The sequence below is a fragment of the Salvelinus sp. IW2-2015 genome, linkage group LG27 (genome assembly GCF_002910315.2).
Source record: "Salvelinus sp. IW2-2015 linkage group LG27, ASM291031v2, whole genome shotgun sequence".
NCBI lineage: Eukaryota > Metazoa > Chordata > Actinopteri > Salmoniformes > Salmonidae > Salvelinus > Salvelinus sp. IW2-2015.
In genome coordinates, this window is record NC_036867.1 from 30,421,669 (window position 1) to 30,493,757 (window position 72,089).

Sequence of the window (72,089 nt, forward strand, 5' to 3'; positions counted from 1 at the left end):
CGCTTAGCCCTTTGTGGGTGTGTGTGTTTTGCTCGTTTGGGGGATATGTGTAATCGGGGGGGGGGGGGGGGTATGGCAGAGAGTGTAGCAAAAGGAGACTGGGGTCAAACCGAAGCTAGCTAGCTCTCTTATGAGATATCAGAGTAAGCTTGATGTGACTGGTATTCTGATTAATCGACAGTGAAGATCTTGGTGTTGAAGTTAGAGGAGAGAGAGTGTCATGGAAGGCGATATAGGTACTCCGTTCTTTGTGTAGCCAGGCGAGCGGACATGGTTTGGGTATCTCATACGACAGAAGATATGAGGTATCCGTCATTACTCTGAATATTCTCTGTGTCTACTCGCTCGATATAAAAGAATCGAGTGTACAGCTACTGACAAAGCTGTTCGCGTTACTGTTAGCGTGAGCCATGACTTGGTTCTTGGGTTTTGCGAGAGAGGAGGGGGTGAAGGGGGGGTAGGTGGGGAGACAATGTGGTAGAAGTGGAAGGAGAGGTGGAGGAGGAGGAGAGAGAGGAGGAGAGAGGAGGAGAGGAAGGAGGAGGAGGAGGAGGAGGAGGGAAAGGGGTTGGGAGTGGGGCTGAAATCACAGGTCCCAGAGGAGATGCCTGCTCTACACAGGTCTAATTCTTGACCCTGTATGACATACATTTATTCAATGGTAATTATAAAGGCGAAGAACACCACCCTGTGTAACGTCTGCTTCCAACTCACACTCTCAAACACATAGATCCCCTGAACGCAGCTCACTCTCCAGATCCCAATCACCTGAACTCTGATCACCTGTTCAAACACCTGTATGTCATCTACACACACTATTTAGTTCAATTCTTTGCACCCCATCATTGTGAGGTATTGTTTATTTAGATACACATGTCTATATTTTCCGTATTAGTCCTCCTGTGGATCATAGTTTTTGGCCATCCTCACTAACGACGCCTTTTTGCCTATTCCCTGCCTGTACTTTTGCCGGATTGCCTGACATCAACCTGATATCCTGGACTACATTACCAGCCTTCTCCCTGCCAGTACTGTTGCCTTTTGGACCGCCTGTGTATGACCTTCTGCCTGCCCCTGGACCCAGCTACCTGCCTCCTCCTGTGGACCTTTAGCGCCCTGCGCTTGAAACCAGCTCTCTGTCTCCCATTGTGTTCATTACACACTGTAACAACAACCAAACAGCAAACACAAAAAAAACGACATCTTTAGATAAAGGTATTGTAATGATGGCCAGGAAATGTTTCTTTGATAACACGAAACACTGCCTGCATGGTTAGATTAAATGTAATTTAAAATAATTTAATGAACGGACAATACACGGACCAAAGTCATACTGTCCATAGGCTATTTGATAATTTTAGCGATAATGACTCTTATGGCTAAAGCTGGATTAATGTGAAAATAATCAATGATAAATAGGAACAAAACACTTAAATAGCTCTATTGGTGAAACTAAATGCAATTTCAAATAATAATCTGTTTTTTTGATGTGTGGTACACAGGACAACATTCAACCCAATCAGCTTCTAGCTAACTCCAGCATCACTGATCAGCAACTCCATACACCTGACTCAGATGAAGGGCAAAGGGGCATTGACCAACATGGAGCTGTCACAGTGCAACAAGTAAGTTACTTTGTTGGTGGCAATCTACTGAAATTGACCATATTTTTTAAAGTACTTGGCTATACTAATAGCATTCATAGTCAGTCTTCGCAACCACATCTCCTCTCARAAACATTCTAAACTACTGTAAACTACTGCAGCATAAATACTGGAGGCTGAGACAGGAGGGGTCAGGAGACACTGTGGCCCCATCCGATGATACCCCCGAACAGGGCCAAACAGGAAGGATATAACCCCACCCACTTTGCCAAAGCACAGCCCCCGCACCACTAGAGGGATATCTTCAACCACCAACTTACAATCCTGAGACAAGGCCGAGTATAGCCCACAAAGATCTCCACCACGGCACTACCCAAGAGGGGGTGCCAACCCAGACAGGAAGATCACGTCAGTGACTCAACCCACTCAAGTGACGCACCCCTCCTAGGGACGGCGTGAAAGAGCACCAGTAAGCCAGTGACTCAGCCCCTGTAATAGGGTTAGAGGCAGAGAATCCCAGTGGAGAGAGGGGAACTGGCCAGGCAGAGACAGCAAGGGCGGTTCGTTGCTCCAGAGCCTTTCCCTTCACCTTCACACTCCTGGGCCAGACTACACTCAATCATATGACCCACTGAAGAGATAAGTCTTCAGTAAAGACTTAAAGGTTGAGACCGAGTCTGCGTCTCTCACATGGGTAGGCAGACCATTCCATAAAAATTGAGATCTATAGGAGAAAGCCCTGCTTCCAGCTGTTTGCTTAGAAATTCTAGGGACAATTAGGAGGCCTGCGTCTTGTGACCGTAGCYTACGTGTAGGTATGTATGGCAGGACCAACTCGGAAAGATAGGTAGGAGCAAGCTCTTGTAACGCTTTGTAGGTTAACAGTAAAACCTTGAAATCAGCCCTTGTCTTAACAGGAAGCCAGTGTAGGGAGGCTAGCACTGGAGTAATATGATCAAATTTTTMGGTTCTAGTCAGGATTCTAGCAGCCGTATTTAGCACTAACTGAAGTTTATTTAGTGCTTTATCCGGGTAGCCGGAAAATAGAGCATTGCAGTAGTCTAACCTAGAAGTAACAAAAGCATGGATTAATTTTTCTGCATCATTTTTGGACAGAAAATTTCAGATTTTTGCAATGTTACGTAGATGGAAAAAAGCTGTCCTTGAAACAGTCTTGATTTGTTCGTCAAAAGAGAGATCACGGTCCAGAGAAACGCCGAGGTCCTTCACAGTTTTATTTGAGACGACTTTACAACCATCAAGATTAATTGTCAGATTCAACAGAAGATCTCTTTGTTTCTTGGGACCTAGAACAAGCATCTCTGTTTTGTCCGAGTTTAAAAGTAGAACGTTTTCAGCCATCCACTTCCTTATGTCTGAGACACAGGCTTCTAGCGAGGGCAATTTTGGGGCTTCACCATGTTTCATTGAAATGTACAGCTGTGTGTCATCCGCATAGCAGTGAAAGTTTAACATTATGTTTTCGAATCGCCATCCCAAGAGGTATAATATATAGTGAAAACAATAGTGGTCCTAAAACGGAACCTTGAGGAACACCGAAATGTAACAGTTGATTTGTCAGAGGACAAACCATTCACAGAGACAAACTGATATCTTTCCGACAGATAAGATCTAAACCAGGCCAGAACTTGTCTGTGTAGACCAATTTGGGTTTCCAATCTCTCAAAAGAAGTGGGTGATCGATGTATCAAAGGCAGCACTAAGGTCTAGTAGCACGAGGACAGATGCAGAGCCTCGGTCTGACGCATTAAAAGGTAATTTACCACCTTCACAAGTGAGTCTCAGTGCCTATGATGGGGTCTAAAACCAGACTGAAGCATTTCGTATACATTGTTTGTCTTCAGGAAGGCAGTGAATTGCTGCGCAACAGCTTTTTCAATTTTTTTTGAGAGGAATGGAAGATTCGATATAGGCCGATAGTTTTTTATATTTTCCTGGGTCAAGGTTTGGCTTTTTAAAGAGAGGCTTTATTACTGCCACTTTTAGTGAGTTTGGTAACACATCCGGTGGGATAGAGCAGCCGTTTATTATGTTCAACATAGGAGGGCAAGCACAGGAAGCAGTTCTTCAGTAGTTTATGTAGGAAATAGGATCAGTATGCAGCTTGAAGGTTTAGAGGCCATGCTTTATTTTCATCATTGTGTCAAGAGATATAGTACTAAAACACTTAAGTGTCTCTCCCGTCTCCAGGCCCTGGCAGAGTGTGCAGATCCAGGACAGCTAGCCCTGGAGGAATATCGCAGATTTAAAGAGGAGTCCGTAATTTGCTTTCTAATGATCATGATCTTTTCTTCAAAGAAGTTCATGAATTTATTACTGCTGAAGTGAAAGCCATCCTCACTTGGGAATGCTGCTTTTTAGTTAGCTTTGGCGACAGTATCAAAAATACATTTTGGATTGTTCTTATTTTCCTCAGTTAAGTTGGAAAAATAGGATGATCGAGCAGCAGTGAGGGCTCTTCAATACTGCACGGTACTGTCTTTCCAAGCTCGTCGGAAGACTTCCAGTTTGGTGTGGCGCCATGTTCCGTTCCAATTTTCTGGAAGCTTGCTTCAGAGCTGTCGGGTATTTTCTGTATACCAGGGAGCTAGTTTCTTATGACAAATGTTTTAGTTTTTAGGGGTGCACTGCATCTAGGGTATTGCGCAAGGTTAAATTGAGTTCCTCAGTTAGGTGGTTAACTGATTTTTGTAATCTGACGTCATTGGGTAGGCAGAAGGAGTCTGGAACGGGCATCAAGGAATCTTTCTGTTGTCTTGAGAATTTATAGCACGACTTCTGATGCTCCTTGGTTGTGGTCTGAGCACATTATTTGTTGCGATTGCAAACGTAATAAAATGGTGATCCGATAGTCCAGGATTATGAGGAAAAACATTAAGATCTACAACATTTATTCCATGGGACAAAACTAAGTCCAGAGTATTGACTGTGCAGTGAGTAGGTCCAGAGACATGTTGGACAAAACCCACTGAGTCGATGATGGCTTCCGAAAGCCTTTTGGAGTGGGTCTGTGGACTTTTCCATTCCATGTGAATTATTAAAATCACCAAAAATTAGAAATATTACTGCTATGACTACACGGTCCGATAGGAATTCAGGGAACTCGTGAGGAACGCTGTATATGGCCCAGGAGGCCTGTAAACAGTAGCTATAAAGTGATTGAGTAGGCTGCATAGATTTCATGACTAGAAGCTCAAAAGACGAAAACGTCATATTTTTTTTTGTAAATTGAAATTTGCCTATCGTAAATGTTAGCAACACCTCCGCTTTGCGGGATGCACGGGGATATGGTCACTAGTGTAACCGGAGGTGAGGCCTCAATGTAACACAGTAAATTCATAGGCTTAAGCCATGTTTTCAGTCAGGCCAATCACATCAAGATTATGATCAGGTGATTAGTTCATTGACTATAACTGCTTTGAAGTGAGGGATCTAACATTAGTAGCCCTATTTTGAGATGTGAGGTATCACGATCTCTTTCAATAATGGCAGGAATGGAGGAGGTCTTTATCCTAGTGAGATTGCTAAGGCGAACACCGCCATGTTTAGTTTGCCCAACCTAGGTCGAGGCACAGACACAGTCTCAATGGGGATAGCTGAGCTGACTACACTGACTAAGCTAGGGCAGACTCCACTAAGCTGGCAGGCTGGCTAACAGCCTGCTGACTGGCCTGCACCCTAATTCCATTGTGGAGCTAGAGGAGTTAGAGCCCTGTCTATGTTGGTAGATAAGATGAGAGCCCCCCTCCAGCTAGGATGGAGTGTCACTCCTCAGCAGGCAGGCTTGGTCCTGTTTGTGGGTGAGTCCAGAAAGAGGGCCAATTATTACAAATTCTATCTTTTGGGAGGGCAGAAAAACAGAGTTTTCAACCAGCGATTGAGTTGTGAGACTCTGCTGTAGAGCTCTCACTCCCCCTAACTGGAGGGGCCCAGAGACAATTACTTGATGCCGACACATCTTTCTAGCTGATTTACACGCTGAAGCTATGTTGCGCTTGGTGACCTCTGACTGTTTCATCCTAACATCGTTTGGTGCGACGTGGATAACAATATCTCTATACTCTCTACACGCGCCAGTTTTAGCTTTAGCCAGCACCATCTTCAGATTAGCCTTAACGTCGGTGCCCTGCCCCCTGGTAAACAGTGTATGATCGCTGGATGATTCGTTTTAAATCTAATACTGCGGGTAATGGAGTCGCCAATGACTAGGGTTTTCAATTGTCAGAACTAATGGTGGGAAGCTTGTAACAGGAGGAGTAGAGACGAGAGAAGGCTCGGCCTCAGACTACGACTCGCTGCTTAATGGGGAAACCGGTTGAAAGTTTCTGTCGGTTGAATGAGCGACACCGGTTGGGCATTCCTACAGCATTTCCCTCCAGAAGTAATGAGAAAGTTGTCCGGCTGCGGGGACTGTGCGAGGGGATTTATACTACTATCTGTACTTACTGGTGGCACAGACGCTGTTTCATCCTTTCCTACACTGAATTACCCTTGACTACAATTGGTCTGAAGCTGGGCTTGCCGAACAGCTATCCTCGCCGTAAGGCGATCGTTCTAACTGTATATTATGAGTACAGCGACTGCAATTAGAAGGCATCATGTTAATGTTACTACTTAGCTTCGGCTGTTGAAGGTGCTGACGAACCATGTCCAGATAAAGCGTCCGGAGTGAAAAAGTTGAATGAAGAAAAGTTGTGAGAGAAAAACTAAAAATATAACGGTAATTAAAAAGTAAAAAACTGTAAAGTTGTCAGGTAGCAAAGTAAGGTTGGCAACAAAACGCACAGCAACAAGTTGCCATAACGTAAGCTTATGGATGTGCAGACAGGCAACTAAACATAGATCAAGAACCCACAAAACCAAAAGGGAAAATGGCAACCTAATATGATCCCCAATCAGAGACAACGATAAACAGCTGCCTCTGATTGGGAACAAATTCAGGCACCATAGACATACATATGCCTAGACTTACAACACCCATGACATACAAAAACCCTAGACAATACAAAACAAGCATACCCACCCTTGTCACACCCTGACCTAACCAAATAATAAGGAAAACATAGATAACTAAGGTCAGGGCGTGACAGTACCCCCCCCCCCCAAAGGTGCGGACTCCCGACCGCAAACCTGAATTTATAGGGGAGGGTCTGGGTGGGCATCTACCCTCGGGTGCGGCTCTGGTTCTGGACGCCGCCCCCTCTTTACACTGATCCCTCCGCCTATGTAGATCCGGACCGTGGATCATCGCTGGAGGCCCCGGCCGGGGACCCTCGCTGGAGACCCGGACTGTGGCCCGTCGTTGGAGGTTCCGACTGTGGCCCGTCGTTGGAGGTTCCGGACTGTGAAACGTCGCTGGAAAGCTCTGGACTGGATTGTCGCCGGAAGCTCTGGACTGGGTACTGTCGCCGGAAGCTCTGGACTGGGTACTGTCGTCGGAAGCTCTGGACTGTGTACTGTCGCCGGAAGCTCTGGACTGGGTACTGTCGCCAGAAGCTCTGGATGAGTGGTGCCGGATCTGGTGTTACCGGGCTGAGGACACGCACCTCAAGTCGAGTGCGGGGAAGAGACACAGGCCGTACTGGACTGTGGAAGCACACTGGAGGCCTGATGCGTGGTGCCGGAACTGGTGGTACCGGGCTGAGGACACGCACCTCAAGGCGAGTGCAGGGAAGAGGCACAGGCCGTGCTGGACTGTGGAAGCGCACTGGAGGCCTGATGCYTGGTGCTGGAACTGGTGGTACCGGGCTGAGGACACGTACCTCAGGGCGAGTGCGAGGAGCAGGAACAGGACGTACTGGACTCTGGAGGCGCACTGGAGGCCTGGTGCGTGGTGCCGGCACTGATGGTACCGGGCTGGGGACACGCACCTCAGGGCGAGTGCGGGGAGGAGGCACAGGATACACTGGGCCGTGGAGACACATTGGAGATCTGGAACGTAGAGCTGGCTCAATTCGTCCTGGCTGGATGCCCATGCCAGCCCGGCAAATGCGAGGAGCTGGAATAGAGCGCACCGGGTTAAGAATGCGAACTGGAGACACCTTGCGCATTTCTGCATAACACAGTACCTGACCAGTCACACGCTCCCCACAGTAAGCACGAGGAGTTGGCTCATGTCTCCAACCTGACTCGTGGCCAATCTCCTCGTGTGCCCCCCAATTTTTTATTTATTGGGGCTGCCTCTCGTGCTTGCCTTGTTTGTATTTCTCCTCATAATATCGCCGTTCCGCTTTTGCTGCCTCTATTTCCTCCTTCGGAAGGCGATACTCCCTAGCCTGCGTCCAGGGTCCTGCTCCGTCCAAAATCTCCTCCCAAGTCCATTTCTCCTTAAACGCTGCTCCTCCTTTTCACGCTGCTTGGTCCTTTTATGGTGGGTTCTTCTGTCACGGCCGTCATAGGGAGGAGACCAAGGCGCAGCGTAGTAAGCGTACATTCTTCTTTATTTAAAGAACGAACATTGAACAAAACTAACAAAATAACAAACGAGCCGTGAAGCTAATATGGATAGTGCAGACAGGCAACTAAACATAGATCAAGAACCCACAAAACCAAAAGGGAAAATYGCAACCTAAATATGATCCCCAATCAGAGACAACGATAAAGAGCTGCCTCTGATTGGGAACCAATTCAGGCCACCATAGACATACATATACCTAGACTTAACACCCCTAGACATACAAAAAACCCTAGACAATAAAAAACAAGCATACCCACCCTCGTCACACCCTGACCTAACCAAAATAATAAAGAAAACATAGATAACTAAGGTCAGGGCATGACACTCAGAGGTTTTTTTCTGAACAGAACACAGAATTTGGTTAGTTACATTATGCAGAGCATTCTGTAGTAGTTCAGTGATGGTTGAGTTCATTCTTAGTGCTAGGTTGTCCACCTTGCTATTGTTGATCCCTTATGTCCTTATGTTAATGATTATGTCATAAGCAAAATCTGTATGTCATAAGTATCCATGATGGTGTGTTCCAACTTCCATGATTGATGACATCACCACCTCTCTCTCTCTCTCATTTTCAGAAAGGCATGAATGACATTGTTGCTGGGTTACAGCAGTATCAATCATCACCAATGGACAACCTCAGGAAGCAGATGGAGGGAGTGCTAAAGAAGCATTCAGGAAGCACATCAGGTCAACTTGAAAAATATGCAATGGATATATTTGACAATTTCATTGACCCTTTTGCCCGGCGTTGCAACAACATTTTGACAGGACAGTGTTATTAAGAAGCAGTTTAGCTGTTTGGACACAGAGGATATTCCAATTGCTGAAACCATATGCAGGATCAAATGTGGAGGGAGGGTTTGGCTGGTAGGGATATCCTTGTCTCATCGCGCACCAGCGACTCCTGTGGCGGGCTGGGCGCAGTGCGCGCTAACCAAGGTCGCCAGGTGCACGGTGTTTCCTCCCACACATTGGTGCGGCTGGCTTCCGGGTTGGATGCGCGCTGTGTTAAGAAGCAGTGCGGCTTGGTTGGGTTGTGTTTCGGAGGACGCATGGCTTTCGACCTTCGTCTCTCCCGAGCCCGTACGGGAGTCGTAGCGATGAAACAAGATAGTAATTACTAACAATTGGATATCACGAAAAGGGGGTAAATATATATATATTTTTAAATAAATAAAATAAAAGGCAAAGACGGACTTGCTTCGCAACAGCCTGAGAACAACATATGGGATCAATACCAGGAGCAAGTTAGTTGAGTTCCCAGCCTTTGATATTATATAACAAACATTATGCATGTAATTCTGGAGGGCATAGCCCCATTGGAAATCAAATGTGTTTTGAATCACCTTGTTGAGTCAGGACAGATTGATCTGGACTCAGTGAATTCTGCTATTCTTGGTTTCCCTTATTCCCCTCTAGATGTTAGAGATCGGCCTTCCGATCTAATTTCTGTTAGTACATTAACGTCAAGTGATAGTAAACTAAAACGTTCATCTGGGAAAATGCTTGTCCTGCTAAGGATATTGCCATTTGTTTAGGAGAGTTTGGAAGTCAATGCATACATACAACTGATAATTGAGCTAATAGAGATTGTACAGATAGTATTTGCACCTGTTCTTTCCATTGCGACTGTATCTAGGTTGAAGTTACTCATTGAAAATCATTTGAAACATTGGAAGGAGCTTTTTCCAGACCGCAATGTTACACCAAAACAGCATTATATGATACATTTTCCATCATAGATAAAACATATCTATGTATGTGGTAAGACATATGTGTATTCGAGTCTAAACATCTTTAAACAATGGGCTTCCAAGCTCAATTTTTGAAAAATATTTGCAAGTCTTTGATTAATCAGAACCAAATATATGAATGCTGCCAAAATGTTGACATTTCAATGCACCCATTTTTTTCAAATGAAAGGGAGAGGTTAAATATCTACAATATTTACATGGAAKATTGAGGGACTTCCTAGGTTTCAATGATAAATTGCTGTATCAGTCAAATGGCTTGTGATAAATTGTAATAAATACATAACTCAGAAGTCCATGATCTTTGCCAAAGTACTGAATGGTAATATGACAGACTTCTTTTTTGTCGATTCTAGGCTTTATTGTTTGGAATATCTACCATTTCAAACTATACGCTTTGATAGAAATGTCATGGCTTATCAAGTTGAGCTCCCACACTTTGCACAGGCCACTGAGTTAGTGGATGCTGAAAAGCTGGTTGAGTTGACCTCTTATTACACAATTAGCATCAATAGCCAAGCTTATGTACAAGTCAAATACCATCTTGGGGATGTAATAGAATTGTACAACAGTTCAAATGACTCATAGTGTTTTCCCCAGATATGAAAAGTGTACTGTCTTTGTTCTGTACTGTATTTTGTCTACATGATTGCTGTGCTGTGTGTAAGATTGACAATAAAACAGTGAATTACATTTGGTCATTATCTGTTCTTAATATGTGAAGAGATGAAAAGGATAGGATGCTTGAAAGAAGAAATTCTGACTTCGACAAAGCAGTTTTGCACTTGTCAGTGTTGATCAAACAGCTTTATAATTCTGGTCATTCTAGTTTCAAGCATTAAGTTACTCAGAACCAGTAATAAAATCTTAGTAACAAGTTATATTATCTTATTAAGATAATTAAGGACTAAAAAGCTTGAAACAAGTGAAATGCTCTAACATAAAAACTGACTGGTAAGAAGATATATCTTGTCAGACAAAAAACACATATTTTCCTGGCATCACTCAGCTGGGGCCCTCACCTCCTCCCTGTAGGCTCTCATTGTTGTTGGTAATCAGGATACCACTGTTGTGTCGTCAGCAAACTTGATGACTGAGTTGGAGACGGCCGGGGTCGGCAGTCATGGGGGAATAGGCAGTACAGGAGGGGCTGAGCACGCACCCTTGTGGGGCCCCCGTGTTGAGGATCAGCGTGGCGGGGGTGTTGTTGTCTACCTTTACCACTTGGGGTCGGCCCATCAGGAAGTCCAGGACCCAGTTGCACAGGGAGGGGTTCAGACCCAGGGCCCTGATCTTAGTGATGAGCTCGGAGGGCACTGTGGTGTTGAAGACTGAGCTGTAGTCAATGAACAGCATTCTTACATAGGAATTTCTCTTGTCCAGCTGGGATAGGGGAGTGTTTAGTGCAATGGCGATTGCGTCGTTCATGGATCTGTTGGGGCGATCAGCAAATTTATTTTAGTTGGTCAGGGCGTGAGTTGGGGTGGGCATTCTATGTTGTTTTTCTATGTTTTGTTCTGTTGTTATATTTCTATGTGCTTGGCCTAATATGGTTCTCAATCAGAGGCAGGTGTCAGTCGTTGTCTCTGATTGGGAGCCATATTTAGGTAGCCTGTTTTCTATTGTGTTTTGTGGGTGGTTGTTTCCTGTGTTAGTGTTTGCACCATACGGGACTGTTTCGGTTGTTTGTTTGTACTTTTGTTATTTTGTTCAGTGTTCTGTGGATTTATTAAATATCTCATTATGGACACTTACCACGCTGCACATTGGTCCGATCCTTGCTACTCCTCCTCAGACGAAGAGGAAATCCGTTACATAGGGATGCAAGGACTGACCATCCATGAGATCAAAATGATAGTTTTAACCATGTTTTGAAGCTATACCGTGTTTAATACATTATTTACAAAACTTTTGTAAAACAAGCTTACAATTTGGGTTCTGATGGGGTAAAACCGTTGATTTAAACTCATGAGGCATTTCTATGTTATATTTGTCAAGAATCAATGGCTTTATCATGAATTATTTTWTTTTTTTAAGTGATGCACTTCCAATCACAGACTGTAGCTTGAAGATTTCTGAACGCTGTAACCTGTTCACACAGAAAATTTGACCAAATCTGACAAACTCTGAGTCATACCAAGATTCAACATGAACATTATTGTTTGCAAACATTTTTTTCTCAAAAAACATTCATTTTTAATTTGTGTCATTTAGTTTTTAAGACACTCATGACTTTCCCAAAATGCATTCATTTTTAATTTATGTAAATTCGTTTTTAAGACACTCATGAGCGAACGCGAACACACACACACACACACACACACACACACACACTGAATCGTGCAGACCGCTGCCGACATCTCTTCCCACATCGCAAACTTTCAGCACCACAGATAGATAGCACCACTACTCACGTTCAGCCGAGAAATGCAGTTGTAGGTAGGTAGGTTGGCTAGGCTACAGTAGAGATTAATAGTTATTTGGGTTGTCAGGTGTAAGCAGCAAACTCGATTTTACACGTCTAGCCTATGGATAATTCTGGTTGGAATTTTCTTGCGACTTTTTGACCGTAATGAGTATTCGTGTTTAACATATATATTTTTTAATGGCAATTAACGAGACAACATGCCCAAATTGTCTCTGTAAAGCAAACTTAGCCTACTAAAATGGTGTTTCAGAGAAAAAACTACAACAGGACACAAGTAGCCTGAATGGCCAGTCATATAGCCTATATATTTTAAGGTACACAAGTGATCAGTAAACTTTTTGAACAAGTTTATGGTACATCCTTATTTCAGACGGAAGACATCAAAACTCTGACCAATGCTACGCTATTTCTGCGCCCTTTCTCCTGAAATCCTCTTTCAACAGACTTCCAAGAGCGTTGGATGGAAATACACAGAGTAGGTTAGGCTACACACAGTCGGACTAGCACGGGTTTGACACAACACCTGAACTACTGCGTGCTTCAAAAACACAGCTGATTTTTGAGTTTATCGAAACCTCTGTATGCAACGCTGTCCACCAATTATCTTCAAAATGAATACGATACTTCTGAGTTACTTTGCGAAGTTTCTTTTATGCTGGAATGTAGTTTACCTACACGTTTACGCACAGGTAAGTAGGCTAGCCAATCGAGTAATATTGTTTATGTATTTTTTGTGGAGGAATTAATCCATAGGGTTTACATTCTGTGCATACATCTGTGAATATAATAAACCATACACATACGGAATTTGCATGACCATTTTACATAGGCTACCAGCAACATGATGCAAGATTATATACACTGAGTGTACAAAACATTAGGAACACCTTCTCTTTCCACGACAGACTGACCAGGTGAATCAAGGTGAAAGCTATGATCCCTTATTGATGTCAATCAGTATAGATGAAGGGGAGGAGACAGGTTAATGAAGGATTTGTTAAGCCATGAAACAATTTAGACATGGATTGTGTATGTGTGCCATTCAGAAGGTGAATGGGCAAGACAACATATTGAAGTGCCTTTCAACTGGGTATGGTAGTGTGTGCCCGTTTGAGTGTTTCAAGAACTGCAATGCTGTTGGATTTTTCACGCTCAACAGTTTACCCTGTGTATCAAAAATGGTCCAACACCTAAAGGACATCCAGCCAACTTGACACAACTGTGGGAAGCATCCCTGTGGAGCGCTTTTGACACCTTGTAGAGTCCATGCCTCGACGAAACAGCATTAGCCTATGTTTAGGCAGGCTATTGCAAGTCTAGTTGACAGAGATCTTGGCATAATGAATTTGGTTGCTTTTTTACTTGCATCCACAATTCCCTATTCCTCTACTCCTTTACAATTTTCTCTCTGTCTATCTTTTAAATMTTTTATCCTGTAAATAATGGGGAAAGTAAGATGGATGTTTCTAAATATTATCATTTACAAAGTGGTGGCCATCATCCAATTTCTTTTTCCCACATATTATGTTTCTTCCTTTGGTGCTATTTCATATGGAAATGTAATCGGTTATGTATTGTTATTCAGCCATGCCCGCTTCCATACTCATCAGTCAGTGTTTGCGTATAAATTGTTGACTGGTACTCAACATCCACTTTCTCCTTGAATGCATTTAAATGAGGCGTAATTATGAGCACAGTGCATCAGCGTGTGTGTGTGGCGATTGCTTACTGTGATGTATATGACTTATGTTTAATTTATGAAGTATGTGTTATGCTACGGTATACTGTATGTCACTGTAATTATGACATTAGATTTGATCAAAGTTTTTATATCAAAGCCACTTTACKATTTCTGCTCTTGTCATGTTTGAGATCCAAATTATCTCTGGGGTGAAGATTCCCCTAGGTACATATCTAGGATCAGCTTCCCCTCTCCAATCCTAACCTTAACCATTAGTGGGGGAAATGCTAATCTGACCCAAGATCATCATCGAAGGGGCAACTTTTTGAATCAATGCTGCAATCTACTCTGTAGGTTCATCCAGAGGTCGGCCTCACAGCACAGGAGCAGATGTACCTGCTGTATGATGTCAAAGTTGAGTGTCATCAGAACATCTCCACACACAATCCTGCAGGTGGGCAAACACTGACTTACGTAAATCGTTTTATCTTTGGGCAGCATAGGAAATGTACCAACTTTTTTGTTTGTGTTTCTGTAATTGGTACCCACTAAGCAGATGATTGGTCTACCTAGCTTTACCGGAGCCCCATTGGCCAGCGTGTTTCCAGGTGGATCCAGACAGACCTTTATGGTAACCGTAGCGGCCGYCCATACTTCATCCTGTCTGGAGAGACCAAATCCCATTACTTTACCTGTTTTTGCCTCCTGCGCATTGGAAAAGGGGTTGTGTTTTGAGAGACGGSCAAACACTAGCCTGCTCCACGTCTGCCCACGTTCTGACAGGCTTCACTCAGTCAGAGATTGGAGTTGGTAAAAGAGACTGGATGTGGTGCTGCTGCATGTACACTTTGACACACTGAACTCCTTGCATTTCTCACATTGTCAGTCAATGTTCAACYTGAGATTTACTGAATTGAGTAATGCTTTTAGCAAAAAAATTGTATTCTGATATTTATCCAAAGGATTTATTATCCACCTCCAAATTATTATTATATATTTTTAATTGGGGTAACTTGAGACAACTTTTGATACAGCATGGATGAAAACTACAACTACATAAGTGGTCTTAGGGAGGGGGGAAAAGAACTGGGATGATGGCCACCACTTAGTAAACAAAAAAAATTCTAAAAATTCTTCTTCGTTTTCCCATATAGGCACTCTTGAAGAACGGAGGGAGGAACTTCTTGAAAAGCCTTTATTTCCTTGGAAGACCACTGCAGTTTGATTAGGCAAAGATGACTTAAGATCACAGATATCATGCTGTGGTGTCTCCCTAGCCACAGAATCTYTGGGTGCTCAAATGTGGATTTATTCCATTCATTTGAATCTGCCAATTTACCAGTCCCAAACCCACAGTTGTTTCTCTTTCTGTCTGCTGCTCTCCATATTATTATCCTCCATGTGTCCGCCCACATTCTGTAGTGGAGAGCAGTGTGAGAGCTGGATAAAAACAAACCTCTTTGTGTGTTTGATCCAAAATCTACCAGCCATTAAAACCAGGTGGGAGAATAGAAATATCAGAACATAAACAGATATTGGAGTATAATGGCTAATTAGAGTGTATGTATTGTTTGGTGACTGTTTAAATATAAACAGACCAGCATCTGATACCCATCCAAATTTTGTCATGGCGGAAGTATTACGGTTTTCACTGGGAGGCAACATGAAAATACAGTTTGCTATATCTTCTGAGAGATGCAGAAATGACTAACACTTTATTTTAAGGGTCCATTATAAAACATTTATAAGGCAGTTTMCCCACCATGTATTAATAATTATTCCCACATTTGTAAATGTTAGTTAGCTAGTWATTCACACGTGTATATATATACACATGACCAAAAGTATGTGGACTTGCTTCCAAGAAGCAAGTGAGGTCGGACACTGATGTTGGGCAATTAGGCCTGACTTGCAGTCGGCGTTCCAATTCATCCCAAAGGTGTTCGATGGGGTTGGGGTCAGGGCTCTGTGCAGGCCAGTCAAGTTCTTCCACACCGATCTCAACAAACCATTTCTGTATGGACCTCACTTTGTGCACGGGGGCATTGTCATGCTGAAACAGGAAAGGGTCTTCCCTAAAATGCCACAAAGTTGGAAGCACAGAATCGTATGGAATGTCATTGTATGTTGAAGCATTAAGATTTCCCTTCACTGGAACTAGCCCGAACCATGAAAAACAGCCCCAGACCATTATTCCTACTCCACCAAACTTTACAGTTGTCACTATGCATTCTGACAGGTAGCGTTCTCCTGGCATCCGCCAAAGCCAGATTCGTCCGTCGGACTGCCAGATGGGGAAGCGTGATTCATCATTCCAGAGAATGAGTTTCAACTGCTCCAGAGTCCAATGGCGGTGAGCTTTACATCACTCCAGCTGACGCTTGGCATTGTGCGTGGTGATCTTAGGCTTGGGTGCGTTTGCACAAACAGTTCTTGTGCTGACGTTGCTTCCAGAGGCAGTTTGGATCTCGGTAGTGAGTGTTGCAATCGAGGACAGAGGATTTTTCCGCGCTCGGCTGTCCCGTTCGGAGAGCTTGTGTGGCCTACCACTTCGTGGCTGAGCTATTGTTGCTCTTAGACATTTCCACTTCACAATAAGAGCACTTACAGTTGACCCAGGCAACTGAAATAGCCGAATCCAGTAATTTGATGGGGTGTCAACATACGTTTGTAAACATTCTGTGTTTCATGCTTATTCTTTTACCAGTGTTAGGTTCTTATTTATCAGAGTAAATAACACATGGACACTAGAGAAGCTAACAAAGTTTAATTCTGTCCAAAGGTTCTGTTCAGCTTTAATTCAAACAACCCAACATTTCTCACATCACAGATATATATATATCCCATTTAAGACACTCCTCCTTCTCTCCAATCATTTAATCTTATGGTTCTACAGGAAAATAGTAACAGGATATTAAACCCTTATTACTCCCTTCAGGGGATCTGACCTCACCTCCTGACCTCAACCCCTCCTTCACCTAATCCACAGATGTCCATCTGTCTTTCCTGTATCAACGCAGTGCTCTCCTCCCGTCCCCCAACACATTCCAACGCCATCTGGCTTTCTACAGAGAACCATTAACTTCAGACATAAAACCCAGTCTCTTTCACTCCTAATATTCTATGCTTCTTCTCTATCATTTATTTAATATCTCAATGTTKAAAAATTTRGAATCCAACACCAGGTACTGCTGGAATGTTTACCAATGGCATGCATCTTTTTGTAGGAAATTACACTGATCTCTGAAAACATTTATAAGATATTTAAGTATAAATAGTGCTCACTTTAGATTAGGGCCTGAAAAATGACTTTACTAATCACACAATTTTTATAAATGCCATATAAATAGTTTATTATGGACCCTTAATAAAATAAAGTGTTACCAAAATGACATCAATGAAACAACTTATTGGCTAAATGATATGCTGCCTTTCATTAGAGTAAAATAAATAAACATTTACAAAATTGTATAACCCCACTTCCCCTCAATCAGTGGTGTATTTGTCTATTATATTTGGTTTTTCCAGATAACTTAAACCAGATCTAAATGATCTTGTGTTCCCTTTTCAATTTTAGATGACGGGGCAGTCTGTGATTGGTTCATCCATGTGGGCCTTTAAATTGATGATATATAGCAATTATATAGCTCTGTTGTTGTTTGATTCCGAGATTGTCCCTTTAAAGGCAATGGTCCAATTCTAACCATTATTGGCCACRGTATTACTGCCAGGGGTTCTCTCGTTAAACCATCAATACGAGCTAAGATCACCCACACACCTGATCTCAGTTGCAACCATTATTAGTCATCATATTACCATTCCTGCGGTGCTTAACTTCAAAGATGCTAATTGAGCAGACTAAGGACGGCTGTATCTACAGTATTTGAGAATCATTCTATACATCTGAAATAAAGTATTTTCTCATTTACCACGACAAATCTACAGTGGCATTTTTCCCTACACATTTTATGTACTGAAAACTCATGTTGGTGTACATGAGTAAAAAATAAATGTGTTTCTAATTTATGTAATCCATTAATTATAACTTGGTTTAATACAGTAGGGCTATGGAGATTTCAAGAGAGGAAAGTACAATATTTCTGAACATTGTCCATGTTTAAAATTGTAATTTAAATCAAGCCTATCATGATTGTGTTAATATTTTTTTTAATCAAATGGCGTTGTAGTCTTATAAAATTAATTAAAATTGCACAAATGATATTCTAATTATGTTGACATGAAACAGTTGTATGATATAGACTCCATTATTACAGTAAGTATTTGACATTCATTCATTAGGCTACAAGCCTAATGATTGTCAATGCTCTTATAGGTCATTATTTAATTGGGGTGGGAATAGAGACCCAGAAGCAGCTGTCAAACACGGTAACAATGAGACGTCAACTAATCTACTCGTAAATCTTGTGTTCTTTTTCTTTGAATCATGATTATTTTAGCACGCAGGTTTATGTAATCTCCCGCATTGTTTTAAGAAAACCAGTGCTAATATGCTGTAGTGTGTGGAGCTCAGCTTCTTCTTTACAATTGGCCAAACATGTTCACTTAATGTCATGGGATTATGTAAACATAATCTTTGTTGTATGAGGTGTTGTATCCAGACCCTGGTCAAATATATTCTCTAAAATGCATGACAATGTTCGAGTTGTGCTTGATTTAGTGTACACTCTTAGAAAAAAAGATTCCGAAATGGTTCTTTGGCTGTCCCAATAGGCACAGAATAACCTTTTTTGGTTCCAGGTAGAACTCTTTTGGGTTCCATGCAGAACCCTCTGTGTCTACATGGAATCAAAATGGGTTATTCAAAGCATCCTGCTATGGGAACAGCCGAAGAGCCCTTTTAGGTTGTAGATAGCTCTTCTTCCCCTAAGAGTGTAGTTGTACTTTTTGGGACTATAACAGATACATTAAATTTTATTGACAAAGCGATATGCTAACTGTGGATAACAGTCATTCAAGTGCAGCATAACTAGCTAGCTAGCAAAGCGATTCCCATTTCCTGCTATCTAACCAAATGACACCTGCATCTCTAGATGTAGTCACCGAAAAACGACATGAGAAAAAAAGTTGGTCACTCACTCACTCCTCCAATGATATGACATCCTCCTAGCAGCTAGCTAACTAGCTAACTGGGGTATATCCAACCGTATACTATGGGTCTGACAAAACATAGATTTTTATTGCTCTAATTATGTTGGTAACCAGTTTATAATATGTTTTTAACTTGCTAAATAAATAGTTAGCTACATAAATAAATACGCCAGCCCAGACATACAGTAGCCTACTTGCAACTGCGACCCAAACTGGCCATTGTTGTATTAGAAAAATATGTCCCTTTATAATTTCCTCTTATGTACATAGGATGRTGTATATAGCATCTTAACAAATGAAAACAAGAGATAACTCATATTTGTTTAGCCTTTGATACTATATTTGCAGATGCGCATAATATGCCTCAAGCCTAATCAAAAAGTATTGAATAACTCCAAATAACAAAAACGTAGCTATAACTTAAAACATGTTTTTCATTTTTTTGCACTGCATCAATCACCAGTGCTGTTGAATGCAGCATTGCTGTATGGTGCACTCAAAATGTATTGTATTTGAGTAGCCAGCCTAGGCTACTTCTCAAATGTTTCTGTAACAGGCCAACATGTTTCTCCTTTGCATGGTGTTTTGTTGCAGGTTTTGTTTTTTGGTTATTCATTGTAAAGCTTTAAAAACCGAAGCCAGGCTGCAACATTTTAGTAGCCTAGCTAGGACTGTTGCATGTGTCTATCGACACTTTCTCGCCGCTGCACGCTGTAAACGGGACACATGAAAGCAGCACAATTGAAGTTGAATTCACCGATTCAGGGCACATCAGGCCATCATTTCATAAAGTAGATGTCTCAACTCATTTATACTCGCTTGTGTGTCCTATTCGGGCTGTGGGCCTTGTTTGACACATGCGCTAGACTATTGTCCTTGCTAGTTTGATTGTATTTGACATTCCCAGSTGTCACGGCCGTCGAATGAAGTAGACCAAAGCGCAGCGTGGTGAGCGTACATATTCCTTTTATTTAGGATGACGCCGACAAAAAACAATAAACAATAGAAAAACGACCGTGAAGCTTAACAGGGCTAATGCCACAAACAAAGTTAACTTCCCACAAAGCAAGGAGGGAAAAGGGCCACCTAAGTATGGTTCCCAATCAGAACCAACAATAGACAGCTGTCCCTGATTGAGAACCATACCCGGCCAAAATATAGAAATACAAAATCATATAAAAACAAAACATAGAATGCCCACCCCAAATCACACCCTGACCAAACCAAAATAGAGACATAAAAATGCTCTCTAAGGTCAGGGCGTGACACCAGCCTTAGTTACAGTTGTCRGTTTTTGTCAAAATATTGGGTCATTGAAACTGAAACAGTGCATCCCTAATGGGTGGAGGCAGCAAACAATGTACCAGGCCATCTGTGATTTACAACCTTATCGCAATATCTTTTGGACTACCAAGAAATGTGTTGTTAAAGGATATTAATCATGCATTGAACAACATCCATTTATTCTGCCAACAATGCCTTACTTTACGTCATGGAATTTTGAGTGAAATAGAACCTATTTTTAAAACCTCATCAAGTTGGCTTTGAAGCATAAACTGGGAATTTGATATTTTTGACTGATATTATGATTGTCTGTTTGTTTCATATCTTCAAAGTAGTTAAAACACTGTCAGTTCCACTTTAAGGTATTTCACACTGTCCGCCCATGTGTTGACCTGGCAAGTGGGTCCCAAACCCCAATATGGCACATTTCCTGTCTGTCAGTTTAAATCGATACAACATGCGTTGATGTCTCAAATGATAATGTGACTCAAACCAGCTATAATCAGATCCAATTTGGCTCTGAGATAATGAAGTATGACAATATACGCATAGGAAGGCTACTGCAGCTGAGACACTGAAACCTACAAATATCCACTTCTCTTTAGACCTGGATTGCAATCATAAAATATATGGATTTATTTTAATCTATTTGCATCTTATTTTCTCTCCCACTTAGGTCTTTATTACTCAGTCTCAGGTCACAGGGTGCCATTTGGGACGCACACCCACCCTAGTCACTTGTTTCACTGAACCATCAGGAGGGCTAGCTGACAAAAGACGACAACCTATTACTCATAGTGCTCTCCCACTAGCCTACTCATCTGGTGGACAGATAGTATATATAGCTGTAATGACTATGAGCAATGTTCTTGCACTTGTCGCTAATGAGTGACTCATAAGCTTTGTCTTTCCATCTCACCCTCTCATCGTGGAATATAGATTAATATTAGAATTGTGTTTAATCAAGGAGGTTTAAATAGACATAGTGGAAGAAATATTTTTTCTCTTTGGAGCCGAGTTGTAGTATATTGATCCTTCTTGAACTTGTTTCATTGATGARATTGATGTGGACTGAGTGCACACTGCTGGATATTTGCCCTTTCTTAAATTGAGTGGATAAAAATCCGGTGACCGCAGGATTACCAGCACATACCATGGACAGGCACAAAAGCAACAAGTCAATGAAACCTTTCAATGATAATGCCTTGAGTTCCATAGCAGTGATTTCTTTTAAATTCAGATTTATCTGAAGGAGTGTCCATGGGAGGCCTGGGAGCCTCCGTTCCCTTGATGACGATACCCTTCAACACAATGTCCAAATAATGTCACTTATGAACGTAAAAGCGTCAAATATGTACATCACACATATTGACGTTTGTGATTGTGAAGATTTGACGTATAATGGCAATATGTCAGTAAATGTTACATATTTGGCATATTACCATAGTATATTATCTAGTGATGGGCACTAATATGGAAAATCCATACTAATATATCACTTGAATTTTTTTGATATGTATTGGTTTTATATATTGGTTTTTTAAAAATATTGTTTATAGTTTTCTGTTCACCTCCACAGCTCTGTGAAGTCCAGACAAGTGCTTTCTGATTGCTCATTGGAACCTATGTGAAAGCTAAATCTACAGTTTAATAAGTCCATTCACCACGATTTGGCAAATCAGCAGGCAATTAAGTCACTAAGTTGAGAGCCTGTGAGAAGGTCTATGAGAGGGGTTCGTGCATGCAGGAACAGTCACGTACAGTATGGGTTTTTACATAATAGTGTAAGTTAACAGGAAGGTTAAACCAACGTCATAATATGCCGTCCGTATATCGATATCAAATGCAAATAAACCAATATCATATAAAATGATCAGTATTGATGCCCACCACTAACATTACCTTACTCCCCTTTTCCACTACGTGTCCAGATTACCTTTGTCCCCCTGGCTGGGACGGTCTGATCTGTTGGCCCCAGGGATCCCCCGGAGCGCTAACCAAGGTCCCCTGCCCCAGCTACATCTACGACTTCAACCATCAAGGTATTGGCGTATAGATAGGCAACACACTTGCTATACTCATGGAGACAGATTTACTAAGCGTTTGCGCTAGGTGCAAAGTTTGGCTATTCTTTTTTGAAAGGTATAAAACCCCCAAAGAAGTCTTTGTTTACACTTTACCTTAAAGCTAGAATATTTAGTTGCTATATCCATTTTTGGACTTATACATTAATGGTATACACCCATTGATTCTTGAAGAATATACACTGAGTATACAAAGCATTAGGAACACCTGCTCTTTCTAAGACATGACCAGGTGAATCAAGGTGAAAGCTATGATCCCTTATTGATGTAACTTGTTAAATCCACTTCAGTCAGTGTAGATGAAGGGGAGGAGAACAGTTAAAGAAGGATTTTTAAGCATTGAGACAATTGAGACCTAGATTGTGTATGTGTGCCATTCAGAGGGTGAACGGGCAAGCCAAAAACTGTAAGTGCCTTTGAACGGGGTATGGTAGTAGGTGCCAGGCGCACCGGTTTGTGTGAAGAACTGCAACGCTGCTGGGTTATTTACGCTCAACAGTTTCCCGTGTGTGTCAAAAATAGTCCACCACTCAAAGGACATCCAGCCAACTTGACACAACTGTGGGAAGCATTGGAGTCAACATGGGCCAGCATCCCAAGCAATGTACATGTAATGGATTTAACCTATTGAATTGTTTGATGAGCATGAAAACGATGTAAACCATACCCCATGGCCGTCTCAGTCACGAGATCTCAGCCCAATCTCCCATAAGTGTTCAACTTATGGGAGATTCTGGAGTGGCACCTGAGGATGCGTTTTCAGACCACAAACAAAACACCAAATTATATAATTTATTTTTGAAGAATGGTGTCGCATCCCTCCAATAGAGTTCCAGACACTTGTAGAATCCATTCCAAGTTTGCTTTGAAGCTGTTCTGGCTCGTGGTGGCCCAACGCCCTATTAAGACGCTTTATGTTGGTGTTTCCTTTGTTTTGGCAGTTACCTGTATGTTGCAATGTAAATGACCAGACCTTGTGTGTCCAGGTCATGCATACAGGAAGTGTGATGTCAACGGTTCCTGGGTTTCTGTGGAGGGGTTGAACCGAACGTGGTCCAATTATTCTGACTGCTTGAGATTCCTTTTACCTGGTCAAGAGGAGGAAAAGGTAATCCCAATCACCACTTCAGTCACACCAAAGATTCCAATTAACATTGTTGGGGTTGCAGACTTGACTCATGACAATACTTGAGTTGCTCTGACTCACGCTAACAGTGTAGCTACACTGGGGCGTTGGGAAAACGGTAGGTTTTTAGCTTCTATGCTAAACGCCTAACTTTTTGCCGGCGTAAACAGTGTAGCAGGCCTGTAAGATATCAATTTCTCTCTAGCAGGACTTCTTTGACCGGCTGTACGTCATGTACACCATTGGATATGCACTGTCCTTCATCTCTCTTCTAGGGGCCATTGTCATCATAGGCTACTTCAGGTAAGACAGCCTTGTGTCCCAACAATTGGTCCTTTCTCCAGAAGTGTACAATTGTTTTTTAAATTCTTATACCCTGTCATTTCCTTTCAGTCATAGACCATTGCAGAACAGACATGTTCCCTAGTATCAGGGTTCCCTTCAATGAAAAGTCGTTGCTGCTCTATCCACCTGTGTAAATGCCACTGAGGTCATATAGCACTAGGCCTCATTTGTTCATCACCATTTTCCAAAAACAGCCTCACAATAAATGATAAGTAAAAATAAATATCCTGGCTAATCCTCTTGACTCATCTCCAAATTCTCTGTGAAATGCCATCCAAAAGATGAAAAAAAATGCATTACCTGAAGACCCACTGGGCACAGCATGCCATTTCAATGTGGAAATTGGGGTAATATTTGGTTGAGACGTTGATCAATGAGATTTCAATCTTTATTCACCCACTCAAAAAAACTGCCAGAGGTTTGTTGAATTCCCAATGTGTTTTCACTATGCTTTTAACCATCTATAAGCACAACCAAATTCCAATGGAAAAACAATGTTTGATTTTTGGTTTAGTTGTCATCTAAATGTGTTATCACTGAACTTTCAACCATTTAAAAGCACAACAAAATTCAAATGGGAATACAATGTCATATTTTGTATTTATACAACAACTTAATGTGTTATTACTGTGCTTCATGGAACGAATTGCAAAAATCACTAAAGCTGGAGACATATATCCCTCTAACTTTAAGCATCAGCTGTCAGAGCAGCTTACCAATCACTGTACCTGTACGCAGCCAATCTGTAAATAGCACAACCAACTACCTCATCCCCATATTGTTATTTATCTTCTTGCTCTTTTGCACCCCAGTATCTCTACTTGCACATCATCATCTGCACATCGATCTATCACTCCAGTGTTAATGCTAAATTGTAATTATTTCGCCTCTGTGGCCTATTTATTGCCTTTACCTCCCTAATCTTCTACATTTGCACACACTGTACATAGATTATTCTATTGTGTTATTGACTGTACGTTTGTTTATGTGTAACTCTGTGTTGTTGTTTTTGTCGCACTGCTTTGCTTTATCTTGGCCGGGTCGCAGTTGTAAATGAGAACTTGTTGTCAACTGGCCTACCTGGTTAAATAAAGGTGAAATAAAAATAAACACAAAAAAATGCATCAAATAGCACAACCAAATGACCTGGATTTTATATGAGATTACATAGTGCAAGTGATCAATGCTGTTCAAGATTCTTCACAGGTTATTATAGAAATTGTAAAGATCTCCACAGACCTGCGACCTTTGCATGCTATCTTGAACATGCACACTTTCTTTGATTACATAAGACATTTATAGTTACAGTAGGCTAACCTCAACATTTGGCCATGGATGTGTGACTTATTTTAAGCTTGAATAAACACTGTTACATTAGTTTGTAAGATAGCCTTAACTTTAGGCTGTTTGCTGTATTACATATTTATTATTGTATTGTGTTTGGTTGACAACTCAGCCAAATATCAACATTTTAAAAGATATCTAATGCTTGGATAGTTTCATCTGAGCCACTGGCTTAATCATATTCTTAATTTTTGTTGGTTTAGTTGGAGACGTGAATCCTACATATTATTTGTTAACTTGTCGAAAAGTTAACAGGCTAGTTACTGCACACCAAAACTGAATTGTGTTTGGTTGTCAACACAACCAAATATCAACATTTAATGAGATGTATCTTTTGTGCCACTGACTTAGTCTGGCCTTAATTCCAGTTTGTCTACTACTTAAATATTGATTTGTTGGATTCACGTCTCCAACTCAACCAGGAATCAAAGTTAAAGAATAGGACTGCCATAATTCCCTAATAATAGAGCAAAACACGCTTTGTACAAGTTAAAGAATACGACTAAATGAAATTAAACTTTAATTAGACTAGATTTTGGCCTATTCTTTAACTTTGATTCTTGGTTGAGTTGGAGACGTGAATCCAACATATCAAAGCTTTTCATTATGAGTTGTCAATATCATGAATGCAATTAGAGAAGGAAGTATTACTCAAGCATCTTCCCTCAGAATTTCCCAAGTGGCGCAGTGGTCTAAGGCACTGCATTTCAGTGCTAGAGGCGTCACTACAGACACCCTGGTTTGAATCCACGATGTATCACAACCAGCTGTGATTGGGAGTCATAGGGCGGTGCACAATTGGCCCAGCGTTTTCCATGTTTGGCCGGTGTAGGCCGTCATTGTAAATAAGAATTTGGTTCTTAACTAGTTAAATAAAGTTTAAATTTAAAAAACACAGTACACTGTAAAACTAACTCAAATGGTCTGAGGAAACTGATTGTGGGGAACCATTTAGATTTTATAAACCGTGGAATTTAGTGTATTTTACTCAATTCAGGTTATTTTATTAAATTCAGGTTACTCAAAACAGTTAGGTTTTATAATGTACAGTTGAAGTCGGAGGTTTACATACACTTAGGTTGGAGTCATTAAAACTAGTTTTTCAACCACTCCACAAATTTCTTGTTAACAAACTATAGTTTTGGCAAGTCGGTTAGGACATCCTCTGTGTGTATGACACAAGTAATTTTTCCAAGAATTGTTTACAGACAGATTATGTCACTTATAATTCACTGTATCACAATTTCAGGGGGTCAGAAGTTTACATGCACTAAGTTGACTGTGCCTTTAAACAGCTTGGAAAATTCCAGAAAATTATGTCATGGCTTTAGAAGCTTCTGATAGGCTAATTGACATCATTTGAGTCAATTTGGAGGTGTACCTGTGGATGTATTTCAAGGCCTACTTCAAACTCAGTGCTCTTGCTTGACATCATGGGAAAATCAAAAGAAATCAGCCAAGACCTCAGAAAAAACATTGTAGACCTCCACAAGTCTGGTTCATCTTGGGAGCAATTTCCAAACGCATGAAGGTACCACGTTCATCTGCGCACAAACAATAGTACGCAAGTATAAACACCATGGGACCACGCAGCCGTCATACCGCTCAGGAAGGAGACGCGTGCAAATCAATCCCAGACAACAACAAAAGGACCTTGTGAAGATGCTGGAGGAACGGTGCAAAAGTATCTATATCCACAGTAAAACGAGTCCTATATCAACATAACCTGAAAGGCCGCTCAGCAAGGAAGAAGCCACTGCTCCAAAACCGCCATAAAAATCCAGACTACGGTTTGCAACTGCACATGGGGACGAAGATCGTACTTTTGAGAAATGTCCTCTGGTCTGATGAAACAAAAATTGAACTGTTTGGCCATATTGACCATCGTTATGTTTTGGAGGGAAAAGGGGGAGGCTTGTAAGCCAGTAGAACACCATCCCAACTGTGAAGCACGGGGGCAGCATCATGTTGTAGGGGGGGTTTGCTGCAAGGAGGACTGGTGCACTTCACAAAATTGATGGCGTAATGAGGAACAAAATGATTTGGATATATTGAAGCAACATCTCAAGACATCAGTCAGGAAGTTAAAGCTGTCGCAAATGGTCTTCAAATGGACAATGACCCGAAGCATACTTACAAAGTTGTGGCAAAATGGCTTAAGGACAACAAAGTTAACGTATTGGAGTGGCCATCACAAAAGCCCTGACCTCAATCCTATAGAAATGTGTGGGCAGAACTGAAAAAGCGTGTGCAGGCAAGGAGGCCTACAAACCTGACTCAGTTACACCAGCTCTGTCAGGAGAATGGGCCAACATTAACACTTATGTGGAAGCTTGTGGAAGGCTACCCGAAACGTTTGACCCAAGTTAAACAATTTAAAAGCAATGCTACCAAATACTAATTGAGTGGATGAAACTTCTGACCCACTGGGAATGTGATGAAAGAAATAAAAGCTGAAATAAATTATTCTCTCTACTATTATTCTGACATTTCACATTCTTAAAATAAAGTGGTGATCCTAACTGACCTACGACAGGGAATTTTACTCAGATTCAATAGTTTAAAACTGAGTTTAAATGTATTTGGCTAAGGTGTATGTAAACTTCCGACTTCAACTGTATATGTATTAACAGTACATTTCCAAAATCCTCTCAACACAATAAACTATGTTTGAATGCCAAAAACAAAAATGTCGATGCCTAGAATTTATCTCTAGGTTTCTACCTAGGTTTCTTCCTTCTAGGTAGTTTTTCTTAGCCACTGTCCTTTTGCTACTGCTTTGCTTACTCTTTGAGGTTTAGGCTGGGTAAAGCGCTTTGTGACAACTGCTGATGTAAAAGGGTTTTATAAAATGTATTTCATTGATTGAATATATTGATTGTTGAGCCTTGAGTGTTTTACCCCTGTCTGCCTGCCATGCAGACGCCTCCACTGCACTAGGAACTACATCCACATGCACCTGTTCATGTCCTTCATGCTGCGTGCCGTCAGCATCTTTGTCAAAGACAAGGTGGTCCACACCAACGGAGGTCTGCAGGAATTTGACACAGCGCTCATGGACAACTACAAGACCATCTCTGCTATGCCCCTTGACAACTCCCAGTTTGTGAGTACAGTGATGTTCTTCCCTTCAACTTCAAGGTCAGTTTGTTTGTTGTATGACATGCGCTTAAAAGCTTGCTCTCAAGTGTCAGCAACATAGGGGGGTCGAAAAATACACATCGAAAACAAGACATCGAAAATCTAAATCACATCAAATGTTATTGGTGGCATACACATATTTAGCCAGATGTTATTGCGGGTGTAGCGAAATGCTTGTGTTCCTAGCTCCAATAGTGTAGTAATATCTAGCAATACACAACAATACACACACATTTAAAAGGGAAAGAACGGAATTAAGAAATATAGAAATATTAGGGTGATCAATGAGTCCGGAGTGTAAATATACAGTGCCTTCGGCAGGTATTCATACCCCTTGACCTTTTCCACATTTTGTTACGTTACAACCTTATTCTAATTTTGTTTTTTTATGCATCAGCAATCTGCACACAATACCCCATAATAGACATTTTTGCACATTTTTATACAGAATTAAAAACTGAAATATCACATTTACATAAGTATTCAGACCCTTTGATGTGAGACTTGAAATTGAGCTCAGGTGCATCCATTGATCATCCTTAAGATGTTTCTACAACTTGATTGAAGTCCCCCTGTGGTAGATTCAAATGATTTGACATGATTTGGAAAGACATACACCTGTCTATATAAGGTCCCACAGTTGACAGTGCATGTCAGAGCAAGAAACCAAGCCATGAGGTCCAAGGAATTGTCCGTAGAACTCCAAGACAGGACGTGTCGAGGCACTGATCTGGGGAAGGGTACCAAAAAAAGCCTGCAGCATTGTAGGTCCACAAGATCACAGTGGCCTCCATAATTCTTAAATGGAAGAAGTTTGTAACCACCAAGACTCTTCCTAGAGCTGAGCAATCAGGGGAGAAGGACCTTGTCAGAGATGTGACCAAGAACCCGATGGTTACTCTGACAGTGCTCTAGAGTTCCTCTGTGTAGATGGGAGAACCTTCCAGGGGGACAACCATCTCTGCAGCACTCCACCAATCAGGCCTTTATTGTAGAGTGGCCAGACGGAAGCAACTCCTGAGTAAAAGGCACATGACAGCCCGCTTGGAGTTTGCCAAAACGCATCTAAAGACTCTCAAGCCATGAGAAACAAGATTCTCTGGTCTGACAAAACCAAGATTGAACTCTTTGGCCTGAATGCCAAGCGTCAAAGTCTGGAGGAAACCTGGCACCATCCCTATGGTGAAGCATGGTGGTGGCTGCATCATGCTGTGGGGGTGTTTTGGGGGTGTTTTTCAGAGGCAGGTACTGGGAGAGTAGTCAGGATCGAGGCAAAGATGAATGGAGCAAAGTACAGACAGATTCTCAATGAAAACCTACTTCAGGTTCACCTTCCGAAGGTTCACCTTCCAACAGGTCAATGACCCTAAGCACACAGCCAAGACAACGCAAGAGTTGTTTCGGGGCAAGTCTCTGAATGTCCTTGAGTGGCCCAGCCAGAGCCCGGACTTGAACCCGATCGAACACCTCTGGAGAGACCTGAAAATAACTGTGCAGCAACGCTCCCCATCCAACCTGACAGAGCTTGAGAGGATCTGCAGAGAAGAATGGGAGAAATTCCCCAAATACAGGTGTGACTTGAGCCTGTAAATGGTCTGAATACCTACACTACTGTTCAAAAGTTTGGGGTCACTTAGAATTCTCATTGTTTTCCATGAAAACATACATGAAATGAGTTGAGGGTATGGCATGGCGTTGCAAAATGGAGGGATAGCCTTCCTTCTTCAAGATCCCTTTTACCCTGTACAAATCCCCCACTTTACCACCACCAAAACACCCCCAGACCATCACATTGCTTCCACCATGCTTGACAGATGGCGTCAAGCACTCCTCGAGCATCTTTTCATGTTTTCTGCTTCTCACGAATGTTCTTCTTTGTGATCCGAACACTTCAAACTTAGATTTGTCTGTCCATAACACTTCTTTCCAATCTTCCACTGTCCAGTGTCTGTGTTCTTTTGCCCATCTTAATATAATTTTTTTATTGTCCAGTCTAAGAAAGGGCTTTTTCTTTGCAACTCTGCCTAGAAGACCAGCAAGACCAAAACGACCTCTTCAATGTTGACGTTGAGACTGGTGTTTTGCTGGTACTATTATTATTATTATTATTACCCCAATTTCGTGGTATCCAATTGGTAGTTAGTCTTGTCTCATCGCTGCAACTCCCGTACAGACTCGGGAGAGGCGAAGATCGAGAGCCGTGCGTCCTCCGAAACACAACCCATCCAAGTCGCACTGCTTCTTGACACAATACCCACTTAACCCGGAAGCCAGCCGCACCAATATGTCAGAGGAAACACCGTACACCTGGCTACCGTGTCAGCATGCACTGCGCCACAGGAGTCACTAGTGCGCGATGGGACAAGGACATCCCTGCTGGCCAAACCTTCCCCTAACCCGGACGACGCTGGACCAGTTGTGCGCCGCCCCATGGATCTCCCGGTCGCGGCCGGCTGCGACAGAACCTGAACTCAAACCCAGAATCTCTAGTGGCACAGCCTTAGACCACTGCGCCACTCGGAAGGCCTTTGCGGGTACTATTTAATGAAGCTGCCAGTTGAGGACTTGTGAAGCATCTGTTTCTCAAACTAGACAGTTGAATGTACTTGTCCTCTTGCTCAGTTGTGCACCGGGGTCTCCCACTCTTTCTATTCTGGCTAGAGCCAGTTGCACTGTTCTGTGAAGGGAGTAGTACACAGCGGTGTACGGGATCTTCACTTTCTTGGCAATTTCTCACATGGAATAGCCTTCATTTCTCTAAACAAGAATAGATTGACGAGTTTCAGAAGAAAGTTATTTGTTACTGGCCATTTTGAGCCTGTAATCGAACCCACAAATGCTGATCCTCCAGATACTCAACTAGTCTAAAGAAGGCCAGTTGTGTTGCTTCTAAATCAGCACAACAGTTTTCAGCTGTGCTAACATCATTGAAAAAGGGTTTTCTAATGATCAATTAACTTTTTCAAATGATAAACTTGGATTAGCTAACACAACGTGCCATTGGAACACAGGAGTGATGGTTGCTGAAAATGGGCCTCTGTACGCTTATGTAGATATTCCATAAAAGATCAGCCGTTTCCAGCTACAATAGTCATTTACAACATAAATTTTTGAACTACTTTTATACTGTAACATCAATTTTATGTTACTTTAATGGACAAGAAATGTGCTTTTCTTTCAAAAACAAGGACATTTCTAAGTGACCCCAAACTTTGAACGGTAGTGTATGTGAATTTGATATTTCCGTTTTTTATGTTTTATAAAATGGTAAACATTTCTAAACTTGTTTTTGCGTTCCGATTTATGGGGTATTGTGTGTAGAAAAAAACGATTTAATCAATTTTAGAATAAGGGTTTAACCTAACAAAATGTGGAAAAAGTCAAGGGGTCTGAATACTTTCCCGAAGGCTGTGTGTGTGTGTGGTGTGTGTGGTGTGTGTGTGTGTGTGTGTGTGTGTGTGTGTGTGTGTGTGTGTGTGTGTGTGTGTGTGTGTGTGTGTGTGTGTGTGTGTGTGTGTGTGTGTGTGGTGTATATATATACTGAACATAAATATAAACACAACATGTAAAGTGTTGGTCCCATGTTTCATGAGCTGAAATAAAAGATCTCAGAAGTTTTCCATACGCACAAAAATCTTATTTCTCCCAAATGTTGTGCACAAATTTGTTTACATCTCTGTTAGTGAGCATTTCTCATTTGCCAAGATAATCCATCCACTTGTGGCATATCAAGAAGCTGATTAAATAGCATGATCATTACACAGGTGCACTTTGTGCAGGGGACAATAAAAGGCCACTCTAAAATGTGCAGTTTTGTCACACAACACACTGCCACAGATGTCTCAAGTTTTGAGGGAGTGTGCAATTGGCATGCTGACTGCAGGAGTGTCCACCAGAGCTGTTGCCAGAGAATTCAATGTTAATTTCTCTACCATATGCCGCTTCCAATGTAATTTTAGAGAATTTGGCAGTATGACCTACCAGTCTAACAACCGCAGACCACGTGTAACCACGCCAGCCCAGGACCTCTACCTCAGGTTTCTTCACCTGCTGGATTGTCTGAGACCAGCCACCCAGACAGCTGATGAAACTGTGGGTTTGCACAACCGAAGAATTTCTGGACAAACTGTCAGAAACCATCTCAGGGAAGCTCATCTGCGTGCTCGTCGTCCTCACCAGGGTCTTGACCTGACTGCAGTTTGGCATCGTAACCAACTTCAGTGGGCAAATACTCACCTTCAATGGACACTGGCATGCTGGAGAAGTGTGCTCTTCACGGATTAATCCCTGTTTCAACTGTACTGGGCAGATGGCAGACAGCGTGTATGGCTTTGTGTGGGTGAGCGGTTTGCTGATGTCAACGTTGTGAACAGAGTGCTCCATGGTGGTGGGGTTATTGTACGGGCAGGAATAAGCTACAGATAACGAACACTATTGACAATCGATGACAATTTTAATGCGCAGCCATATCATGACGAGATACTGAGGCCCATTGTCGTGCCATTCATCCGCTGGTATCACCTCATGTTTCAGCATGGTAATGCACGCCCCCCATGTCGCAAGGATCTGTACATCATTCCTGAAAGCTGAAAATGACCCAGTTCTTCCATGGCCTGCATACTCACCAGGCATGTCACCCATTGAGCATGTTTGGGATGCTCAGGATCGATGTGTACAACAGCATCTTCTAGTTCTCCTTCGCACAGCCATTGACGAGGAATGGAAGAACATTCCACAGGCCACAATCAACAGCCTGATCAACTCTATGCGAATGAGATGTGTCGCACTGCACGAGGCAAATGGTGGTCACACCAGATACTGATTGATTTCTGATCCACGCCCCTAATTTTTTTTTTTTAAGGTATCTGTGACCAACAGATGCATATCTGAATTACCAGTCATGTGAAATCCATAGTTTAGGGCCTAATGAATTTATTTCAGTTGACTGATTTCCATATATGAACAGTAACTCAGTAAAATGATTGCATGTTGCATTTATATTTTTGTTCTGTGTGTGTGTATATATGTATATGATGACATGTATAGACATTACGGATAGAATAGTATTTGTACAGCAATAGTTAAATAGGATAGGCCTTGACTAGAATACAGTATACATATGAAGTGGGTAAAACAGTATGTAAACATTATTCAAGTGACCGGTGTTCAATTTCTATGTACTGTACATAGGGCATCAGCCACTAAGGTGCAGGGTTGAGTAACCGGGTGGTAGCCGGTTAGTGACAGTGACTAAAGTTCAGGGTAGGTTACTGGGCGGAGGCCGGTTAGTGGTGACTATTTAACAGTCTGATAGCCTTGAGATAGAAGATGTTTTTCAGTCTCTCGGTCCCAGTTTGGATGCACCTGTATTGACCTCGCCTTCTGGATGGTAGCGGGGTGAACAGGCTGTGGCTCGGGTGGCTGAGGTCCTTGATGATCTTCTTGGCCTTCCTGTGACACCGGGTGCTGTAGGTGTCCTGGAGGGCAGGCAGTGTGCTCCCAGTGATGCGCTGGGTAGACCGCAGCACCCTCTGGAAAGCCCTGTGGTTGRGGYCGGTGCAGTTGCCGTACCAGGCGGTGATACAGCCCAACTGGATGCTCTCAATAGTGCATCTGTAAAAGTTTGCGAGGCTTTTAGGGGCTAAGCCAAATTTCTTCAGCCTCCAGAAGAACTGTCTGTCTCTGTGGGTGGACCACTTCAACCTCAGGAGGCTGAAGAAATTCGGCTTGTCACCAAAAGCACTCACAAACTTCTACAGATGCACAATCGAGAGCATCCTGTCGGGCTGTATCACCGCCTGGTACGGCAACTGCTCCGCCCACAACCGTAAGGCTCTCCAGAGGGTAGTGAGGTCTGCAGAACGCATCACCGGGGGCAAACTACCTGCCCTCCAGGACACCTACACCACCCGATGTCACAGGAAGGCCATAACTCCTGTCTCTTATACACATCTAGATGTGTATAAGAGACCGGGGACCGAGAGACTGAAAAACAGCTTCTATCTCAAGGCCATCAGACTGTTAAACAGCCACCACTAACATTTAGCGGCTGCTGCCAACATACTGACTCAACTCCAGCCACTTTAAAAATGGGAATTGATGGAAATTATGTAAAAATGTACCACTAGCCACTTTAAACAATGCCACTTAATATAATGTTTACATACCCTACATTACCCATCTCATATGTATATACTGTACTCTATATCATCTACTGCATCTTGCCATCTTTATGTAATACATGTACCACTAGCCACTTTAAACTATGCCACTTTATGTTTACATACCCTACCTCATATGTATATACCTTATTTTTTCCATCTACTGCATCTTGCCTATGCCGTTCTGTACCACCACTCATTCATATATCTTTATGTACATATTCTTTATCCCTTTACACTTGTGTGTGTGTATAAGGTAGTAGTTGTGGAATTGTTAGGTTAGATTACTTGTTGGTTATTACTGCATTGTCGGAACTAGAAGCACAAGCATTTCGCTACACTCGCATTAACATCTGCTAACCATGTGTATGTGACTAATAAAATTTGATTTAATTTTTGATTTGATTTCAGATTGTCAGTGATGTGTACAGCGAGGAACTTTTCACCTTCTCCACTGCGGCACCATCGATGTGAATGGGGGTGTGCTCCCTCTGCTGTCTCCTGAAGTCCACGATCAGCTCCTTCGTTTTGTTGACTTTGATGGAMAGGTTATTTTCTAGGCACCACTCCGCCAGGGCCCTCACCTCCTCCCTGTAGACTGTCTCGTCGTTGTTGGTAATCAGGCCTACCACTGTTGTGTCGTAAGCAAACTTGATGATTAAGTTGGAGATGTGCTTAGCCACGCAGTCATGGGTGAACAGGGAGTACAGGAGGGATCTGAGCAAGCACCCTTGTGGAGCCCCTGTGATGAGGATCAGCATAGTGGAGGTGTTGTTGCCTACCGTTAGGAAGTCCAGGACCCAGTTACACAGGGTTCAGACCCAGGGCCCCAATCTTAATGATGAGCTTAGAGGGTACTATGGTGTTGAAGGCTGAGCTGTAGTCAATGAACAGCATTCTTACATAGGTATTCCTCTTGTCCAGCTGGGAGAGGGCAGCGTGCAGGCGATTGCGTCATCCGTGGATCTATTGTTGCTGTATGCAAATTGCAGTGGGTCTAGGGTGTCGGGTAATGTGGAGGTGATATGTGTTCCTTCACTAGACTGCACTTCATAATGGCAGAAGCGACTGCTACAGGGCGATAGTCAATTGTGTTGTTTCCCGTGATTCGTTTATTTTGGTACTCTGATTATCAGCTGTAGTCAAACACGTGAGTCCGGAAAGACAATTCTCTTCAGTGTGCAGTGACTTCATCCTAGCGTATGAAATGAAATCCTGGCTTTTACAGCATACATTTTTAGAAATGTCACGTACTATAAATCTTTCTGTTTTTGTAAACCCAATCAGAGTACTATTTAGAATGCAGGTAGGGGTATTCAGACAGGCCCAGAGAATTTTTCCCATATTTTTTATCTTTATTTCGACAGTTCAGAATGTAGATGTACTGTGGATGTATAGTTTGTGGAGGGGAGAAAGTGGCTGGGGCGGGGATTGAAACCCATGTCACGCCTATGCGTGCATGGTCGATTGCAGCACCACCCCTGCTCCACGCTGCTACACGTAACCAACGTCTTCGATAATGTTGACGACCTTGCGGTGGCAACGCCATATGACTTCAATGAAAAACAACACTGCATCAGTCATCTTCTGTGTCGTCCTCATAATCCTCAGCTTGAACTGAACTTTATCAACAGTCTGTTCGTACCGTTTGTCATACTGTGAGTCTAAGCTTAGTGGGAAATTACTGGGAAAAGAGGATCAACGGTTGAGAATGTCATGTACGTGAAGACCTCGGTTGCTCTTTTCCTGTATGTCAGGATATCCCCAGGCAGGCGGCAATTTCCTCTATACAAATATCTCCATCACGACAGACCAACATCAGGGACAGAGAATAATATTCAATGGTTTTTCTTTTCCCAGAACTTAATTTGTATTACTAGAAAAACATACTATTTAATTAACTATCTAGTTTGTATTACTAGAAAAATATGATTTACTCAGCAGGTAAATCATGACAATAATAATACAGATGTGTCTATTTGTGTATAGATGAAAAAACATCTGTTTGCAGCTTAAACTGTAGGCACCAACACATCTGATATCCATGCTACGACTAATAATTCAATCAGTCGGGATATGTTTTGCGGTCACAAAGCATTCTGTGGGGTTCATCTTGTGGGGCTAGGCTAACAATCACTACCTTTCATTTGTGCTTTATTGATAGATAGATTAGAGTGGGAGATAGGTGACGAGGAGGAGACACAGTGAGAAGGGAGCATGCCGGTATGCGTATGGACCTGAAAGTGTTACCACTGGACCACAGCTCTGCACTACAGGGTGTTTTTAACAAGCTGTTGTTTTTACCAGGTTGGATGCAAGATCACTGTGTTGCTCTTCATTTACTTCCTGGCAACCAATTACTACTGGATCCTAGTAGAAGGGCTGTACCTCCACAGCCTCATTTTCATGGCCTTCTACTCGGACACCAAATACCTGTGGGGCTTTACCCTGATTGGATGGGGTGAGCTGCTCTGCCATCTTAGATACGCATGCAGTCACCAAATCACAACAGCGCTCATGTTGTTGACGGCTGTTATTCAAAATAGGAAAAGCACTCAGACAGACGAGTTTGCTTGTTGCAGGTGCGTGGGACTAGTTTTATATCTTAAAAGAAGAAGAAAAAATCCCACTGCCCTTGCCAGTATCAATTTAATTTCTTAAATAAGTGTACTGAATCTTGTAAGATCTTGAGACGGCAGTAAGCAATCATTGTCCTCTCTAATTTCAGGTGTCCCTGCTCTCTTCGTCGCCGCCTGGGCTGTTGTCCGGGCAACGCTGGCAGACGCACGGTGGGTGAGAGTGACGCTCAACTTCCTCCTTCACCTACCATCTTCCACAGACACCTCCAGCAACACACTTTAAGTGGAGGAGCCCAGCATAGCATGCAGGAGCCTGTTGAGCAACTCTGTGCATCAGCTGTCTAGGCTGCCCACAATCATCTGGTTTGGAAATAGGATCTCTCAAGGTGTTTTTGTTCAGCGGCAGAACAACAGATTTTTACCTTGTCAGCTCAGGGATTCGATCCAGCAACCTTTCGGTTACTGGCCCAACGTTCTAACCACCAGGCTACCTGCCACCTCAGTACTCTTGTTCTCATTCACAGTCAGTGGCCTACTTGCCTTAATGTTGCAGCTGCACACCTTTGACATGACACCATTACACTTTTTTTAGCCTCTTCTCACAGCCATTGTGTGTGCGGAGCGCCCTGAGACTGGCAAGAGAGACTACACTTTTGTTGCACGACGACATACTGTTTTGAGAGCAGTAAGGAACTCCTGCAGTACAAATGTACTCTAATCTCTCTCTCGCTCTTTCTCTCTCTTTCTCTCTCTCTTTTTCTCTCTCTCTCTCTCTCTTAACAGATGCTGGGAGTTAAGTGCGGGTAATATTAAATGGATCTATCAAGTTCCCATCCTTACAGCCATTGGTGTAAGTGACTTCAATTGCAGTAAAAACATGATAATGCCTCTCCCCAATTCATCAATCATAGCCAATGAGGCGAGAATCCGGTAGTTTGCATCCATTACTAGAAGGTTGCATTGCTGACTCTTATCTTGATTTTTTTGTGTGTGTGTTTTATTCTCTATTCATGATTCATGTTCAAGTTTTAGCAACTTTGGTCAAGCTTATATCTTAGTTTGCTCTGCACAACTTCACACCTGGAGTCTCTGGGCGAAGTCCTTATTTCGGGAGATAAAGTAAAGAAATTAAATCAAGACAAATAAGAGAGAAGTTGAAAGCCTGATGCTAAAAACTGCTGGCATACAAGTGCTGACAAGTGATGGTCCTGGTGGCTTTTATCATGCATAAGCTATTTACTGTAGCTCCCAGACTGTAACTCTTGTTATGTATAATACTCTTGAAGAACTCAAATCCAAAGAGAGGATTTCATCTGCTTTTCTCCGGGCCAGAAGCTTTCTCTCTGCCCCTTGGAAGAGTGGAGTGACACCTTGCTCCCTGGTGTATACCTGTCCCTGCTCCCTAGTGGCCTAGTGACTCCCTAGTGTACAGTATACCTGTCCCCTACTTGAGTACCTAAGCCAAGTGTATACCTTCCCCTGTCTGCTCTTAGTCAGCCACCAACACTCTCAAACTGACACCACTGACTCAGTCTCAGCAGAGATACATACATTTGCATCTCCTTCAATACTATTGCTCTTAACCTCCCACATGAGGTGGACTAAGGACTTAGGTTCTCCTAATGAAATCAAAGTGGACTACAGGCCTTGTCTTTCAATTCAAATGTAATCTCATCCAAACCTTTGATGGTACAAGTTCAATGATACCATGGTAGAAATGTCATGATTAGAGATAACGGTGAGGGTTTTCATTTGATATGCTGTGTATCGATGCCCAGAATCTTGTTTTTTTTTTTTTTTTTTCTCTTGAGACCAAAATGACAGAGGGGGAGACAGGCAGGTGGGATTCACAGATTAAAGGGTTAGAGTGGGGATTGAAACCCGGTATCCGGTGGGGAGAGGAATATGTGTCTAAGCCGGGAGCTAGGCCACAGGCACTCCACAATTCGTTTTTCTATCCAGACTCCTGAGTGAGAATGCCAAAGCAGTGGGTCAGACCTTTGAAATGATGTGCTGATAGAGCCTCTCCTTATAGTATTATTAGTGGGTTTAGTTCAGTAGGAGGAGTTTCAGAGGACTGACTGACCCGGCTGACATCTACTCCTCAGGGCCCTAGTGTAGATCCAGACAGTCAGACGGTGTGGACCAGAGTGAATCAGAGTGCAGCTGCAGGCTAATCCTTCAGTTCCCGCTGTCTCTTTCATATTTTATCTGTGAGGAAGTGCTACATAAGAATAATATATTTGATTTGGTTTTCTAGAAATCCTGGTTGGATTTCATGTTATTTGATTCCTGCATGTGTCAGTTCTGGTCCATGACAATACATTTGGATTTACAGTATTTGGACCTTTAAGAACATTGATGCAATGACACAATCTGACCATGTCACCTACAGAACGGTAGGCCTACTACAATGAGACAATCGGACCGTGTCACCTACAGAATGGTAGGCCTACTATAATGAGCAGTGAATCATGCTTGCTTTTTTTTGTTTTTCAGCTCAACTTTATTTTGTTTGTGAATATTGTGCGAGTGCTGGCCACAAAAATCAGAGAGACGAATGCTGGGAGATATGACACTCGGAAGCAATGCAGGTAGGGTTGGTGTTTCTTTAATGCCATGTTGCTTTAGTCAATCTTATTTATGTGATTTTGTGGGAAAAAACATTAGATAGTGTAAATACCACTTTTCATTAAATTTGCAGTTTATAGAAATAGCTTATTCTAAATGTGCCTTTGATGAGTTTAATCATTTTTCTTTTATATTCATGATCCATGTGTTTGCAAACCTTTCACGTCATTTACTCAGGCTTAGGATACAGGTTATGAATTTAGGGCAGGTTAATCTGTGTCTGAAACTCTGATGAAGGCAGCGTAGCTGTCGAAATGTTATTTATTAAATGTATTGCATCGTAGCCATGAGATACAGTAATGCATCTTTTCAACCACATGGAAACCAGGTTTTTGATGCCATTCCATTGAATCCATTCCAGCCATTATCAAGAGCCGTCCTCCCCTCAGCAGCCTCCACCGGTCTAATCTAATCTTGAGCATATTAAACCCAGTTGTGGGCATCAGGTATCCTAGCGGTTAAGACCGTTGGGTCAGTAACCGTTTCGGGAGTGAACAGTCCATGCATGGCTGGGGTGAGTGGGTCCTTGATGATGGTGCTGGACTTCCTGACTACTCTGTTCATTGCAGAGGTTGCCAGCTCATTGTCCCAGCTGCGGTGTTTGTACATGCTCTTCTCATATCTAAGTGCTAGACATATTTTGACATGCTGTGAAGCCATCCCTATAGGGCTGCCTGAGTCTTTGTTTAATTCCCACTTATGTCTGGGGTAATGTGTTGGTTGGCAGCTCTGTGCCAAGGCTGAAGGCTGAGGGGGTAACACTCCTGTCAGTCATTAGTGAACAGACACAACAACGGACAATACTTCAGATCCACGTTGTGTCTTGAGCCGCTCCATTCTCGCAGGTGTAGATAGGATTAACACTGAATAGGCTCTGGTCAAAAGTAGTGCACAATATAGGGAATATGGTGCCATTTGGGATGCAGACTTTGTTTTTCCTCTTGCTCTCTGTGACTCTCTTTCTCTAGCCGTGATTTATTCCATAAAAAAACTACTGAGCGTCTTCAAACAATTTAGATGCAAACGTTGGCTCGATATTGATACTAACGTTGCAGATTGTAATGTGTAATCTTCCTTGGCTATTGACATTTGTATCACAAATCTGTTGAGGGGGATTGTTTTTGGAAAGTGCACAAATGCACAAGGGAGCAGTGCTTGACTTGGGCCGGAGCTCACCGGAGCGGAGTACCGGCACCTCGAATGTTCTACTGCTTGAGCTCCTGTTCCTCTTATATTAACTCAAACTTATTGCAGAACATGTAGCTAAATGTAAACAGTACCGGCACCCAAAATGAGTACCAGCATATATTTCAGTCCAAGTCAAGCACTGCAAGGGACTGTCAGATAAAGATGGCTGCCAAGAAATTCTATTATTTTAGCTCGATGCCAGCTGCATGTGGTATTTTCCATCCTGTCCCTCTCAAACTCCATCACCACCACATGCACTTTTACAGACCCATGTCAAATGCACTTTTCCAGACACATATCACATATTTTACCAGACACATATCACATGCACTTTTCCAGACACATATCACATGCACTTTTCCAGACACATATCACATGCACTTTTCCAGACACATATCACATACTTTACCAGACACATATCAAATGCACTTTTCTAGACACATATCACATGCACTTTTCCAGACACATATCCCATGCACTTTACCAGACTTTTCTCATATAGCCTACTGCAGGGGTGTCAAACTCAATTCCTGGAGGTCAGAGTGTCTGCGGGTTTTCTCTCCCTCCCTTGTACTTGATTGAATTAAGGGCATTGATTAGGTAGGAACTCCCTCAGCCAGTTGTATAGGTCTTAATTGGACACACATCAAAGGAAATAACAACAATCAGCAGAAACTCTGCCTCCAGAGATTGATTTAGCAACCCCTGGCCTAATGTATTGTATTGAATAATCTCTTACCGTGTTGCAGGTCTGTTTTTTAAGATAGTTTCATTGGTGGTTTGTTTATAGTACTTTGATTGTTGTATGATGCTGCACAAGGATTCTTCAATAGAGGATTATACAGTTTTCTACTGTCTCTTTCACAGGAAACTGGCTAAGTCCACTCTAGTGCTGGTGCTGGTGTTCGGGGTTCCCTAAATAGTGTTTGTGGGCATGCCACACTCGTTCAAAGGGGTCGGATGGGAGGTCCGAATGTACTGCGGCTCTTTTTCAACTCTTTCCAGGTGCTCGTTTTCACCCCAATTGGGGTCCTTTTTTGTATTGCATGTAACTGATCTGTCGTATATTGCACATTGCTAATAGCTTTTGAACTGTAGAAAGCAATAGTGCTGAGTGATTAGTGCTTTTTGAGGTTCGGCTCATTTTCAGTTTAAATATTAAAAAAGAATCACGGTTTTTCAATGCATTTTTTTTTTACATGTATGTTTACATGAAATGCACTATGCATTAACACAGAATATTAATAAAAGCCCCATAATGGTAGTGACTGCCCATTACTTCTTATCACTTACAGTGGGAGAGACAGTATTTGATCACTGCCGATTTTATTGCAGGTTTCCTACTTACAAAGCATGTAGAGGTCTGTAATTTTTTATCATAGGTACACTTCAACTGTGAGAGACGGAATCTAAAACAAAAATCCTGAAAATCACATTATGATTTTTAACTATATTTATGCATTTTATTGCATGACATAAGTATTTGATCACCTACCAACCAGTAAGAATTCCGTCTCTCACAGACTGTTAGTTTTTCTTTAAGAAGCCCTCCTGTTCTCCACTTCATTACCTGTATTAACTGCACCTGTTTGAACTCGTTACCTGTATAAAAGCACCTGTCCACACACTCAATCAAACACTCCAACCTTCCACAATGGCCAAGACAGAGCTGTGTAAGGAATCGGGATAAAATTGTAGACCTGCACAAGGCTGGGATGGGCTACAGGACAATAGGCAAGCGACTTGGGGAGAAGGCAACAACTGTTGGCGCAATATTAGAAAATGGAAGAAGTTGAGATGACGGTCAATCACCCTCGGTCTGGGGCTCCATGCAAGATCTCACCTCGTGGGCATCAATGATCATGAGGAAGGTGAGGGATCAGCCAGAACTACGGGCAGGACTGGTCAATGACCTGAAGAGAGCTGGACCACAGTCTAAAAGAAAACCATTAGTAACACACTACGCCGTCATGGATTAAAATCCTGCAGTGTACACAAGGTCCCCCTGCTCAAGCCAGCGCATGTCCAGGCCCGTCTGAAGTTTGCCAATGACCATCTGGATGATCCAGAGGAGGAATGGGAGAAGGTCATGTGGTCTGATGAGACAAAAATAGAGCTTTTTGGTCTAAACTCCACTCGCCGTGTTTGGAAGAAGAAGAAGGATGAGTACAACCCCAAGAACACCATCCCAACCGTGAAGCATGGAGGTGGAAACATCATTCTTTGGGGATGCTTTTCTGCAAAGGGGACAGGACGACTGCACCGTATTGAGGGAGGATGGATGGGGCCATGTATCGCGAGATCTTGGCCAACAACCTCCTTCCCTCAGTAAGAGCTTGAAGGATGGGTCGTAGCTGGGTCTTCCAGCATGACAACGACCCGAAACACACAGCCAGGGCAACTAAGGAGTGGCTCCGTAAGAAGCATCTCAGGTCCTGGAGTGGCCTAGCCAGTCTCCAGATCTGAACCCAATAGAAAATCTTTGGAGGGAGCTGAAAGTCCGTATTGCCCAGGAGCCCCGAAACCTGAAGGATCTGGAGAAGGTCTGTATGGAGGAGTGGCACAAATCTCTGCTGCAGTGTGTGCAAACCTGGTCAAGAACTACAGGAAACGTATGATCTCTGTAATTGCAAACAAGGTTTCTGTACCAAATATTAAGTTCTGCTTTTCTGATGTATCAAATACTTATGTCATGCAATAAAATGCAAATTAATTACTTAAAAATTTTCTGGATTTTTGTTTTAGATTCCGTCTCTCACAGTTGAAGTGTACCTATGATCAAAATTACAGACCTCTTACATGCTTTGTAAGTAGGAAACCTGCAAAATCGCAGGTAAAATAACTTGTTCTCCCCACTGTATTAACCATCATTTATTCACATTACTTTACTTTAATAAAATTATTTGTTGTTGGGTATATTACAGTTGTTTTATTTGAATACTTTGTTATTTCATTCCAAGTCATCATCTCATCTCTATAGAGGCTGCTGCCTATGCTGTCTGACAAATCACTATTTTAGTATTTCTTCAAAGTAAATGCAGCATACGTTTATGAATGCTGAATACCAACTATCAATCACTTAGATCATGTATTTTCAGTTAGAGATACCTCGCGATGCAACTGCTCCATCCTCTTGATCATGCGTTCTTCTCTTTCTGTCTCCGGACATGTAGGCGTCCATTGGATTATGGTAATTGTAGTTAATTAGCACATTTTCTGCGTTAAACATGCCGAATATTGGCCTGTTGTAAACTACTACTACAGTTGAAGTTTACATACACTTAGGTTGGGTCATTAAAACTTGTTTTTCAACCACTCACAAAATGTATTGTTAACAAACTATAGTTTTGGCAAGTCGGTTGGATATCTACTTTGTGTATGACACAATAATTGGAAAATGACGTCAAGGCTTTAGAAGCTTCTGATAGGCTAATTGACATAATTTGAGTCAATTGGAGGTTACCTGTGGATGTATTTCAAGGCCTACCTTCAAACTCAGTGCCTCTTTGCTTGACATCATGGGGAAATCAAAAGAAATCAGCCAAGACCTCAAGAAAAAGTTGTAGACCTCAAGTCTGGTTCATCCTTGGGAGCAAGTCAAACGCCTGAAGGTACCACGTTCACGCTGTGACAAACAATAGTCATGCAATAGTAACGACAATATAACATCCATGAGCCACACAGTCGTCATACCACTCAGGAAGGAGATGCGTCTGTCGCCTAGAGATGAACGTACTTTGGTGCGAAAAGTGCAAATCAATCCCAGAACAACAGCAAAGGAGCTTGTGAAGATGCTGGAAGAAACATGTACAAAGTATCTATATCCACAGTAAAACGAGTCCTATATCGACAATAACCTGAAAGGGCGCTCAGCAAGGAAGAAGCCACGGCTCCAAAACTGCCATAAAAAAAACAGACTACGGTTTGCAACCTGCATATGCGGACAAAGTTCATACTTTTTGGAGAAATGTCCTCTGGTCTGATGAAACAAAAATAGAACTGTTTGGCCATATTGACCATCGTTATGTTTGGAGAAAAAGGGGGAGGCTTGCAAGCCGTAGAACACCTTCCAACCGTGATGCACGGGGTGGCAGCATCATGTTGTGGGGGGGCTTTGCTGCAGGAGGGACTGGTGCACTTCACAAAATAGATGGCATCACATCTCAAGACATCAGTCAGGAAGTTCAAGCTTGGTCGCAAATGGGTCTTCAAATGGACAATGACCCCAAGCATACTTCCAAAGTTGTGGCAAAATGGCTTAAGGACAACAAAGTCAAGGTATTGGAGTGGCATCACAAAGCCCCGATCTCAATCCTATAGAAAATGTGGCAGAACTGAAAACTGTCGGAGCAAGAAGCCTGAATAAATGCGAGTGACGAGCAACGGAGGACCTACAAACCTGACTCAGTTACACCAGCTCTGTCAGGAGGAATGGGCCAAAATTCACCCAACTTATTTTGGGAAGCTTGTGGAAGGCTACCCGAAATGTTTGACCCAAGTTAAACAATTTAAAGGCAATGCTACCAAATACTAATTGAGTGTATGTAAACTTCTGACCCACTGGGAATGTGATGAAAGAAATAAAAGCTGAAATAAATCATTCTGTCTACTATTATTCTGACATTTCACATTCTTAAAATAAAGTGGTGATCCTAACTGACCTAAAGACAGGGAATTTTTACTTGGATTAAGTGTCAGGAATTGTGAAAAACTGAGTTTAAATGTATTTGGCTAAGGTGTATGTAAACTTCTGACTTCAACTGTACCTACTACATTACACTGTATGGGCTTGATCTGATGTATCTCTATTCGAGAAACTACAGTGAGGAAATGTGAAATGAGCTCACAGAAAAAAACGAAATAGAATTCAAATAATTGAAATAACGTCGGTCAATTAGTTGTGTAAAAAACGAAAAATAACATACATTTTGGTTAATCGCTCAGCACTAGAAAGCAATATTGATACGATTTTAAATGTGAACATTTGAGCGTCATTGCTAAAAGGGACATTACACCTTCAATTATTTCAGATGTTTTCAGACCTCTAATGTAGTCTAATGTCAAGATCAAACCACACCTCATGACAATCTAGCTATGAATAAATTAGGATGTGTGTCAATCTTAACATGACACTACTTTTGAGTTCTGATTTGTAGAGATCCAGGGAAACGTGGAATGTTATTTTTTAAAGGAATTGTGTATAATAAAAAGATGAAAATTAGATACAGCAAAAACAAACCCCATCCATCATGTATTTGTTTTTCTCTAAGAGCTCTCTTTCCTGAGCACGTCATGTCGATATTATTCTCCAAAGGTCATGGACACCTCTCATTCGTAGAGAAGGTCACATCAATTATACTGTCAGACGGAATTGGACCTTTCAACACATGCCTCTGACCTAACTCGCTTTCACCTTTTCGCAGGGTTTCTTTGTGTCCATTATCTACTGCTACTGCAATGGAGAGGTGAGTACTATTGACCAGACCCGGCCAGAAGGTTTAAGGTCTTCTCCACTTAAACCAGAAGGTTTAAGGTCTTCTCCACTTTAAGGTCTTCTCCGCGTTCGAGAATCGATCGTGCTGGACTCTCGAATTCAACCTAAGTCACTTGTCCATTTATAAGTATAGAAGGAAGTTCTAGGAACTGACCATGATGAGAGAGCGAGAGATATGTTATTAGAACTAATGGAACTTAGTGATGTCATTTATTAGGACAATAGAACACTCATACTGTGCACAAGTGCATGCTGTGCGTACGCATTGTACCCATCAGTGATCCCCACCTTCAGGGTTTGAAGTACTGTAAGAAAATAGGCTACCAGAAAATACCCATTGTTACTACCTCATAACTTGCTGGTCAATACCAGGTAAATACCATTGTAAAAATAGTAGCTACTGTAAAATAAAGTACTACATTTCCCCCAAACTGGTGAACAACCAAGTCTATAATTTCCTCATTTATTAGTCCTCTCTGAAGCCATATACAATATTTAGGGAGTTTGGTCATTTCGATCTGAATGTTCTGAGAGCACCCCTACTCTCGTCCATGTTCGTTTGCTAAGTGATAATTGACGCTTCTGGTTTGGGCTGTTTTATTTCTGATAGCTTTTAAAACCTCTGAAAAAGTCCAGTGAAAGCGATAATGAAATTTGTTGGCACCACAAAACAATAGAAACTTTGGCATTGGCAATAATATGTATTCAAGTCTCTATAGTTTTGTGTTGTCAACTCATTTCATTGTGAATGCCAGTCGGTAAAAACGACATTTGAATTCACTACTCTGTTTTTCTTGTTTGCAGCAAGTCATTTCATTGGGAATGGTCGGAGGCATTCTTGTATTGTTACATCAATAAAGGTTTCAGGATAAAGGCTCTAACATTGCGCCCGTTCTAAAAGTTGTCAGAACTCTCCACTTTCTGCCATGACCCGTACTATAGGCTACCATACATACCATGAGCCACACAATACCACGACCTATACTGTACTATAACCTCTTGTTCTCTTCAGGTCCAGGCAGAAATCAAGAAGACCTGGACCCGCTGGAACCTGGTGTTCGACGGGAAGGGACCGGCGGCATGTGCCAACTACCGGTACGGTCTCAACCAGACCTCTACCAGTCAGCCGCAGCCGCCGGCCGTGATCTCGGGCACCTCCTCCCTATTCTCCAGCCACGTGTACCGCAGCAGCCAAGCCAGACACAGCGTCGGCACCCACATCACCTTGCCCGGCTACGTGTTCAGCAACTCTGAGGTGGATAGCCTGCCCCCATCCATCCCAGAGGAGCCAGACGAGAGAGCCAAGCAGGTGGACGACATCTCCCTCCGAGAGTCCTTACCTGTGGTAAATACCACCAGCATAGGAGAGGACTTGGAGGAGACACTGTAGAGAGAGAGAGTAGGGGGAAAGTGGGAATGTACAGCTGACAACAATTGTGTTTTATTTTTTTTGAATGACAGGACAGCGGGAAGGTAGAGCAGGAGATACACAAGAATGAGGGCCACAAACAGAAAGTGGCTGAGACCGAACTCAAGACTCAAATCCACATCGCCAAGGCAATATGTGGTTCGGAGTTGGCAGCCTTACGACTCCGGAAGATATCTTTGATGTTTTGCGGCTACTGTATATCACCATATCTTTGTCTTACGCCAGATAGCGCTTAAGATGTGCTGTTTTTTTTCTATATGGTCATTGGTTATTATTTTCATGGACTGTTATTTGTCACTTCGAGTGGTGGCTAGACAATCAGAAAGGTCTGTGGCTAAATATGGACTGGAAGTGCTGCAGCTACAGACTAGTTTGTGTCTGAGTCATTCGTAATGCTGAAGACAGTTATAGTTCCTTCAGGAAGTATTCACACCCCTTGACTTTTTCCACATTTTGTTGTATTACAACCTGAATTTAAAATTGATTAACTTTAGATTGTCACTGATCTACACACAATATCCCATAATGTCAGTGGAATTATGTTTTTAGACATTTTTACAAAATAAAGCTGAAATTTCTTAATAAGTCAATAAGTATTCAACTCCTTTGTCATGGCAAGCCTAAATAACTTCAGGAGTAAAATAATAAGTTGCATGACTACCCCATTTCTGTACCCCACAAAAACAATTATCTGTACGGTCCCTCAGTTGAGCAGTGAATTTCAAGCACAGATTCAACAACAAAGACCAGGTAGGTTTTCCAATGCCTTGCAAAGAAGGGCACCTATTGGTAGATGGGTAGAAGAAAAAAAGCAGACACTGAATATCCCTTAGTTAGGAAGGACGGCTGATGTTATTAATTACACTTTGGATGGTGTATCAATACACCCAGTCACTACAAAGACACAGGCGTCCTTCCTAACTCAATTGACGGAGAGGAAGGAAACAGCTCCGGCATTTCACCATGAGGCCAATGGTGATTTTAAACCAGTTAAAGTTAAATGGCTGTGATACGAGAACTGAGGATGTATCATCAACATTGTAGTTACTCCACAATAGTAATCTAAATGATGAGCTAAAAGAAGGAAGCCTGTGCAGAATACAAATATTCCAAAACATGCATCATATAAGGCAAGTAATACTGCAAAGAAATTAACTTTTTGTCCTGAACACAAAGCATTATGTTTGGGGCAAATCCAATCCAACACATTACTGAATACCACTCTTCATATTTTCAAGCATGGTGGTGGCTGCGTCATGTTATGGGCATGCTTATCATTGGCAAGGGCTAGGGAATTTTCTTGGATAAAAAGAAAAGGAATAGAGCTAAGCACAGGCAAAGTCCTAGAGGAAAACCTGGTTCAGTCTGCTTTCCAACAGACACTGGGAGACCAATCCACCTTTCAGCAGGACAATAACCTAAAACACATGGCCAAATATACACTGTAATTACTTACCATGAGAACATTGAATGTTCCTGAGTGGCCTAGTTACAGGTTACAGGATAGCAGAGCCAAAAATGAATTATACATAATAAATAAAACACTTGATTGCATAATGCACATTAACCAAATCAATCACATTCAGCGATAATATAGCATATGATCAACTTAAGATCAGGCTATGATGTAAGCTAGGCTATTATAGATTTATCCCCTTACCAGGTCAAAGACCCTACTTCAAACCCATATGTGTGTAGTACCGACCATATCCATGTTCTATGTCTGTATTAATAGAACCCCATTGGTTGTACTCCTGCCCTGTCATTTCTTCAGTACACTACATCTGAGACCCACATGGCACCCTATTCCCTTCATAGTGCACTACTTTGACCAGGGCCCCAATAGAACTCTGGTCAAACGTAGTACACTATATTGGGAATAGGGTGCCATTTTGGACGCATACTATATGGATCAATTAATGACCTTTATCGAGAAAATGCATTCATTACTGCTCAGCCAATTCCAGCCAGTCGCTTTGGTTTCTTGTATGAGTAATAGTTAATGACTCTGAATCAGAATACAGAGTGGATTCAACAAAGAAGTGTGAGATTTGACAGAAAATGCACAATCCCTGCAAATAACAATTTGGTTTTAAATGGAACACCTGGGTGACAACTGACAACTAAAGTATATACAGTATATACCTGGTTGCTTCTCAGAGGAAACTCGTCAAATAAGCATGTGGAATTTCACCCGACACAGCTAGTGGTAGTACGTCTGACATTTTACTTTAACCTGGACATCTCGCTCAGCTACAGAAAAATCTATTCTCCAAAGGTATTGGAGTGGCCATCACAAAGCCCTGATGGCCACTCCAATACCTTGACTTTGTTGTCCTTAAGCCATTTTGCCACAACTTTGGAAGTATGCTTGGGGTCATTGTCCATTTGGAAGACCCATTTGCGACCAAGCTTTAACTTCCTGACTGATGTCTTGAGATGTTGCTTCAATATATCCACATCATTTTCCTATAGAACATTTGTGGGCAGAACTGAAAAAGCGTGTGCGAGCAAGGAGGCCTACAAACCTGACTCAGTTACACCAGCTCTGTCAGGAGGAATGGGCCACAATTCACCCAGCTTATTGTGGGAAGCTTGTGGAAGGCTACCCGACACGTTTGACCCAAGTTAAACAATTTAAAGGCAATGCTACCAAATACTAATTGAGTGTATGTAAACGTCTGACCCACTGGGAATGTGATGAAATAAATAAAAGCTGAAATAAATCATTCTCTCTACTATTATTCTGACATTTCACATTCTTAAAATATAGTGGTGATCCTAACTGACCTAAGACAGGGAATTTTTACTAGGATAAAATTTCAGCAATTGTGAAAAACTGAGTTTAAATGTATTTGGCTAAGGTGCATGTAAACTTTTGACTTCAACTGTATGTCACAACAAGTCTAAATATATGTGCCAAGACATTGTTATTAACATATTATAACAGGTTATGACGATGTCATGACTTCCCCTCCTGGGTGAGGATCAAAGAGAGCCCCCCCCTCCTACCAGAGAGGAAGGGGGGGAGTGGGACAGTTTTATGACTTTAATGACCGGTCGTAAACTTTCTCTCTCTTGCCTTTGCAGTATTGAGAATGGAATGTCTGAGTGTTACAGCAGAGAGAGACATTGCAGAACTTTAACATCAAAAGATTGGACATCGAAACAATATTTCTAACATAAAGAATGTGGAAATGGTTGGTGGGGATCGAAACAATAATCATGTCATATCATTTAGCATTTTGTGATGTCATTAGGGATGGTATGGCAAGATAACTATATCTTTAAGAGCTTTCACAATATAGATATCAGATTTGCATCTAAATGTTGTAAAACGTATATGATTAAGTATGAAACTAGTTGTGAAAAGATAGCAATAGGATTTTAGCCTTCTAAATGAGTATTGCTTTCTTGCAAAACTTGTGGCAGTTAGTGTCCACGACCGAATGAGGTCAGAGTTCGTGTCCACATGATGGAACGCCCCTTTTCCCAGAGTGCATAAAAGGAGCTGAGTGAGCTGAATGTTACGAAATGGTTAGAAACTCTCAACACGAGAGAAGAAGAAAATCTCTAGAGACCAAAACATGTCGGGTTGCTGCCGGTGTGTGGTCCTAGCTGTACCCTGAATAATCAACCATTGAGACCAGAAAATGGTAAGACCCTCACACTCTCGATGAGTGAAGGTGAAGACTGGACATTCACAGTCTGCAGCTGTTTATGTAAAATAGTCTAGGAAACTCGACTGAAGACGAAAGAAGAACATTTCCCTATGATCACCATTGTGGTACATCTGAAGGATCCATTCTAACGGACACTCAGAGACAAAGAAGGCTACTACTACTAAGGACATTGTGACCTCTGGTGGACAACCAGAGACTTGCATCGGACGACTCCCCATAGACAGACCGGTCGATTTCAACAGAGAGAGACGACAAAGACATACAAGCGTAAATATATACATTGCAATTATTTTCAAATGAGCGGTCGTTCATGTGCAAAGTATTCACATTCCCATGAACATCAACCTATACTGTGTGTGTTTATGTTTAAAAATATATATATATTTCACCTTTATTTAACCAGGTAGGCTATATGTATTTCTGTATTTCTGTGTTATTGTTTAGTTAGTTAGCAAATAAATAATTAAGCCAATTTGTGTATCGCTGAATCATCATTTATCAGATTTACGAGGCCAACGACGTCAGAATGACCTGATATGAGGTAATAATGATTAATGGAAGACTGGTATGATAACGATATATTCTTGAGTTAATTCGGGATATAGCTAGAATTCAATCAAACTTGCTAGTGATGTTTATACAGTGTCTCACACACTTCCTGAAAAGTGAAAGCATAGCTGTGAGAGAGTATCTGGTTGTCGTTGTAGGTTTGTATACAGTACACAAGACCAATCTGTGATTTTATTTGAACATGGGAAAAAGAGCTGCTGCATAAACTTGTTGATTGAACATGTAGAACCATGGATCAATGTCCTTCTTTGAGATCTTAAAACTAAAACTGGCTTGGCGGCCTGTTAAATGATTTCCTATTTTCTCCTCAAGTCTTTTTATTGAATTTCGGACACGTGCTATTAGTTGAACTCTTGGGCTGTGAAAGCAATTGGTATATTGACTTGAAACTACGCAGTAATTCTGATAAATAACCGTCCTCTCACTTCTTTCACAAAGTATTAACCTTAAACAGGAGTAGCACACAGTATGACAAGACATCTAAGAAATTAAATCGCTGACTAAGAACAATGCAGAATAAATGGCTGTAGCCTACTGTGGAAAATCGACTAACTTTTGCAAAATAATGGAGAAATTAGCCATTAGCTAAATTCATGTTTACCATTAGCAAAATGTATGTCTTTATCTCACACTGGGATAATGAGCAGCCAGAGAGAAAGAAAATGGCAGCCACATTTTCACACCAGTAGCTAGGTATCCATCAGATTTCCATGCGACTGTTATAAATTCCGCATGAAGAAAATATGCACATTTTCCCACCAGTGGTGTGTTTCCACCAAACTCACTTTTTTTAAAGTTCAATGTGTTTCCATTACATTTTCAACTCTACTGTCAGTTTTGTCACAAAACTGTTGTTATTATTAGCAAGTGTGCCTACTCTGGTGTTCGCAGTGCAGTTTAGCCAACAGCTCTCAGATACAGTGCGGGTAAACTGTGCGGGTAGGCTAGTCTACATGATGAGTTTATTATGGATGAGACAGGGAGGATATTTTTATTTGTCAAACGGCAGTCAAACATCGATCATCATGTACCAGAATAAGAACCTCTATATTTATTGAAAAGCAGTATCAACCTGTTCACCGGGCACTTTCACCACCCTGCGAAGTTCTTCAGGCACCCTGTAATTTATTTAATCTCTAGCCTAATAACCTGCATGGTTTCCTGAGTCAGTGGGAGGACCACACACCACTTCATCGCGTGAACCCAAGTTAACTTCGATATGATGGTTCTTATATCAATATTTGTGCATAAAGGCGTTTCCCCCACCATTTCTCTCATAATGAATTTTACAGACACAAAAAGATCCCACGATGTTGAACAAACAAATGATCTGTCGGCATTTATTAAATTATACCGAAACTATCTGTTTCCATTTCATCATTAGGGTATTGTATGATTCCACTATATGCACAGTGTTATTGGAGTAGTTACACTGTGTGTGCCTCTGCATGATTAGCTCATAACTGAGAAACACTCAGCCCACTGGGCACAGAAATCAGTTCAATGTCTATATTATTCCAACGTTTATTTTATTGAAATGGCATGGAAACAACGTTGATTCAACGAGTGTTTGCACAGTGGGCGGGGCTCTTCATCCTATACCTTCCTGATAATAGTACTCCACACAATTACGAAATCATTGAAGTACCTGTATGTTAACAAGAAATGGAGCTAACTCTGCAAATAGCACTGCTAGGTGATTTTAAAAGTCATTGTCAATCAATAATATAATAATACTTCTAGCAAAAATGTTACAATCTGTAGAAACTATGAGAATAGAAAGATTCAGAACATTTGTGAAACCATCACAGCACAGTTGAAAAATATATGGCAAATATAACTGAAAAATGGATAGTGTTAAAAGAAAGATTGGAGGGGTTGAGTGGAGGTGAAGGGTGGGACTAAAAACAACAAGATAACTCATGTAAAATATAATGTGTCCGTAAAATGTATACAGGCTCAGAACTTTTGTGAAACAGCACAGTTAAAAATATATGGCAAATAGAAATCAAACTGGATGGTCTTCAGAGATAGACGGGAGAGGCAAACTATTGTAAAATACATTGTGACCGTAAAATATATATAGTAAGCTGGAAGTAGAAGTGTTATTGTCCATTAGTTTACTCCAATTAGGGGAGGGGTGGTAGGGTTAGGGGAAAACAATAAAGGAAAATATATAAGATAATATATTTTAAATATTAATAATATACATATATACAGTGCATTCGGAAAGTATTCAGACCCCTTGACTTTTTCTAAAATGTTTTACGTTACAGCCTTATTCTAAAATGTACTAAATACAATGTAAATACAGAAATACCTTATTTACAGATAGTACCAGTCATAAGTGCGGACACACCTACTCATTCAAGGGTTTTTCTTTATTTTTACTATTTTCTACATTGTAGAATAATAGTGAAGACATCAAAACTATGAAATAACACATGAAATCATGTATAACCAAAGAAGTGTCAAACAAATTAAAATATATGTTATATTTGAGATTATTCAATGTAGCCACCCTTTGCCTTGATGACAGCTTTGCACGCACTTGGAATTCTCACAACCACCTTCATGAGGTAGTCACCTGTAATGCATTTCAATTAACAGGTGTGCCTTGCTAAAAGTTTGTTTGTGGAATTTCTTTCCTTCTTAATGCGTTTGAGCCAATCGGTTATGTTGTGACAAGGTAGGGGTGGTATACAGAAGATAGCCCTATTTGGTAAAGACCAAGTCCATATTATGGCAAAAACAGCTTAAATAAGCAAAGAGAAATGACAATTCATCATTATTTTAAGACATGAAGGTCAGTCAATCTGGAAAATTTTAAGAACTTTCTTCAAGTGCAGTCTCAAAAACCATCAAGCGCTATGATGAAACTGGCTCTCATGATGACCGCCACAGGAAAGGAAGACCCAGAGTTACCTCTGCTGGAAAAGTTAATTAGAGTTAACTGCACCTCAGATTGCAGCCCAAATTAAGTAACAGACATCTCAACATCAACTGTTCAGAGGAGACTGCATGAATAAGGCCTTCATGGTCGAATTACTGCAAAGAAACCATTACTAAAGGACACCAATAATAAGAGACTTGCTTGGGCCAAGAAACACGAGCAATGGACATAAGACCGGTGGAAATCTGTCCTTTGGTCTGATGAGTCCAAATTTGAGATTTTTGGTTCCAACCGCCGTGTCTTTGTGAGATGCAGAGTAGGTGAACGGATGATCTCCGCATGCATGGTTAAAACCGTGAAGCATGGAGGAGGAGGTGTGATGGTGTGGGGGTGCTTTGCTGGTGACACTGTTAGTGATTTGTTTAGAATTCAAGGCACACTTAACCAGCATGGCTACCACAGCATTCTGCAGCGATTCACCATCCCATCTGGTTTGCGATTAGAAGGAGCATAATTTGTTTTTCAACAAGTCAATGACCCAACACACCTCCAGGCTGTGTAAGGGCTATTTGAACAAGAAGGAGAGTGATGGAGTGCTGCATCAGATGACCCCCACAATCACCCAACCTCAAACCAATTGAGATGGTTTGGGATGAGTTGGACCGCAGAGTGGAGGAAAAGCAGCCAACAAGTGCTCAGCATATGTGGGAACTCCTTCAACACTGTTGGAAAATCATTCCAGGTGAAGCTGGTTGAGAGAATGCTAAGAGTATGCAAAGCTGTCAAAGGCAAAGGGTGGCTACTTTGAAGAATCTCAAATATAAAATACATTTTGCTTTGTTTAACACTTTTTTGGTTATTATATTATTCCATGTGTTATTTCATAGTTTTGATGTCTTCACTATTATTCTACAATGTAGAAAATAGTAAAAAATAAAGAAAAACCCTTGAATGAGTAGGTGTGTCCAAACTTTTGACTGGTACTAATTATATATATATATATATATATATATATATAATTGGGGAATTGGAAATGATGCAGACAATTACAATGATGGAAGCTACAATCTATCTGCTATAAAAAGCTGATTAAAAAAATGGGGCAAATTGTAATGAACTTGAACATTGCATCAAGATAATTGTTCTTAGTCAGTAAGTTAATTGTTATGGTTATCGCTTTTCTCTGTCCGTCCAAACGAAGAACACCCAGAAGGGGTGTCGAAACGAAGAACACCCAGAAGGGTGTGTCGATGAATGTCCTTAGGTTCAGTAAATGGTGAGTACAGAATTCCTGTGCTGTGGCACATTAGATTCAGTAGCAAACTAGTAACTGCACTTACTTCCATACTTAGGCTCTCATCGAGCCACATTACTTTGCAACAAAGCACAAATTGTGATTCTGTTAAAACTCCACACAACACACACACACACCACACACACCACACACACAACACACACCACACACACACACACACACACACACCACACCCACAACACACACACACACACACACACCAACACACACACACACACACACACACACACACACCACACACACACACACACACAGCAGACAGGATGTAGATTTGTAGCACGCTTTAGGAATAACCTGTATTGATCTCAGCTGTTCCAATCTAGCACTGCATGGTCTATTAGACCATCCACACACAGCAGGTATTAAAATACATGTTACACAATATTTTGTCTTATGATGTGCTAAAGCTATAGGGAATAGGGTGCAACTTGGAACACAGCCATAGAATCCCATGAAACTGCCAGACATTTTAATGATAAGATCATCCTGGAACCTACCCCTCTGATCACACTGTGTGCAATAATGAGAGGAATAGGTGGTGTTATTTTCCATTTATAACAATGCAGATACAAAGTGAAACAATGACACAAAGGGAGTGTGAAAAGACGGCTGTACCTTTTTTGGGGGGATATAACGACAGGAATGTGAGTAATGGAGGTGGAGACCGATGAGGCACAGTGGCCCAACATCTATACACTCTGATCCCAATCATCTGAGGGGCATTGTTGTCGGGAACAAATAGTGCAATAACGCATCGAGGGAACATTGAGGAAAACACTATTCTGGGGAAACTGCGTTCAATTGAAGATAGCAATGTCTCCATCTCTGATAAGTGACAACACACACACACACACACACACAGAAATAATGAGCAATAATCTTCAGTAGCATACACCCCTTATCTGTAGTTATCATTATTAGCCTCTGTAGTGTTTTATTGTGAAATGTGTGAGTGTTGTTTGAACTCCCGTGTTGTGCTGTGCAAGCATGTGGGCAGCACAGAGATAGTGAGAAGATGTGCTGTTGGCCATTGATCTAATACTCTTTGAGTTAACATGACATTTAGTGAAACAAACTCCATCCCAAATGGCACTCTATTCCATATACAGTACACTACTTTTAACTAGAGCCCAATGGGTCCTGGTCAAAAGTAGTGCACTTTAATTTGGGATGCAGACATGGTTCATTTAAGCAATTAGGCCCGAGGTGTGGTATATGGTCAATTTAGGCACGACGCAAAGTGGTATGCGGTCTGATATACCACGGCGTCAGCCAATCAGCATTCAGTGCTTGAACCACCCAGTTTATAATTTTCATTAATCCCTCTCATCTCAGAGTGAGAAATATTATTAATAAAGATTTTCCTGACCTTCGCTATCAAGGATAAGAATCACACATTTTTTCTTCACAATTTTGTTCTTCACAATTTAGTATGATATACATGAATGAATTAAGCATTAGAGGCTGAAATACATCTAGTACTCATAAAAAATGTAATGTACAGTCTCTGGCTGCACTGATTCAGGGTGACTAATCCTGAAGAACAGTGATGAGATGTTATCAATGGTAGAAAGTACTGGCTGTACTGGTTCAATCAAGGGAACTTGGATCTATTCTTCAGAATTTCTGGGTTTATCCAACAATGCCATCCTTTGGCAAGTATAAGATAGCTGAAGGGCTAAGCATCACATTAAAAGCCCTTAGGGCTGTGGGCTTTCTGGGGGTCATTATGGAGGACGGGACAGATGAGTACAAGAGCTTCCAGGTCATCTACACCACCTCCCTCCACCACTGAGCCTCAGACTCAGCCTCAGTTAAAACTGTCTGCAGATAGCCTGGTCCCAGATCTGTTTGTGCTGCATGATAAAGACCATACGAGTTGGCTATCCAGCACAAACAGATCTGGAACCAAACTATGAAATGTGTGCTCCTACTCCAGGTATTATAGATAGATACAAGCCTGTGAAAATATGTGTACACTGAGTGTACAAATCATTAAGAACACCTGTTCTTTTCTTGACATAAACTGACCAGGTGAATCCAGGTGAAAGCTATGCTCACTTATTGATGTCACTTTTGAAATCCACTTCAATCAGTGTAGATGAAGGGGAGGAGGCAGGTTAAAGAAGGATTTTTGCCTTTGAACTGGGTATCGTAGTAGATGCCAGGCACACCGGTTTGTGTCAAGAACTGCAACGCTACTGGGTTGTTCACTCTCAACAGTTTCAATAATTGTCCACCACCCAAAGAACATGCAGCCAACTTGACACAACTGTGGGAAGCATTGGATTCAACATGGGCCAGCATTCCTGTGGAACGCTTCAACACCTTGTAGAGTCCATGCTCCGATGAATTGAGGATGGTCTGAGGGCAAAAGGGGGAAGGACCGCCGCGCCACCTTCCTGTTCAAGTGAGCACAGCACAACAACGGTGAGTCCAAAAATGTCTTGTATAATACTGCATAAATGATGTAATATGCCAGGAAGATATGTATACTGTAGCTAAGGAAGTAATACTAAGTGTATGTTGTGTAGTAGCCCATGTGCCTCACCCTAATAATTTATCTTTCCCCCTCAGAACTTAGCCTACTGTTCTGACTTGGTGGTGCACATGTACTGTAACCTATAGCCTGTTTTAGAGAACTGTCATCATCGAATATTATAAGAGCTTTCTTTGTCTGCTTATATGCCCCCTTTATTTGTCCTACGGTTCTGACTTGGTGTACAGGGAGAATACTGTAAGAACGGCCCATGTTCTGAATTATGTCGCTGTACATATCAAAAGTTCTTAACAAAGCGTTATATTGACTACGTCCATCTTAGCTCGCTCATTAATATCTTAATCGAAATTACGGATTGCCTCTTATCTGCTCATCGTTCCCTTATGTCATAGTTTGTACATCTCAATTGTTATAGACATATTGCTTATATAGGTATAGCTCATTAGTATCTTATTCATAATTTTAGGCAACGTTGGAATGATTTCATTGTTTTGCTTACTTTGTTTATTATAATTAGCTCATGTGCTTTTCTTGACGAGGAGGAGATACTATATAATGTTGTTGGTCTGTAACCATGTTTGTCAGTGACAGTCTCTTCCAATTCAAATATTTGTTTTCATCAAAAAGTTCAGTAATAGACCCATGTAATTCCAGTTGATATTGCAAGGGTGGTTGTTTTGTTTGCGCAATGCGCTGTCTGTGCGTCGGTCTCTCTCTCTCTCGCTCTCTCTCTCTCTCTCTTCTCTCTCTCTCTCTCTCTCTCTCTGTCTCGTCTGTGGTGACTTAAAGAAGAGTCAAGTTAAGGCCTCAACATCTTGCTGAATCTATCTGAACTAACATCTATCTGTATTTCTGTCGGTATCCATTTGAAAGTGCTGAACGAATAGGCCTTCCTCATCGTAGCTCGTTTGCTTGCACTTGTTATACTTAGAGCTAAGTGTTAATGATATAAGAATAAACATTAAGATTTACTGAACATAAATGTATAATGTTTGTTTATGGTTCAAAAAAGTCAAAACTCATTTTGGCTCGTTATTATTGAAAGAGAATGCAATTCTTATTGACTTACACAAATCCACAAGAGTCAGTAACCACATTTGTAACCACATAGCAATCTCATTAGGATAAAGACCTCCTCCATTCCTGCCATTATTGAAAGAGATCGTGATACCTCACATCTCAAAATAGGGTTTTATGTTAGATCCCTCACTTCAAAGGCAGTTATAGTCAATGAACTAATCACTGATCACAATCTTGATGTGTTTGGCCTGACTGAAACATGGCTTAAGCCTGACGAATTTACTCGTGTTAAATGAGGCCTCACCTCCTGGTTACATTAGTGACCATATCCCCCGTGCATCCCGCAAAGGCGGAGGTGTTGCTAACATTTACGATAGCAAATTTCAATTTACAAAAAATAAATGACGTTTTCGTCTTTTGAGCTTCTAGTCATGAAATCTATGCAGCCTACTCAATCACTTTTTTAGCTACTGTTTACAGGCCTCCTGGGCATATACAGCGTTCCTCTCTGAGTTCCCTGAATTCCTATCGGACCTTGTAGTCATAGCAGATAATATTCTAATTTTGTGTGATTTTAATATTCATATGGAAAAGTCCACAGACCCACTCCAAAAGGTTCGAGGCCATCATCGACTCAGTGGGTTTTGTCCAACATGTCTCTGGACCTACTCACTGCCACAGTCATACTCTGGACCTAGTTTGTCCCATGGAATAAATGTTGTAGATCTTAATGTTTTTCCTCATAATCCTGGACTATCGGACCACCATTTTATTACGTTTGCATCGCAACAAATAATCTGCTCAGACTCCAACCAAGAGCATCAAAAGTCGTGTTATAAATTCCCAGACAACACAAAAATTCCTTGATGCCCTTCCAGACTCCTTCTGCCCTACCAAGGACGTCAGAGCACAAAATCAGTTAACCACCTAACTGAGGAACTCAATTTAACCTTGCGCAATACCCTAGATGCAGTTGCACCTTAAAAACGAAAAACATTTGTCATAAGAAACTAGCTCCCTGGTATACAGAAAATACCCGAGCTCTGAAGCAAGCTTCCAGAAAATTGGAACGGAAATGGCGCCACACCAAACTGGAAGTCTTCCGACTAGCTTGGAAAGACAGTACCGTGCAGTATCGAAGAGCCCTCACTGCTGCTCGATCATCCTATTTTTCCAACTTAATTGAGGAAAATAAGAACAATCCAACATTTCTTTTTGATACTGTTGCAAAGCTAACTAAAAAGCAGCATTCCCCAAGAGAGGATGGCTTTCACTTCAGCAGTAATAAATTATGAACTTTTTGAGGAAAGATCATGATCATTAGAAAGCAAATTACGGACTCCTCTTAAATCTGCGTATTCCTCCAGGCTTGGCTGTCCTGGATCTGCACAGCTCTGCCAGGGCCTGGATCGGGAGAGACACTTAAGTGTTTTAGTACTATATCTCTCTTGACACAATGATGAAAATAATCATGGCCTCTAAACCTTCAAGCTGGCATACTGGATCCTATTCCTACTAAACTACTGAAAGAGCTGCTTCCTGTGCTTGGCCCTCCTATGTTGAACATAATAAACGGCTCGCTATCCACCGGATGTGTACCAAACTCACTAAAAGTGGCAGTAATAAAGCCTCTCTTGAAAAAAGACAAACCTTGACCCGGAAATTAAAAAAACTATCGGCCTATATCGAATCTTCCATTCCTCTCAAAAAAATTGAAAAAGCTGTTGCACAGCAACTCACTGCCTTCCTGAAGACAAACAATGTATACGAAATGCTTCAGTCTGGTTTTAGACCCCATCATAGCACTGAGACTGCACTTGTGAAGGTGGTAAATTACCTTTAATGGCGTCAGACGAGGCTCTGCATCTGTCCTCGTGCTACTAGACCTTAGTGCTGCCTTTGACACCATCGATCACACATTCTTTTGGAGAGACTGGAAACCCAATTGGTCTACACGGACAAGTTCTGGCCTGGTTTAGACTCTTATCTGTCGAAAGATATCAGTTTGTCTCTTGTGAATGGTTTGTCCTCTGACAAATCAACTGTACATTTCGGTTGTTCCTCAAGGTTCCGTTTTAGGACCACTATTGTTTTCACTATATATTTTACCTCTTGGGGATGTTATTCGAAAACATAATGTTAATTTTCACTGCTATGCGGATGACACACAGCTGTACATTTCAATGAAACATGGTGAACCCCAAAATTGCCCTCGCTAGAAGCCTGTGTTTCAGACATAAGGAAGTGGATGGTGAAAAACTTTTACTTTTAAACTCGGAACAAACAGAGATGCTTGTTCTAGGTCCCAAGAAACAAAAGAATCTTCTGTTAAATCTGACAATTAATCTTGATGGTTGTAAAGTCGTCTCAAATAAAACTGTGAAGGACCTCGCGTTACTCTTGACCCTGATCTCTCTTTTGACGAACATATCAAGACTGTTTCAAGGACAGCTTTTTTCCATCTACGTAACATTGCAAAAATCAGAACTTTTCTGTCCAAAAATGATGCAGAAAAATTAATCCATGCATTTGTTAGTTCTGGTTAGACTACTGCAATGCTCTACTTTCCGGCTACCCGGATAGCACTAAATAAACTTCAGTTAGTGCTAAATACGGCTGCTAGAATCCTGACTAGAACCAAGAAATTTGATCATATTACTCCAGTGCTAGCTTCCCTACACTGGCTTCCTGTAAGGCAAGGCTGATTCAAGGTTTTACTGTAACTATAAAGCGTTACATGGGCTTGCTCCTACCTATCTTTCCGAGTTGGTCCTGCCGTACATACCTACACGTACGCTACGTCACAAGACGCAGGCCTCCTAATTGTCCCTGAATTTCAAGCAAACAGCTGGAGGCAGGGCTTTCTCCTATAGATCTCCATTTTTATGAATGGTCTGCCTACCCATGTGAGAGACGCAGACTCGGTCTCAACCTTTAAGTCTTTACTGAAGACTTATCTCTTCAGTAGGTCATATGATTGAGTGTAGTCTGGCCGGAGTGTGAAGGTGAACGGAAAGGCTCTGGAGCAACGAACCGCCCTTGCTGTCTCTGCCTGGCCGGTTCTCCCTCCACTGGGATTCTCTACCTCTAACCCTATTACAGGGCTGAGTCACTGGCTTACTGGTGCTCTTTCATGCCGTCCCTAGGAGGGGTGCGTCACTTGAGTGGGTTGAGTTACTGACGTGATCTTCCTGTCTGGGTTGGCGCCCCCCCCCCCCCCCCTTGTTTGTGCTGTGGTGGAGATCTTTGGGGGCTATACTCGGCCTTGTCTCAGGATTGTAAGTTGGTGGTTGAAGATATCCCTCTAGTGGTGCGGGGGCTGTGCTTTGGCAAAGTGGTGGGGGTTATATCCTTCCTGTTTGGCCCTGTCCGGGGTTCATCGGATGGGGCCACAGTGTCTCCTGACCCCTCCTGTCTCAGCCTCCAGTATTTATGCGCAGTAGTTTGTGTCGGGGGCTAGGCCAGTTGGTTATATCTGGAGTACTTCTCCTGTCGTATCCAGTGTCCTGTGTGATTTAAGTATGCTCTCTCTAATTCTCTCCTTCTCTCTTTCTTTCTCTCTCTCGGAGGACCTGAGCCCTAGGACCATACGTCAGGACTACTGGGCATGATGACTCCTTGCTTGTCCCCAGTCCACCTGGCCTTTCTGCTGTCCCAGTTTCAACTGTTCTGCCTGCGGTTATGGAACCCCTACCTGTCCAGACCTGCTGTTTTCAACTCTTAATTATCGGCTATGAAAAGCCAACTGACATTTATTCCTGATTATTATTTGACCATGCTTGTCATTTAGAACATTTAAACATCTTGGCCATGTTCTGTTATAATCTCCACCCGGCACAGCCAGAAGAGGACTGGCACCCCTCATAGCCTGGTTCCTCTCTAGGTTTCTTCCTAGGTTTTGGCCTTTCTAGGGAGTTTTTCCTAGCAACCACAGCCATGTGCTTGCTGTTTTGGGGTTTTAGGCTGGGTTTCTGTACAGCACTTCGAGATATTAGCTGATGTACGAAGGGCTATATAAAATAAACTTGATTGATTGATTGATTGTTTAAGCAAGTCAGCCATAACAGCTTGCTTTTTTTAAATGCAGTAAACGAGGCTGAATGAATGTTTCTCTGCCAGACAAGGTTCCGCTGATAGCCAGATGTAGCGGTGTAAGGATTCACTCCATGGTGTTGAAAAGAAAGCTCTGCTGTTGGCACAGCTTTATTTAGCCTGAACAGTTTGTTGGCACTGTTTCACCGTTATAGTGCAATTAATGTACAGTTGAAGTCGGAAGTTACATACACCTTAACCAATACATTTAAACTCAGTTTTCACAATTCCTGACTTTTTAATCCTAGTAAAAATTCCTGTTCTTTAGGTCAGTTAGGATCACCACTTTATTTTAAGAATGTGAAATGTCAGAATAATAGAAGAGAGAATGATTTATTTCAGTTTTTATTTCTTTCATCACATTCCCAGTGGATCAGAAGTTTACATACACTCAATTAGTACTTGGTAGCATGCGCGTTAAATTGTTTTAACTTGGGTCAAACATTCGGGTAGCCTTCCACAAGCTTCCCAATAAGTTTTGGCCCATTCCTCCTGACAAGAGCTGGTGTAACTGAGTCAGGTTTGCAGGCCTCCTTGCTCGCACACGCTTTTTCAGTCTGCCCACAAATTGGTCTATAGGATTGAGTCAGGGCTTTTGTGTGCCACTCCAATCCTTGACTTTGTTGTCCTTAAGCCATTTTGCCACAACGTTGGAAGTATGCTTGGGTTTCATAGTCCATTTGAAGACCCATTTGCGACCAAGCTTTAACTTCCTGACTGATGTCTTGAGATGTTGTTTCAATATAGCCACATAATTTTCCTTCTTCATGATGCCATCTATTTGGTGAACTGCAGCAAAGCACTCCCTCACAATGATGCTGCCACCCCCGTGCTTCACGGTTGGATGGTGTTCTTCAGCTTGCAAGCCTCCCCGTTTTCCTCCAAACATAATGATGGTCATTATGGCCAAACAGTTCTATTTTTGTTTCATCAGACCAGAGGACATTTCTCCAAAAAGTACAATCTGTGTCCCATCTGCAGTTGCAAACAGTAGTCTGGCTTTTTTATGGCGGTTTTGAAGCAGTGGCTTCTTCCTTGCTGAGCGCCTTTCAGGTTATGTCGATATAGGACTCGTTTTACTGTGGATATAGATACTTTTGTACCTGTTTCTCCAGCATCTTCACAAGGTCTTTGCTGTTGTTCTGGGATTGATTTGCACTTTTCGCACCATCGTACGTTCTCTCCAGGAGACAGAACGCGTCTCCTTCCTGAGCGGTTGACGGCTGCGTGGTCCCATGGTGTTTATAGTTGCATAGTATTGTTTGTACAGATGACGTGGTACCTTCAGGCGTTTGGAAATTGCTCCCTAGGATGAACCAGACTTGTGGAGGTCTACAATTTTTTTTCTGAGGTCTTGGCTGATTTCTTTTGAGTTTCCCATGATTGTCAGCAAAGGGCACTGAGTTTGAAGTTAGGCCTTGAAATACATCCACAGGTACACCACCAATTGACTCAAATTATGTCAATTAGCCTATCAGAAGCTTCTAAAGCCATGACATAATTTTCTGGAATTTTCCAAGCTGTTTGAAGGCACAGTCAACTTAGTGTATGTAAACTTCTGACCCACTGGAATTGTGATACAGTGAATTATAAGTGAAATAATCTGTCTGTAAACAATTGTTGGACAAATTACTTGTGTCATGCACAAAGTAATGTCCTAACCAACTTGCCAAAACTGTAGTTTGTTAACAAGAAGTTTGTGGAGTGGTTGAAAAACGAGTTTTAATGACTCCAACCTAAGTGTATGTAAACTTCCGACTTCAACTGTATATTGTGTTTATTTTATAGCTGGTTATGACACCTATACAAGTGTCAAAACCCACAAAACCTACCACACGAGGCAAAACATTCCATTACACCATAGCCTACGTGTCAACAGTATGTTTGTTATATATTTTTTTTCATTTACCATATTCAATTATAATTGTATTTGCGCACACATTGATGTCAGACATGCACCTACCCCAATGCTCTGTTGCTGATGACTGGGATGAATGCAGGAGCAGATTTTAGGAGCAGGACAAGACACCCTTTTTTTGGCTGATGACTGTGGTTCCCTTCATCTAAAACATTAGCATACGTGATAGGCCTATCTGGCTTACATGATTATGATGGTCATAACGCTTCTTGACAGTGTCATAAAGTGTATTTTCTACCAGTTATTTAAAATATGATGAAAAAACATTACTTTTAAGAATTAATTAAAACAACAACAAAGGATTTAAGAAACAGACTTTCAAACGAAAGGAAACTTCTTGGCAGAGAAAAAATGATTTTGAATGAATGTGGGTTTTGACCAGCCATAAAATAATGCAATATATGTCACAACAGGTGTAAATATATGGGTCATGACAMTGTTTTGACCTAAGTGTATGTAAACTTCCGACTTCAACTGTATGTGTTGTGTGGTGGCTTTGCTTGCATGCATCAAAAAACAAATGTTGAGTTTGCCCCACCAAAATTGACATGCTAAAATCAACACTGGTAGACACAAATTGACAACCACTAAAACTACCATTATACATATGTGAGATAAGACCAACACATTTCCACTATACAGATATACACTATACAGATCTACAACATTCAAACAAGCCATTACTCTCGGACATACAGGGTTATTTATCCCTTTCTCTCACTATCTAAAATCCAATGAATGTGCTTACCTTGGCGTTGTCTTTTGGTGTTTTGTGTACCAGTGTCTGTGAAGTTTTATATACATTTCTACATCATACAAGGTCTGAGGGTGACATATGGGCCAAACCAAAATCTAGCAGTGCATCATCACCACTTTGTCATCATCACTTTGTGGTTCTAAACTACCTTGACTGCATTGTTAGCGATTGCTACCATATGAAACCAGTAATTATATCCCCAACCTGTGGTTCCCTTCATCTAAAACATTAGCATCTTGCTAGTGTCAGGTTAGTGCATGACATTACCTTACATTTTTATTTTGGTTGGGAGGGAAGCAACTGGTGAGCTGGAGTTAGCTTCAGACAAAAGAAAGGTTGCCTCCTCCGTCCAATGTGAAGAATTCCTTCAGCGGGTAACATAATTGAAGCAAGAAGCAATGACAAAAGAACGAGTTAGTGGAAGTCCTAATTATCCCAGTCACTTTTTCCTAAATAATGTTTTGACACTCATCAGCAGTTTGGAGACGTATCTGTCAGTACACAGTAATTATACAATTGAACTGATGACTGAGAGCTTACAACAGTTGACTATTTTGTGGGGAATTTGCACATCAAACAGATGTTTTGTAGACCTTCCCTTTGGGGTTGGAGTTCTCGAGGAACATGGCACATCACCACTTTTCAATGCTGGCATGTTGGTTTAAAGGAGGTGAAAAAAATTGATTTCCATTGACAAATAACAAAAATGTGTGTTTCAAACAAGCGCAACAAAAGGTATATTTTTCAGTATTATCTGAAGACATTTCATTTCTGGGTGATAGTTATTTCATCTATTTCAGCTGGGAGAAGTCAAACTGGACACCCATTGCCATGTACAGTAAAAAAAATAATATGATGTTAAACAATTGTGCTACATCAAAATAAGGACACAATAAAACTATTGGTCTTACCATCAGCATAAATACTCCAAATGGTTGTCCTGTTGGGGAAGGCCCTAATTTAAAGAGGACAAAAATATTCCACACAAAGAAACATCAACACTTTGTGGACAGCAGGAGTTATTATGCAGTAATGTTTGAAACAATGTGAAGGTTGGTAAAAAAAACAAAACATACAATGTCAGGTCCACCTATCTGAGTCCACTGACCGGATGATATTCCATGTCGTGAGCTACTCATTACTTTTATAGCTTTCAAGTAGGCATTCTCCTCTACCCTGCAACTCTTCCCCGTGTCCTTGGGGTACAAGATATTTGTTTTCTGTCAATATACCTGGTAAAACAATAGATAATAAACAGTATTTATCATGACAGACCCCATAAAATATTATTTCGTTTTTTTCCCGAATTCAGTTTTCTTTGTTTTATTTTTCCGGGTATAGGATTTTTAAAAGTGTTTTACTCTCAATATTACAATTATTCACAGAAAAACAACAAAAAATGTATGTTCTGTGTCCATATTTAGATTTTTACATTTTGAATTTTGAGTGTAATTCCTCTTTAATTGCCTTCTAGCAAGAGAGAAATGACGGTGGGCCACATCCAGCAAGAAGAGAAGGCTGGGGGACATTGAAGGAGCACAAATCGGAGAAGGAAGGCGGAGAGCGCGCTTGTTTTAAATTGAAAAGTGTCGCGGTAGCTTTTGATAAAGAATAACATCAAGACGAAGCAGCTGCATTATAAATGGAATGCACTACATCCCGAGGGGTTCGTGCTGATTGTATGGAGATTGTGACAGCCGTTTAAATGGCATCCCTTGAGAGCAAGAACAAGATATATGTCAGGAAAAGTGCAGTATTATCATAAGGATACGTATACTTGGAATATGGAGGAGGAAGGGAGGGAAAAAGAGAGAGAGAGGGAGGAAGATGGTGAGCTTGAGTCGGTTAAAAATGTTGGAAAAAAGGTTTGTTAAAGAAGAATGGTAGAAGGTGTAAGAAGAGTGAGCTGAAGACAGGAGGAGAAATGGAAGTGAATGAGGGCGAAGTATTTGGGGTGGTGAAGTTCTCAGTCAGATTGGGGCTACTCTCTGACAGACGATTACAAGGGCTGCTTTATATAATTAACATTTCATTATTTATTTTTCCATATTTTCTCATTGTTTCTGTGATCAAAAAATACAATTAACATTAAATTAAATTCTTTAAGAGTCCTGTGTAGTATTTTAGTATTTTGATACTTTGTGCAAGGCAATTGATAAGCATTAAAAACTTTATGGATGGAGCCTCCCGAGTGGCGCAGCGGTCTCACATGCTGACCAGACCGGACACGTCGCGTGCGCGAGCGTCGCAAAATAAATTTTGAAATCCATGTTATTCAATTATTGCCAACGAGCGTCTGCGACACCAAGGGCTAAAATAGATGTCGTTCCTATTTCTGACGCAGATCGCGCTCCAAGTCCTGCCTCTCCCATCTCCTCATTGGTTTATAGAAGCAGGTACCCACGTGCCATCTCCTCATTGGTTATACCCACGTGGGTGATAGAAAGACGAACTGTTTTGCCGGTAGTCGTGGTAATACAATGAAATTTTAGATGCGATCACCATATAATTTAAACGATGAAAAAGCCTGGAAGGAGGAGAGATGACTAGAAATGATTCGGTTGGCCGTTTTATGTGTGGATTAATTGTGGGAGTAGAGATCCTTGTGCATTTCAGGTAAAATAACAACTCAATGTTTATATCCCAGGACAAATTAGCTAGCAACAGCAAGCTAGCTAAATAGGACAAATTAACGTTAGCTAGCAAGTGCAAGCTAACTAGCTAAATTACCATACATGTGTAATGCTTTTCGACCTGTCCCCAAATTAATGTCATTGGTTCAGAGTTTGTTTTGATATTTTAACCTGCGTGTCGTGATCGCGTTTCGTGTGGGGGGGGGGGGGAAATAAATTTATGCACGATAGCGCACGCGCGCAGCCGGTTTGGGCATCGCAGTGCAAACTGCTTTGCGACAGATGCTAGTTTGAGACCCGTGCCGATCGCGACCGGGAGACCCATGAGACGACGCACAATTGGCCTAGCGTTGTCCGAGTTGGGGCAGGGTTTGGCCGGCCGGGATATCCTTCTCCAGTCGCTCTGTAGTGACTCCCGTGGCGGGCCAGGCGCATGCACGGTCACCAGGTGTATGGTGTTTCCTCCAACACAATTTTTTTTTTTTGTGGATTTGTATGTATAAATTGTATAATAGTAATGTTTAAAATGACTAAATCGGGTAATTTTGTATAAATGTATTTAAATTTGCATCAGGCCGCTTCTGTCAGTTGAATTCTGATAGACAGAAATGGCCCGATGTACTTGGGCCGATTCTGGGCGGTCATTCATTTTGATTCCGGGCCGAGTCTGACACCAGAMTCCGGGGCGATTCAATCAGTTCCGCCCCCCCGGAAGAGAGCCACCTCTGGGCCGATTCCTCATTGCTAGCTGGGGAGCTACAACCCAGCACAAGTGATTTAGGTGTCTTCTAGGAAGCCTGGGAGGAGCTGCTTCCTCACAGGCTGATGTTTAAGCAACTCCACCCATTATTTCCCATCAGCCAATCAAATTCAAATAGCAAACGTGCCATTGAGAAAGAACAACTATTTTCCACCGTAGTGACCTTCACAGCTAGCTAACGTTAGCACATCAAAAAGGTAAACACATTGCATCAAAAAACACAAAAAAAATAAATGGCAAGACTATTTTCATATTATACTGGCTAACCCTCTAAAACACTGAAATGGCAAGACTATTTCCAAATTACACCGATTGACATTTACAGTGCATTCGGAAAGTATTTAGACCCTTCGACTTTTCCACATTTTGTACGTCACAGCCTAATTCTAAAATGGATTAAATTGCTTTTTGCCCTCACCAGTCTACACACCCGTAATGACAAAACAAAAACAGGTTTATATATTTTTTTGCAAATCTATTCAAAATAAAAAACGGAAATATCACATTTACATATCACAAGTATTTACACCTTTTACTCAGTACTTTGTTGAAGGACCTTTGGCAGCGATTACTGCCTCAAGTCTTCTTGGGTATGATGCTGCAAGCTTGGCACACCTGTATTTTGGGGAGTTTCTCCCATTCTCCTTTGCATATCCTCTCAAGCTTTGTGAGGTTGGATGGCGAGCATCGCTGCACAGCTATTTTCAGGTCTCCAGAGATGTTCGATTGGGTTCAAGTCTGGGCTCTGGCTGGGCCACTCAAGGACATTCAGAGACCTGTCCCAAAGCCATTCCTGCATTGTCTTGGCTGTGTGCTTAGGGTCTTTGTCCTGTTGGAAGTTGAACCTTTGCCCAGTCTGAGGTTCTGAGCTCTCTGGAGCAGGTTTTCATCAAGGATCTCTCTGTACTTTGCTCCGTTCATCTTTCCCTCGATCCTGACTAGTCTCCTAGTCCCTGCTGCTGAAAAACATCCCCACAGCATGATGCTGCCACCACCGGAGGGATCTGTGGCACTAATAGAAACCAGGACAAAACGCCCCATACACTTCCTCCCTGCTCTATGTAGCCATAGAAAATATCCACATTTCACCAAGCGGTCACATCGTACTTAAACTAAAACAGAGACATTCTGGCAGTACTGCTTAGACACTGTGGATCCAAAGACACTAAACAATGATTTTTCACTGTCCTCGTTTCTATAGCGTTGTTGCATATATTTTTGGGGTCTCTGTTTCTCCTGATTCACACCCAAATATCACATACTGTATATATCTTTTGACATGGCTTAATGATAAATGAGAAACCCTGTTAAGCCTATCTTATTATTTTGTGCTATAATTTGCCATTTACCTTTGAAACATATTATCATTATATTTGTTTACATTGTTGTCTCTCAATGGGCCACTAGGCTATAAATAGGATCTAAGTGCAATGGTCAGGTCACTCTGAGGAAGACAGCTTGACATCAAAACGTCAGTCATCTCACATCCTGTACAAGTGATTCATTTTTGCTCACAATAATCCATCTCTGCATTTTTATTTTATTTTGCTTGGCAAGTCAGTTAAGAACAAATTGTTATTAACAATGACGGCCTACCCCGGCCAAACCCTAACGACGCTGGACCAATTGTGCGCCGCACTATCACGGGTACAGTACAGTTCCGCTTACACCATCTCAGTTCACTGCAGCAATTGTATACAAATACTGGGCTTAGGAATTAGAACCAGCTAAAAAAGATTTTTTGTTGTTGTGTATTTATGATTATTTTAATTTCATACTGTACATTGTTATCATAGATTCAATCACCTAATAAGACCAACTAAATTATTAAAATATCTTTCTATGTCTCTCTTTTTTTCTTCTGTTTGTCTTTCTTTTTCTAGGAGAGGCTCAGGAACTGTCCGCAAGTGTTGGGAGGCTGGCAGCCAGCATGGTTGATTTGAAAAACATTCATGTGGTGGACACAGCGTCCTCCCAAGAGGCTTATGCAAACTCGTTGAATTTAAGTAAGTCTTTTTAAGAAGAAGAAAAACGACTGAAATGTCATTCACATCATGTGGTAGTTCCACTCAACTTCCTAAGGTGCCAACC

The 72,089-nt window shown here is 41.6% G+C and overlaps 1 pseudogene; it reads left to right on the forward strand.

Moving 5' to 3' along the window:
• Positions 1-12,676: 12,676 nt before the first annotated feature.
• On the forward strand, positions 12,677-48,373 carry LOC111953339 (parathyroid hormone 2 receptor-like; annotated as a pseudogene).
• Positions 48,374-72,089: the final 23,716 nt, after the last annotated feature.